The 71,114-nt window shown below is 48.1% G+C and overlaps 3 protein-coding genes across 3 annotated transcripts; 2 read left to right on the top strand and 1 right to left on the bottom strand.

Annotated features, from left to right (window-relative positions):
- The first annotated feature begins 9,295 nt into the window (after window positions 1-9,295).
- On the top strand, window positions 9,296-10,063 carry LOC136387086 (mas-related G-protein coupled receptor member X1-like). The gene is made up of 2 exons (XM_066358141.1): window positions 9,296-9,600; window positions 9,751-10,063. Exons 1-2 carry the CDS (start codon window positions 9,296-9,298, stop codon window positions 10,061-10,063), a joined length of 618 nt encoding a protein of 205 aa, XP_066214238.1.
- Window positions 10,064-18,218: 8,155 nt separating this feature from the next.
- On the bottom strand, window positions 18,219-49,339 carry LOC136387085 (patched domain-containing protein 3-like). The gene is made up of 5 exons (XM_066358140.1): window positions 48,678-49,339; window positions 47,530-47,878; window positions 46,472-46,593; window positions 18,422-18,530; window positions 18,219-18,365 (listed from the first exon to the last, which is right to left on the bottom strand). Exons 1-5 carry the CDS (start codon window positions 49,337-49,339, stop codon window positions 18,219-18,221), a joined length of 1,389 nt encoding a protein of 462 aa, XP_066214237.1.
- A 12,822-nt stretch (window positions 49,340-62,161) lies between these two features.
- Window positions 62,162-62,929, top strand: LOC136387084 (mas-related G-protein coupled receptor member X1-like). The gene has a single exon (XM_066358139.1). The coding sequence runs from the start codon at window positions 62,162-62,164 to the stop codon at window positions 62,927-62,929; it is 768 nt and encodes a 255-aa protein (XP_066214236.1).
- Window positions 62,930-71,114: the final 8,185 nt, after the last annotated feature.

The raw sequence follows: 71,114 nt of genomic DNA, 5'->3' as shown, positions 1-71,114 counted from the left end.
CCGGGGATTTGCAAAGTGGAACCACTGTGAGCTGTCACCACCCTTCCATGGGGACTTTAACACAGGACCTAGCAACATACACTCATGACCAGAATGGAGGTGACAGGACCCCACACCTGATAGGACTGTGAACTGGTCCCTATCCTCAGAAAACAGCTCAGTGGTATCTTTAAACCCTAAACATTCTGCTGTCAACCTAAAACAGCTTCCATGTGAAGCGTTTTTTACGAGTGCATTTGAGCCACACTGTTGACAATTGCCAGGAAATGGGATCTCAACAGAATGAGAAAGCAGCCCGGAAAATGGCCGTTTGAACAGTGACTGTGTACATCAGCCTCAAGGGGGAGACTAAGGAGGGTCCAGGACACGGCTTGCTGGTAGTTCAGGGAGGCGGAGAGGGCGAAGCTGGAGATCTCCGGGATTCGGTAAGAAGTGAAGTGTGTACGCTGACACGTCTTTACAGAGGCGGGAACAGGACAGGTGACAGTCAGTGGGTCACAGAACAGTGACAAGGGGGGGGTGTTGGCTCCTGCTCCGGTGGGATGTCTGGCCTGACGGGAAATGAAAAGATGGCCTCACACTGCAGAGGCACGGTAGCAGGTACCTTATCACAGATGCAAAGACAGCAGCCAGGCTTGAGTAAAAGCGAGCATTGACCTTTGCTGAGAGAGACCCTCCCTAGGACAGGACCGCCCTCCCTAAACTGCTGTTAGCTGGAAAGGTTTAAGTCAGGCCACCCTGAGAGTTTACTTTAGGTCTCTGAGTCTGCAGGTCCACCTTGGGGGCACATCTGAGCGTGCCAGGTTTACCCGTCAAGGTCCCATCCTTTATTTATTTATTTATTTATTTATTTATGTATTGTGTCCACCTGCTAACACTGGACTCAGCAATGACTTCTGGGCATTTATCTCAGAGGAATGGAGACTTTAGTTCACACAAACTCTACAAGGGATCTTATAGCAGGTTCATTCATAACAGCCAAACACTAGACACAACCCCATGTGCTCAGTGGGGGGATGTCACAGCATCTGAGCTGTATCCACCACTCAGCCACCAAGAGGAGAGAACTATTGACACAGAGGACAACATGGACGCCTCAGCAAGAAAGACACTGAGTCAAGGTGTCTGAATGTCACGTACAGTCTGTGTGGGGAACAGCAGACCCTCCCCCCATGGAGTCTTTATCCCCACCCCCGTGACCACGTAAGAACAGTCCAGGGGCCGAGAGCACATTGTCCCCAAACACAAGGGACCCCAGCGCTCTGCTTACTTGTCCCCTGGGTGTGAATGTCTCCCCCGGTTTCAGACTCAATGTGTTTTCTTTAGTTAGGGTGTCACATGGTCACCCCTAGTCCTGTACCTGCATCTCAGGGGCGGGCCCTCTGCTGGGAAACAGACACAACAGATGCACTAGTGAGATGTGTGAGGGCCGGTGGGGACCCCTCCCGGGGAAGTAAAGCAGCACCCGGAGGAGGGTCCTGAGAAGTCCCCACTCTCCCTGAAAGGTGACCTGTGGTCACAGCAGGACGGCATGAGAAAGCCCACTGAGTGACAGCACGGGAAAGCATTCAATCCGAAGGGACAGCAAGTGCAAAAGCCCTGAGGCCAGGGACACCCTGGAACTTTAGTGCCCATTGAGGCCCCCGCGGGAGAAACAGGAGAGCAGTGATCATGTTCTTAGACTCTGCTGGCCCTGAGGTCACTGGCTCTTACTACAATAATCAGGATTACGTCCCGCTGGTAACAAAAATAATGGAGACGTCCAGATACTCCAGCAAGTGTATTATCTTCTTAATAATATACTGAAGTGGTTGTTTAGAAATTAATGAGGATGTATCTTACTGGCCGTGAGCTCTGCGCTGTGAACCTGGCAATTACGGTGCGAGGGATACGGCTCTCTGCTCAGATTGCTTCTCAGAAAGCTGGGTGAGGACACCCTGGGAGCCTCGCCCGAGTGGGACCTTCTCTTTAAAAAGAGTCCGCAGGACCCACTGCAGACCTGATCCTGGGCTGTAGTCACATCTGTCCAAACGTCAGGAGAGCCCCAGAGAACAGGGACAAACCTCAGGCTCTGCTCGCCCCCAGGTCCCCCAGCGGCCCCCAACGTCAGGGCGCCCAGCCCCCGCGGGAAGACACAGGTGAGGAGGAATGCCTGCTTCCCCTTCTCTGACCTGGACCTGCTCTCTCCTTCTGGAACTCTCTGAGCATCCCTGCTCCTCACTCTGCCAGGCTCTGTCTGAGTCGGGGGACGTCCCTCCTGCTCGCCCGCTGCTCTGGTCTCCTCGGTGCCCAGGGTCAGGCTGGCTGGTTTGCTGGTCGCCCTGGAGAGTGGGAGGGGGAGCAGGAGACAGAGGCAGGGACCCTGAGACCCTCTGAGGGACCATGGTCTGATCCGAGTGCCCAGCCTCCTAGCTCTTTCATTTCATTTGCTTCTTTTTTTTTTTTTTTTGTATTTTTCTGAAGCTGGAAACGGGGAGAGACAGTCAGACAGACTCCCGCATGCACCCGACCGGGATCCACCCAGCACGCCCACCAGGGGCGACGCTCTGCCCACCAGGGGGCGATGCTCTGCCCCTCTGGGGTGTCGCTCTGCCGTGACCAGAGCCACTCTAGCGCCTGGAGCAGAGGCCAAGGAGCCATCCCCAGTGCCCGGGCCATCTTCGCTCCAATGGAGCCTTGGCTGCGGGAGGGGAAGAGAGAGACAGAGAGGAAGGAGGGGGAGGTGGAAAAGGAAATGGGCGCTTCTTCTATGTGCCCTGGCTGGGAATCGAACCCGGGTCCCCCGCATGCCAAGCCAATGCTCTACCGCTGAGCCAACCGGCCAGGGCCTCATTTGTTTCTTTAACCTCCTGAGAGACACAAGCTGACATTCCAGTGAGCTCAGGGGGCTGAGTGAGCGTGCGGGTTCCGGGGGCAGCTCCCCCCAAAGAAGAACAAGAGCAGGACTCTGGGGACTGAGCAGAGTGACCCCATCTCTGAAGTCACCTCTCACACAGCAGCACATTCAGATCATGATGGAGGAAAGAGTGAGCTAGGACAATGGCCGGTCCCTCTCTGCTGTGACTGGGCTCAGAGGACATAATATAACTGCTGCTGATCAGACTCTGACATCCGAGGGGAGGGTCCTTAGGGCATGTCCTAACTTGGGACTTTGTCAAGAGACACTACCTCTCAGAAGGTGAGGAGGTCGGGCCAGGGGCCCATCAGCCCGTGTGGACTCGTGTTCCTGGGGTGTGGTGCAGCCTCAGCTCATAGTGAATCCTCTCGTCTGCCCGCGTCCCTCAGCCCTGAGACTAAAGAGCATTTTCTTTCTTCTCAGCTCAATGCAGGTGCACTTGACCATTTACAGTGTGTGTGTTTAAGGCGTGTAACATGATCTGTGCACACAAGTAACCTTCATAATCTAGTTACTTAACACACTTATTACCTTAGATATATATCATTTCTTCTGTGTATACTGTGTGTGTGTGTGTGTGTGTGTGTGTGTGTGTGTGTGTGTGTGTTGGGAACAGTTAAGATCTCTCTTAGCCAACTCAGGCACACAGTACAGTATTGTCAGCTGTAGTCACCGTGCTGCACACAGACCCCAGCTCTTATTCTTCTTACACCTGGGAGTCTGTGCCCTGTGACCAGCGTGTCCCCATGTTCCCACCCTCTGCCCCTGGTGACCAGCACTCTGCCCTCTGGTTCTGTGATTCAACTGTGTCAGGTTCACACGTACGTGGGGTCCTGCAGTGTTTGTCTCTCTGTGTCTGACTCAGCTCACTGAGCACAGTGTCCCCTGGGTCTCCCCATGTTGTCACAAAGGGCAGGATATTTCTGGGAGTAGTAAGATTTTCTTCTTTTTTGTTCAAATAAAGGTATAATAGTTCATTATATACATATATAAATGTATATCAATTTTTTAAATTTATTTACCTGTTGAGGGACATCTACATTGTTTCTATGTTTAGGTCCTGTGGACAATGGGGTGCAGTTACTTCTTTACCACAGTGATTTTATTTCCTGTGGACATAGTGCTGGGAGTGGGATCCTCGGACCCTGCAGTAATTCCATGTATAATTTCTGAGGAAACTGCGTGCTGTTCTGCACAGTGTCTGCACCACCTTGTAGTCCCTCCCACAGCACACGGGGCCCTTTTCCCCGAATGTATTTTTCTAGAAGATTCACATTTAAATCAGGACTTTGGTAAAGGAGGTCACCCCTTGTGACCAGACCACTGAGTGGGTGGGTGTCACCCAGACAGGAAGAGACCATGAGGAGACTAGGTGAGACTGACCCCCCACCTAGAAGGAATTCATTGTGTCCCCTTCTCTTTGTTTGCTTTACTTTAGTCTGGTGAACTAGAGAGTCACTTGTTCAGAGGAAAATTATATATTGTACAGTATAAAGAATATATAATAAATCAACGTAATAATGTAATACTATTGAAATCAGTACTATATCTTTTTCCTCTGCTTTTTCCTTGACCTCCCAAAATGACCGTATTTACACCATTCTCCTGTTCCTAACTTGGACCTCACTCACCAGTCCCCCTGTGGTCAGTCGTCTCCATGGGACAGACTTCCAGTCACAAACGGGTGGGATTAGAAGAATCCTGACCAGTGCTGGGATTCAAATAACATAACAACCCATTCTCTGCCCTAATGACCATGTTCAGTATAAGAAAACGATATATACCAAAAGTAGTTTAGCATTTAATGCATTTTTTTTTCCTTTTTTTTCCCTTTGCATTTCCCTGAAGCTGGAAACAGGAAGAGACAGCCAGACAGACACCTGCATGCACCCGACTAAGATCCACCCGGCACGCCCACCAAGGGCGACGCTCTGCCCACCAGGGGGCAATGCTCCGCCCCTCCGGGGCGTCACTCTGCCGCGACCAGAGCCACTCTAGCGCCTGGGGCAGAGGCCAAGGAGCCATCCCCAGCACCCGGGCCATCCTTGCTCCAATGGAGCCTCGGCTGCGGGAGGGGAAGAGAGAGACAGAGAGGAAGGGGGGGGGGTGGAGAAGTAAATGGGCGCTTCTCCTGTGTGCCCTGGCCGGGAATCGAACCCGGGTCCCCCGCACGCCAGGCCTACGCTTTACCGCTGAGCCAGTCGGCCAGGGCCAGCATTTCATGCATTTAATACTTAAATAAGAACAATTAAGGAGGTATACACAACTAGATGATATTATGAGTTTTAAAATATTAATGAAAAATATTAAGTATAACACCCAACCAAAAAACACCCGAAACAATAAAACTGTCATTTCAGCTATTTCTAGTGACAGCTTGTAGAGTCACTGCATCCAAATGCGTCCGGCCTCGTGCCCCTGAGAGCGGAGGGCGGCTCTCCTGACCCTGAGGGACCTGGCGGGCACGGTCACTCACGGAACAACTCGGAGGCTGAGCGTGGCATTGAGGCCAGAAGCTGAGCGGCCAGCACGCAGGGCTGCCCCAGGCTCAGGACGTCCTGCTGTGCTTGCAGGACAGAGCGTCTAGGGTTTCAGATTGAGGTCACGGCCCCCCCCCCCCCCCTGCACAAACCCTTCTGTTTAAACATACAGAGTAAACGGGTTTTCCAGGCTCAGTGTCACTGTGTCTCCATCGGAGCACACTGTCCCCCCGGCCCAAACTTGATCTATGTCTCTGAGTTTCCCTTCATCCTCCGTCACCCCCACTCAGGGCTTCACTTCCCCACGCTGGTCGTGGCAACAGCTTGTCACGTCCGGGGTGTTCGGCACTTTTTCTCTTGAGGTTATATGTTTGTTTACTGAGGTAACAAACGCGAGGGAATGAAAATGTAGGATTTCACTGAAGATAGAATGAGTTTTATGAAATGAATGAATTAATATTACAGGCATAATTCTGCCAAATTTTATCCCCTGTGGACAGAGTGAGTGTTACTGTGGGTGCTGGGATACACTGTTGCACAGAGACTATTAAACAAGAGGAGGGAAAGTAAATTGGTTGTGTCCACGCTGGGCAGCTGCCCAGGCTCCACCTTTGAGAGACCCTGTTGACGAGAGCAATTTTAACAACTAGTTCACCAAACTCAACACAAAATTAGGTATCGGTTCTGCCGAATTGGTGGGATCCAGCTGAATCCCACCACTGATCGTGACCCACCTGTACAACAAACGTGCAAGGACATGTCACATGCATGTGCTCACACGTGTTTTGTCCCATTTCTGGTAGACGCGTGTGTCTGAGATAAGCTGGGAGACTTGTGGGGAAGACGGTGGAACCAGAACACGGATAAAGCCCACATCCTGCAGCTCATTATAGAGGAGGGGAACTCACACTCGCTGCCCGCTAGCTGGGAGCCGGACTTGGGAGCGTAGGTGAGTTTTACATGAACTCCCATCTCCCTGAACCTCCTGCATTCTCTGTAGCTGTGGGGCGGGTCCTGTTACAACCTAAACACATGCTCCTCAGCATTCACTGAGAGCTCAGGGGCCCGCGGTAAAGAAACCCACGTGGGGGCATCCCTGCGGAGGGTCACGCTGTGCAGTCGCTAAGTATTTGCTGAGACTGTTGTCCCTGTTGTCACAGGAAGGGAATGGGTAGGAGTGGGTCTGCCTCAGGCACAGCAGTAGGACATGGGGACTTGACTTTGAGCAGGAAAGACTTCACAACACGAGAGTGGGCAATGCTGAGGGTACATTTACCACAGCTGGGGACAGCGCCATGGAGGAGGGCTGAGGACAGAGGAGCCACAGGGGACAGCCTGGGCGGGTGCTCTGGGTCTAGAAGTGTGACAGGGAAGGACTGAGCCGTGGGGCTGTGTGAAGTCACTGAGAAGTGAAGTCACAGGGACAGAAGTGAGCCAGGGTTGGGCTGCTGTCAGCCCCCTGGGAAGTCAGAGAGAAAGGGGGCCTTGGAGTCAGGTTGAGGGGTCAGCCCGGGATGAGCTACCCCTGCCCGCTGCTCTCCTGTCTGCGTCTCACGGGGACCCTTAGAGAGAAGGGTGTGTGGCTGCTCCAGGGAGACTTTCCTCTGGGTCCCTTGTCTTGAGGCTTTTATTTCCCTATCGCTGGTGGAAGTCAGTGCAGGGTCTTAACAGGATATTCATTACCCGTCCAGGTGTGTCCTTCAATATCTTCATTTATCAAAAATGTATGTAAAAAGGTCAGAATTATTTATGGTTAGTTTTATTTTGAAAGAGCGACATTGAGGAGAGACCAGGGCTGAGGCATGTCTGCTTCCCAGGAGGGTCTGGGGCGTATAAACCGTTTGTCCTAAGTGTCCTCGGTCGGCCAGTGGGACCGTTGGGGAGGTCTCAGGAGAGGGTCTGGACAGAGTATTCATTAACTCTCTGTCTGTGTCATTATTATGTTGATTGATCAAAATTTGTAAGCACAGGGATCAGGGTTATTTTGGGGTTTGTTTTAATTTTAAAGAAGGTCCATGAGGAGGGACCAGGGCCGAGCTCGTTCAGCTCCCCAGGACAATGGGGGGGGGGGGTAAGTCATGCTCCTAATGTCCTTGGTTCAGAGGAGAAAACCTTGTGGTCTGTCAGCTGGCTGTAATTGTTCAAACTGATGGATCTTCAATCTTCAATTGATGGATCAAATAATTATGTTACCTCAGTTTCCCTTATTCCACTTGTGAAGGAATTCCCCAGCATCTTCCTCTCCTGCCCCCTATGATTGTGAAGGCAGATGCAATGCTGGCTGAGCCCAGCCTGTCGGGGACACAGGTGGGACGTGGAGGGAGCCGGGACACTGCCCGTGGAGCACTTGCTCTGTCCTGTTCACGTAGCACAGGGAAGGGACGAGCTCATGAGAACAGCTGCCTCGTTGGCAAACAGACACGGAGCTGGACAGCGGGTCCAAAGAGCACCGGACACGGGAGTGTTTCTAGACCCCACAGAGTAAGCCAGATCGTGGGTGGTCTGTGGACCAGAGCCTGGTGAGACTTTGACCACAGGACAGTCAGACTGTGGCTTCACAGTCCAACCTGTGTGAGATGCTTCACGTGTCTCCCCGTAGAGTGAGGGGGAGAGAGGAGGAAGGAGAGACAGGACAGGAAATGAGAGAAGCAGAAGCAGATAAGAACAAAAGGATAAGGAGCTTTGAGAATCATGTTTGGAAATTAGGAAAGTGTGTGCTTCCTGGTGTGGGAATCGGCTCCAGGCAGATAGAAAGAAGTCAGTTGAGTTTAACAGGACACACAGTCAATGTGACCCATCACCCTCAGACCCCAGGTTCCAGTGGAATGAAGTGACTATGATGCAAAATGACAACATGCAAAGGCAGCACATGGCTGACATTCCCTGGTCAGATGCCATGGTAAACACGGACCAGAGAGAGCCTGTGAGGTCCCAGAGAGTGACTCAGTGGATAGAGGATCAGCTCTGAATACGGATGTCTGTGGTTTGAATCCTGGTCAGGGCACACAGGAGAAGCGACAATCTGTGTCCCCTCCGTCCCCTTCTCTCCCTCTTACTTTTTCACAACCAATGGTTAGATTGGTTAGAAATTGGCCCCGGTTCTCGGGATGGCTCTCTTAGAGCGCATCAGCCTCAGGCACTAAACATAGGTCAGTAGTTGAGCATCATCCCTGATGAGGAAGTGAGGTGGATTCTGGTCCAGAAGCATGCAGGAGTCTGCTTCACTTTATTCCCTCCTCTCACTAGAGAAAGAAAGAAAGAAAAAGAGAGAGAGAGAGAGAAAGGAAGGAAGAAAGAGAACGAGAGAGAAGAAGGTAGTAAGGAAGGAAAGAAGGAAGAATGGGGAGGGAGAGACGGAGGATGGGAGGGAAGAAGGGAGGAAAAAAAAGGAAAAGGAAGAAAAAGAAAAAGAAAAAAAAGGACCTTTGAAACCTTGGAGCCGGGAGCTCAGGGGGCAGTGGGGACAGTTCATCTAGGTGAGGTCACCTGCACACAGGGTGTCGTGTTCTTGGGCTCCCCAGGGAAAGGCTCCTGCAGGTAAAACCCACTGAGTGTGTGAACCCCGTCCAGTGCCATCCAGCGATCGTGTCCCTGTGGTCACATGTCTCAGGAGCGTCTGAAGCTCAAGTGAGAAGAATGACCAGATCCCCCTGACCTCAGAGGTACTGGCCCAGTGTCCACCTGCATCTTCACAGGGTGACCCTGCAGCAGGGCCCGGCAGATGGCTCAGGAACCCAGCGATGACAGCATGACCTTCTCTCCCCGGCCGCAGCCCGGGCTGTTAGACCCAAGTAACGAGTCTGTGTTACCAGAAGAGAGAAATGCAACATGGCACAACACATCGACTGAATACAATAACTTTATGTTCTCTTTAAAATATATTATATCACCATTGGCTCTGTTGATTGGCCTCTGTGGGATGGTGGGGAACGGGACGGTCATCTGGCTGCTCAGGGTCCGCGGGAAGAGGAACCCCTTCTCGGTCTACATCCTCAACTTGGCCATTGCGGACTTCGCCTTCCTCTTATGTCTAAATACCTGGGTCACAAGTGAAATTTTTCGGTATTACATTTACAAACTGATAGGGTTCAGCGTAATTCTCTGCATCATGACTAACACGGCAGGGCTGAGTCTGCTGATGGCCATCAGCACGGAGCGCTGTCTGTCCGTCACCTTCCCCATCTGGTACAAGTGCCACCGCCTCGCCCATCTCTCCACCATCGTGTGCGCTCTGATTTGGGGACTGTCACTGTGTCTGGGAATTCTGTGGTTTTTGTGTCTTAGTTATTCTTCTACATATTATATACGGGACACACTATTGCCGGTGTATTGTGTGCTATACTTCCTCACACTTCTCGTGCTGTGTGTGTCCAGCCTGACCCTGCTCATCCGTGTGCAGTGCTGCTCCCGGCGGAGACAGGTCACCAAGCTCTACAGGGTCATCCTTCTCACCGTGCTGGCCTTCCTGCTGCTCGGGCTGCCTCTTGGTCTGCACTTACTGGGTCAAATACACTCAGAATATTCAGACTCTTTTAACAACTTGTTACACATCTCCTGCCTCCTGGCTGCCCTGAACAGTGCGGTCAACCCCGTCATCTACTTCTTCGTGGGGAGGCAGGGACAGCGGCCGGGCCGAAGGACCCTCAGGGAGCTGCTCCAGAGTGCGCTGACCGAGGACACGTCCTGAGCAGACGAGAGCCCCGTCCTCAGACAAACACGACGTCCCCCTGAGCCCGGGGAGCGGGCAGCTCTGCTGGGAGCTCAGGCTCTGACCCTGCACTAAGGGTCACCCGTCCGGGATCTGAAGATGCAAAGTCGTCATAACCTCCCCACCGATTGCATGAATTTCTGTGAGAAGTAAACGTGTCTGTGTTGTCCCGACTGAGCACTGAGGTGACACACGGCTGCCCTGAGGTCACGTCCTGTCCCCTCTACCTTCCTACAGGGAGCCCTCCTCCCCTCTGTGTGTCCCCCAGGCTTCTCGGCCCTCTGCTCTCAGGGAGAGGTTGGCACAGGCAGGACCCCGATGGACCTGACACCCTCAGTCCCCCGTCTGTCTGTCTCTCTGCTCCAATTTCCAACGACCTTCGCCCACAGCTGTTTCCTTACACAGAGCATCACGTCCCATCCTGTGTCTGTGTTTATAATTCTGCCTGTCATTCTGCTGTCCTCCTCCTCTGACTTATTTATAAGGTGACACCCTGTTTATTATCCAATAATGGGTTTCATTGTTTATGTTACTACAGGAGTGAGTATTTAATTACCTTCACAAAGAAGAAAGTCATTATTTCTCCATGGAATGTGTGTGCTCATGTGCATAGGTATACATGTGTGCATGCATGTAGGTGTGTACAGATGTGTGTACATGTGTTTATGTATAACATGAAGCTGAGCGTGGGCACCGTAGCCTCCCTGTGTCCTCAGTGTGAAGGGGAAGCCTGGGCTGAGTCAGGAGCCTGTACTCGGTTCAGATCCCAGCACAGCTCTGCTCAGGTGGGGGATTCTGTGCTACTCACGTCACCAACAACCCTTAAAATTCCACGTCCATACAGTACTTAACAAGAGGCCCCTGTAGAGCTGTTCTAAGTACGCAGGGCATCAGAACCCTCAACCACATGGGCACTGTAAGGACATCGAACACTGCTGCCTGAGGGGACAGCAAGTCTGTCCTCTTCATCACAGCTGACACGTCCGTGTGTGACCACTGCAGATGCGTGGCTGGTGTCTCTGATTCAGGGTCCAACAGCAGACTTGTGTCACACTCACAAGCACAAACACACAAGGTCCTATTTTGAGCCCTGTGACTGGATTCCTGGACTGACTGATCATCTGTAGCCCGCGTGCCTTCCACGGACGACCCCGGTGTCAGCGTGGGTGAAGAGAATTCTGACTGTTGTGGACGGAGAGGAGGCGGAATGGACTCTTCCCAGTCGCTCCCTCACCTCAGACCTCGGAGGGGATGAGACTCACAGCCGGGACCCTCCCTGACACGGGCACCTGCCCCGAAGTCAACATGGGATTCCGCGGCCAATCACCCATCAGAGAGAAGCTGTCGGTGTTTGTCTTTCTCTGACTGATGATCTCACTTAGCAGGGGAAACTGTGGGTCCATCCACGTTGTTGCAAATGGTGAGATTTCACTCTGTTTTATGCCGAGTGACACTCCACTGTGTGCACACCCCTCTCCTTCTGTGTCCCATCGTCCATGCAGGGACACCGAGGCTGCTTCTGTATCTCTGCTGTTGTAAATAACACTGCAGTGACCACAGGGCCACGTATGTCTCTTTGAATTGTGTTTTGCATTTCCTCAGTAAAATACCCAGAATTGGGGTTCCTGGGTGACAGGATAGTTCTCTCTAGCATTTTGAGGAACCTCAATGCTGGTTTCCACAGTGGAGACCCGTCTGCATTTCAAGAACAGTGAACCAGGGTCCCTTCTCCCCACACCCTCACAGCCCCTGTTGTCTGCTCATTACTGATGATGGCCACTCTGACAGGTGTGGGTGATATCTCATTGTGGTTTCAATATGCATGTCACTGATGAATAGTGATGTCGAGCCTGTTTTCATATGTGGACTGGTCAGCTGCACGTCTTCTTTGGAAAAATGACTATTCAGGTCCTCTGCTCATTATAAACTGGATTGCATGTTTTCACTTATACACAGAATCTAAGAAAATAGTAAGTAAATGAACAAACATAACACATTCAAATTCGGAGACACAGAGAACAAGCTGATGTTGGACCAGGTAGGAGGGGGTTGGAGAATGGGTACAAAGGGGCGGGACTAAGAGGTGCAGATTGACAGTCATAGAAGCAGTCCCGGGATGTGAAGCACAGCACAGAGGATATAGTAACAATACTGCAATTACTATGCATGCAGCCCGGGGGGTACTGCGTGTATTGTGGGGATCGCTCTGTAATGTACATAATTGTTCAATCACTGTGTTATACTTCTGAAACTAATATAATATTGCAATTTACTGTATTTGAAAATAAGGAAATAAAAATTAAATATACAAATAATAATTTAAAAAGAAAGAAGTTGTCGATCCTGCAGGTGAGTATCCTTGCTACTAGGTCAGCGTCTGTGTCCCCATTACTGTCCTGAATGCAGAATGAAGCGTGGGCGTGTGACTGAGTGACATGTGTCTCTGCAAAGGGAAAGGTCTTGGTCATCACTGTGCAGCCTCCGGCTTCTCCCCACGCTGTCCTTCTGCCTGAAGCCCTCACCACCCCATCTCTCTGTCCCTTTATTACCTGTCCCCTGCTGACCCTGCTGTCCTCAGCTGGAAGTCATTGCTCTAAGAAGATTCAATGGCCACAGGGGAGAGGAACAGAACCAACGTGGGGAGACAGGAGATTGGGGGTTGTGGTCACTGGGAGGAGGTGGCAGAGCGCTGCCCTGACCCTCAGAGGGAACATGGACAGGGTGGTAGGAGGTGCCCCAATGTGCCTTGCAGGGGCTGGTCATTCTGCACGGGGCTGGCCTCCAGTTCTGGGGGACAGGATGAGAGTCAGGGACAGCTGGGTTAGGTCTGTGTCAGACCAGAGCCGATGAGCTGGGGTGTGAGGAGGGGCCTGTAGGGAGCACGGGGCAGGAAGCAGGATGCTCTGAGGTGTGGTGTGTGGTTGTAGCTGCTGTGCTGTCAGTGGGTCTCTGGTTCTTCCTTAGTCTCTGTGATGTTCCCCTCAGCAACAGATCCTGTTGTCTGTCGGTATTTTAATCATCACAGTTTCTAACTCAGAAAATGGTCAAACACAAGGAAGCAGGTGGAAGAGGAAGACTGAGAATCAGCCAGCAGGGACGGTGTGGGGTGGGGTGGGTCCCCTGGGAGCTGGCTGCTGAGCTAAGGGTGACAGAGCCAGGCAAGGCTCTGAGCACCTCTGCTCTGTTCTCCTGTGACTTCCCGCTCTGGCCTCTAGGGGCAGTAGACCAACTTCTGACCCAGGACAGACACAGCCCAGATGCTGCAGGTGCCCTGAGGCTCCCACAGGGAAGGAGTGAGTGACGCAGAGTTCGTGGCTCATGGGCCCCAACCTGGAAGAGGGTGTCCCTTCCCCACCTTCCCACGTCTTGGCATCTAGGACAGAGGAGCACACCTGCCATCTTGAAACCTTGTTCTGTTGGGACTTCCATGATGCCATCCGGTATTCCTGCCCCAGTGGAGGCTGCGCTTGAGGCTGTGCCCTCACAGTTCCCTAATCACACACCCCCATTGTCACTGGGCAGTGAAACACTATTTTTTTGATGTGGTTACAATTTTATCCCCCACTTTTACTGCAGATGGTCCAGTATCTTTAAAGTCATACTTTGGGGGTGCTGTTTTGGACTGTGCTATAAGTACTGGTGCTCTGAACCCCAAAATGGGTAGCTGTGTCTCATGGAATGAGTGGGATGCCCTTCACTGTCATTTCTGCACAACGGCCGTGGGCGGATGGTTTCACAGCTTCTAAAACCCTGTGTCCTTCCTTCTCTGGTTAATTAATAGTAGAACCAAGGGAGGGCTAATGAACTCATTTAAAAAGCAGGGATAGGCCCTCCCCTCCTTCCGTTTCCACAATAGACAGGAAGTCAGTTGCCCCGATTCTAGGGCTTGTGATAATCTCATGGGAGGAGGAGGCGGTTGACCGTGAGCCCAGGGCAGTGACATGACACAGGGTAGATAGAGCCCCACTGAGCAGAGAACACGAGGCTGGAGGAACCACTTACATCTGGTGACACACAGCGTCTCTGAGGGTCATGTGTCACTGAGGGTGGAGCCAGGGAACGCTGCCCTTGTGGCCTTGGTTCTCAGGACCTGTGTTGCCCCAGGAGATACCAGCAGTGTCTGGAGATGGTTTGATTAACTCATGCTGGCCAGGGGGAGGGTTAGTGCTGCTAGAACCCTGGGACTGAGGCCGGGGACTCTGGGAATGTCCTGCAGTGCCCAGGATGCTGTACCCCATAACAAGGGGATATAAGGGTCAGCCTGGTCCCCACCAGGATGCGCTCAGCAGTGGTTCCCCCCAGATCTTGAGTGGGGTGTGCACTTATGCGACCAGAAGCCCACAGCCTGCAGCAGAATGACCAGCCCCTGCAAGGCAGGTCAGGGCCACCCTGTCTTCCTGTCTGGGCACCCTCCGAGTGGCTCACCATCAGGGCAGCGCTCTGCCACCCTCGTCGGTCCTGGTGCTCATCCCTGTGGCCTCGAGGACGTGCTGAGCATGTGCTGTGAGCAGCAGGGTGTCCTCTTCCCGGAGGGGAAAGGCCAGCACGTGTGATGCCCGGGCCTGGCTGAGGACAGTGATGGGCAGTTGGTCTGAGAGCCTCTGCCAATGTCATTTGTGAGGACGGATGCCCCATCATCACTTCGGAGGCTGCCAGGTGCCCAGCACTGTGCTGGCTACCAGGTCACACCCTGTGAAACTGCTTCTTCTGTGGGCAAACACTGCTGGACCCCAGCTACTTCCTATGGTTCAACCAGAGCCTGATTCGGACATGAGGCCACAGACGGGTCCTGTTTCCAGCCACGAAGATGCCCCATGCTGTCCCCCCCCCATCTGCACCGCCTCCTTCCTCCTGGTTCCACAGGACACAGACCCAGCTGGGTTCATTTCTCCTGCCAGTCGGCACGTGAGCTGAAGGTTCAGCATTATTGACTCCCCCGGTTAAGCTGCTGGGTCCTCAGAGGTCCCAGGAGGCAGACACCAGAAAGGACATGTCAGCAGGTGCTGGCAGGTCACCGCTGCCTGCTGGTCTGTGACCCTGGAGTGGTGACATTGCAGGACAGCCCTGGGTGACCTACAGGACTAGGGTGGTCAGGCTCTATCACAGGCCAGACCTGGCCAAACGGGCAGAGATGGATTCAGGGTCCCACGCTCCTGGCTTCCTGCATGGCTCCCCTGTCCTGTGGGACCTTAAACAGTTTTTTTCTTTTCTTGAACTTGAACGTTCTCACCTGAGTGAAACATAACTGTCCTATGGTAATTGGACAAGAAACAAGGAACCCGTGTGACATCGAGCTAGTGTTTAGTGAGGACCTAGAGCCGTGCGAGGCCCTCGGGAGATATGACAGCAAACACAATAGTCACACGTCTGAGGACGTGCACTTGACCAGGGAGAGAGGGTGACAGAGCTGTAAGCTGGGTGGACCTTTCTGCACCCAGAACACATGCACACAGGTCGGCACAGCCCCGTGGAGAGTAGAGAAGGCTTCTTATAGAGGTTCCTTCCGAGCTGAAGATTGTGGGGTCGAGAGGGGACATCTAAGAAAGGGGCAGGGAAAGGGGACAGTGAGGACTTCAGGCAGAAGGACAGTGTGGGGAGAAGCCGGAGGCTGCACAGTGATGACCAAGACCTTTATCTTTGCAAAGACACATGTCACTCTGTCACACGCCCACGCTTCATCCTGCATTCAGCACAGTAATGGGGACACAGTTGCTGACTGAGTGGCAGGGCTGCTCACCTGCAGAACAACATGTTCATCCTTTTTTAAACTATTTTTCAAATATTTCATTATTTATTTATGTATTTTCAAGTACATTTACACTGATACATTAGTTTCAGGACTACAACACAGAGAGGGAACAATTGCAGACATTACAGAGCGATCCCCACAATACATGCAGTACCCACCGGGCCGCATGCATAGTAATTGCAGTATTGTTACTACATCCCCTGTGCTGTGCTTCACATCCCAGGACTGCTTCTGTGACTGTCAATCTGCACATCTTAGTCCCGCCCCTTTGTATCCATTCCCCAACCCCCTCCCACCTGGGCCACTGTCAGTTCATTCTTTGTGTATCTGACTTTATTGCTGTTCTGTTTGTTCATTTACTTATTAAATTACTAGATCCCACATATAAGTGAAATTACACAATCCCATAAAAAAACGAGCAGAGGACCTGAATAGACCTTCTCCAGCGAGGACATGCAGACGACCAGTAGACATATAGAATCAGGCTCCACATCTCTAATCATCAGGGAATGCAGATAAAAACCACGATGAGATACAACCTCACCGATGTCAGAATGGCTGACATCAATAATCAACACACCAGTATTGTGAGGAGGTGGAAAGAAGGGACCCCTGGTTTAATGCTCTTGAAATGCAGATGGGTCTCCTATATGGAAACCAGGACAGACGTATTTCATATATTAAAGACAGAGCTACCATATGACCCCAGAATCCAACTTCTGGGTATTTCTCTGAAGAAATCCAAAGACAATTCACAAAGGTATATGCCCCATTGCTCACCGCAGAGTTATTTACAACAGCAGAGATACAGAAGCAGCCTCGGTGTCCCTGCATGGACGACGGGACACAGAAGGAGAGGGGTGTGCACACAGTGGAGTGTCACTCGGCATAAAACAGAGTGAAATCTCCCCATTTGCAACAACGTGGATGGACCCACAGGGACCCCTGCTAAGTGAGAGCATCAGTCAGAGAAAGACAAACACCGACAGCTTCTCTCTGATGGGTGATTGGCCGCGGAATCCCATGTTGACTTCGGGGCAGGTGCCCGTGTCAGGGAGGGTCCCGGCTGTGAGTCTCATCCCCTCCGAGGTCTGAGGTGAGGGAGCGACTGGGAAGAGTCCATTCCGCCTCCTCTCCGTCCACAACAGTCAGAATTCTCTTCACCCACGCTGACACCGGGGTTGGCCGTGGAAGGCACTCGGGCTACAGATGATCAGTCAGTCCAGGAATCAGTCACAGGGCTCAAAATAGGACCCATGTGTGTGTGCTTGTGAGTGTGACACATGTCTGCTCTTGGACCCTGAATCTGAGACACCACAAAGCACCTGCAGTGGTCACAGATGGACATGTCATCTATGATGAAGAGGAGAGAATTGCCATCCCTGCTGACAACAGTGTTCGATGTCCTTACAGTGCCCATGTGGTTGAGGGTTCTGATGTTCTGGGTACTTAGAGCAGCTCTTATTAAGGTCACTTTCTGGAAGTCATTTTTTAAGGGTTAGTGAGGTTATATGACTTGCTCAGAATCACCCACTGAGCAGAGCTGAGCTGGGATCTGAACCCATATAGGCTCCTGTCAACCCAGGTCCCTTCACACTGAGTGCCCAGGGCAGGCTGCGATGCCCACCCTTCAGCCGCATGTGTGCACACAGATGTCCATGTATATGCACAAGCACATGTTTATGTGTGTATACATGTGCATAGGCACATGAAATACCTTCGCACACACTTTTACACACATGTTTACAGACACATATTTGTGTGTTCACACACACTCCGTGGAGAGAAAACTGATTTTCTAATTGAAGCAAGCATAAAAACTTCACTCCTTAGTGAAATCAACAATAAAAGTCATTGGAGAATAAGCAGGGTGTCACCTTATAAATAAGTCAGAGGAGGAGGACAGCAGAGTGACAGGCAGAATTATAAACACAGGCACAGGCTGGGACGGGATGTTCTGTGTAAGGAAACAGCTGTGGGCGGAGGTCGTTGGGAAACCAGAGCAGAGAGACAGACAGACAGGGGACTGAGGGTGTCAGTTCCATCGGGGTCCTCCCTGTGCCGACCTCTCCCTGGGAGCAGAGGGCAGAGAAGCCTGGGGGACACACCGAGGGGAGAAGGGCTTCCCGTCAGAAGGTAGAGGGGACAGGACGTGACCTCACGGCACCCACATGTCACCTCAGTGCACAGTCGGGACAACAGGGACAGGTTTACTTCTCACAAGGAATTCATGCAATTGGTGGGGAGGTCATGACGACTTTGCATCTACAGATCCCGGATGGGGGGCCCTTAGTGCAGGGTCAGAGCCTGAGCTCCCAGCAGAGCTGCCCGCTCCCCGGGCTCAGGGGGACGTCGTGTTTGTCTGAGGACGGGGCTCTCGTCTGCTCAGGACGTGTCCTCGGTCAGCGCACTCTGGAGTAGCTCTCTGAGGGCCCTTCGGCCCGGCCGCTGTCCCTGTTTCCCCACGAAGAAGTAGATGACGGGGTTGACCGCACTGTTCAGGGCAGCCAGGAGGTGAAGGAAGAGGCTGAACTGGTCATAATAGTCTGCATGTCTGAAACAATTCGGAGCAGTAAGTATAGACTGACAGGCAGCCCGAGCAGCAGGAAGGCCAGCACGGTGAGAAGGATGACCCTGTAGAGCTTGGTGACCTGTCTCCGCCGGGAGCAGCAGTGCACGTGGATGAACAGGGTCAGGCTGGACACACAGCACGAGAAGCGTGAGGAAGAATAGCACACAGTACACCCGTAATAGTGTGTCCCATATGTTATATAAATACATAGAATAATGACTAAGACACAAAAACCACAGAAACCCCAGTTACAGTGACAGTCCCCAAATCAGAGCGCACACGGTGGTGGAGAGATGGGCGAGGCGGTGGCACTTGTACCAGATGGGGAAGGTGACGGACAGACAGCACTCCGTGCTGATGGCCATCTGCAGACTCCGCCCCTCACGGTGGACGTGAAGGTGAGGAGTAGCATGAACATATGCAGCTGTTCAGTGTAATATCTCAATAGCCCTATGACTCTGATGCTCTCACATAAGAGGAAGGTGAAGTCCATGATGGCCAAGTGGAGGACGTAGACCGAGAAGGGGTTCCTCTTCACACGGAACCCGAGCAGCCAGATGACCGTCCGTTCCCCACAAACCCAAAGAGGATGATCAACAGATTCACAGGAAAAATAATATTACTAAAATAAAGGAAAAACTCATCACTGGGTACAGTCCCTGTGGAGTTACTTGTTGCATTGACCCCTTTTGGTAACATCAACCCATTAGTGTGGTCTGACTGCCAGGGCTGTGGTCCCAGAGAGAAGGCCATGCTGTCATTGCTGGGCTCCTGAGCCATCAGCCAGGCCCTGCTGCAGGGTCACCCTGTGAAGATGGAGGTGGACACTGGGGCAGTGCCTCTGAGGTCAGGGACAATTCGGTCACTCTGCAGACTCCAGCTTCAGACCCTCCTGAGACACGTGAGCACAGGGACACAATCACCAGATGACGCTGAACGGGGTTCACACACTCAGCTGGTTTTACCTGCAGGAGCCTTTCCCTGGAGAGCCCAGAACACGACACCCTGTGTGCAGGTGACCTCACCTTCATGAACTGTCCCCACTGCCACTGAGCTCCCGGATCCAGGCTTTCAAAGGTCCTTTCTGGTCCGTGTCTATCATGGCCTTTAGATAAGGAATGTCACCTATGTGCTGCCTCTGCAGGTTGTGTAAGATTCATAGTCACTTCATTCTGGTGGAACCTGGGTTCTGAGGGTGCTGGGTCACATTGACTATGTGTCCCCTTACATTCAACAGAGTTCTGTCTGTTTTTCTGCAGCTGTTCCCACACCAGGAACCACACATTTTGTAATTTTGAAACATGATTCTGAAATTTCCTTATCCTTCTGTTCTGTTTATGCCTCTTTCCTCTCCTGTCTCTCCTTCCTCGTCTCCCCCTCACTCTACGGGGAGACACGTGAAGCATCTCACACAGGTTGGACTGTGAAACCACAGTCTGACTGTCCTGTGAGCAAAGTCTCACCAGGCTCTGGTCCACAGAACCACCCGCGATCTGGCTTACTCTGTGGGGTCTAGAAACACTCCCGTGTCCGGTGCTCTTTGGACCCGCTGTCCAGCTCCGTGTCTGTTTGCCAACGAGACAGCTGTTCTCATGAGCTCGTCCCTTCCCTGTGCTACGTGAACAGGACAGAGCAGGTGCTCCACGAGCAGTGTCCCGGCTCCCTCCACATCCCACCCGTGTCCCCGACAGGCTGGGCTCAGCCCACAAGGAGTCTGCCAATGTGGTCACTGGAGCCCGAGAATAAGACACTGTAGAATCCCTTGACAAGTGGAGTAAGGGAAACTGAGGCACAATAATATAGAAGGGCCAACATTTTGAGCAATTTACAGCCAGGATATGAATCGCAAGGTTTTGTCTTCCAACCAAGGACACTGGATGAAATGGGTTCCACTCCCCAGGTCCCCCTGAGGAGCAGATGGGCCTCCGTCCTGGTCTGTCCTCAGAGTCAGGCTTTAAAATAAAAAGTGACAGGGAATCACCCTGACCCCGCCTTTACCTACACGTTCACAAATCAACATTCTGAATGACAGACCTAGGCAGTAAGGAGTATTCTGTTAGCCCCTCCCCTGGGACCACCTCTGGGGTCCCCAGCACCTAGAGAAACAGAAAAAGTCTCAAGACAACGGACTGACCCAGGGACAAGTTCCCACGAGCGCACGCCCACACCTTCCCGTTGTACTCCGAGCATCTTCGCGAGACTGGCAACCAGGGAGCAGCGGGCAGTGACAGCTCCTCCCAGGCTGACCACCGGAACCCTTGCCCAAGGCCCCCTTATCTCTAACATCCAGGGAGCTGGCAGCTGCCCCACCCTGGCTCACTTCTGTCCCTGTGACTTTTATTCTCAGTGAGCCCATGAAACACAGCGTGGCTCACGCCTCTCCTAGAATGTTCCCGGGGAGCCAGAGCACTCGCCCAGGATGTCCCCTGTGGCTCCTCTGTCCTCAGTCCTCCGCCATGGCACTGTCCCCAGCTGTGGTAAATGTACCCTCAGCATCGCCTGGTCTCATGTTGTGAAGTCTTTCCTGCTCGAAGTCAAGTCCCCATGTCCTACTGCTGTGCCTGAGGGAGACCCACTCCTACCCAGTCCCCGTCCTGTGACAACAGGGACAACAGTCTCAGCAAATACTTAGCAACTGCACAGCGTGACCCTCCGCAGGGATGACCCCACGTGGGTTTCTTTACCGCGGGCCCCCTGAGCTCTCAGTGAATGCTGAGGAGCATGTGTTTAGGTTGTAACAGGACCCGCCCCACAGCTACAGAGAATGAGGGGGTTCAGGGTCATGGGACATTATTTATCACTCACCTATGCTCCCAAGTCCGGCTCCCAGCTAGCGGGTGGCGAGTGTGAGTTCCCCTCGTCTACGCTGAGCAGCAGGGATGCGGGCTCTGTCCGTGTTCTGGTTCCACCGTCTTGCACACGAGTCTCTCCGGCTTATGTCAGACACAATCATTCACTAGAAATTGGATTGGAGCACATGTGAGCACATGTATGTGACACGGCTCTGCAGGCATGTTGTAGAGGTGGCTCAGAGTTCTCCTAATCCCATTGGATTGGCCAGAGGTCCGTCCCATGGAGAGGACTGAGCTCAGGGAGTCTGGTGAGTGAGGTCCTAGTGGGAACAAGAGAATGGCATGAATACAGTCACCTCTGATAGAGTCAGGAAAAGGGGAGGAAAAGCATATATTACTTATTTCAGCAGTATTATATTTTTACATTCTTTTATTATATATTCTTTATATTATACAATGTACAATCTTCTTATAAAAAAGTGACTACCTACTTCACTAGATCAAAAGAAAAAAAGCAAATAAAGAGAAAAGGACACAAACATTTCTTCTATCATGAAGCGGGGGGTCAGTCTCTGTCCATCCAGGTCTCCTTCTCACAGGGTAATGGCCACCCCCTCAGTGGTCAGGTCACAGAGGGTGACCTCCTTTACCTAAGTCCCAACTTCAATGTAAATCTTCTCTAAAAACACGTCAGGGAAAGGGCCCCGTGTGCTGTGGGCAGGACTCTCAGTGGGGCAGACACCGGGGGAACAGCACGCAGGTTCCTCAGAATTAAACATGAAACGACTGTGTGGTCCTGGGATCCCACTCCTGGGGCCACAGCCAAAGGTGATAAAAGCACCATCGTGAAGAGATGTCAACACCCCATTGTCCACAGCAGCTAAGACATGGAAACAACATCATGTCCATCAACATGTAATAGATAAAGAAAATATCATATATATGTATGTATGTGTATAGATACATACATATATATATATATATACATACATACATAATGGAATATTATTTGGACAAAAAGGAAATCTTGCCATTTGTGACAACATAGATGAACCCAGGGGACACTGTGCTCAGTGAGCTGAGTCAGACACAGAGAGACAAACACTGCAGGACCCACGTACGTGTGAACCTGACACAGTTGAATCACAGAACCAGAGAGCAGAGTGCTGGTCACCAGGGGCTGAGGGTGGGACATGGGGACATGCTGGTCACAGGGCACAGACTCTCAGGTGTAAGAAGAGTAAGAGCTGGGGTCTGTGTGCAGCACAGTGACTGCAGCTGACAATACTGTGCTCTGTGCCTGACATTGGCTAAGAGTTAGATTGTCACTGGTCTCATCACAAAAGAAGATAAAGGATACGAAGGAGGAGAAAGAGAAGAAGAAAAAAAGAAAAGAGACAGAAGTAAGTGGTACCTTTGGGAGGTGACGGGTGTGTTAAGTAGCTTGATTATGGTGAATACTTCTCAGTGTCTGTGAACAGATAACTGCCTTTCATCAGACCATGTTCCCGAGGGGACTGACCCTGAGAAAGACAGTGTCTGCATACACCCACACATCATGTTACACGCCTTAAACACACACTGTAAACGGTCAAGTGCACCCGCATTGAGCTGAGGAGAAAGGAAATGTTAGGACCCCCCACAGAGACATCTCATCCCTCAGTAGCTACGTGAGCGCGAGCAGACCCCACCTGTGACCACGGGAGATGTCTCAGTATTTCTCAGTGTGTGTCCTGCTCTTTAGTCTCAGGGCTGAGGGACGCGGGCAGACGAGAGGATTCACTATGAGCTGAGGCTGCACCACACCCCAGGAACACGAGTCCACACGGGCTGATGGGCCCCTGTCCTGACCCCGTTGTCTTCTGAGAAGCAGAGTCCTGTGAGAATGTCCAAAGCTAATACGCCCCACAGACTAACTGGGTCCCTTTCTTAGAATGGCTTCCCCTTGGGTGACAGGGTCTGATCTGGAGCAGTTATATTATGTCCTCTGAGCCCAGTCACAGCCAGGCCAGCAGAGAGGGACCGGCCATTGTCCTAGCTCGGTATTCCTCCATCATGATCTGAATATGCTGAGTGAGGGGTGACTTCAGAGACGGGTCACTCTGCTCAATCCCCAGAGTCCTGCTCTTGTTCTTCTTTGGGGGGAGCTGCCCCCGGAACCCGCACGCTCACTCAGCCCCCTGAGCTCACTGGAATGTCAGCTTGTGTCTCTCAGGAGGTTGAAGAAGCAAATGAGAAGGAAAGAGCTAGGAGGCTGGGCACTCGGATCAGACCGTGGTCCCTCAGAGGGTCTCGGGGTCCCTGCCTCTGTCTCCTGCTCCCCCTCCCACTCTCCAGGGCACCCAGAAAACCAGCCAGCCTGACCCTGGGCACCAAGGAGACCAGAGCAGTGGGCGAGCAAGAGGGACATCCATCCCCTGACTCAGACAGAGCCTGGCAGAGTGAGGAGCAGGGATGCTCAGAGTGTTTCAGAAGGAGAGAGCGGGTCCAGGTCAGAGAAGGGGAAGCAGGCATTCCTCCTCACCTGTGTCTTCCCGCGGGGGCTGGGCGCCCTGACGTTGGGGGCCGCTGGGGGACCTGGAGGCGAGCGGAGCCTGAGGTTTGTCCCTGTTCTCTGGGGCTCTCCCAACATTTGGACAGATGCAATCACAGCCCAGGGTCAGGTCTGCAGTGGGTCCTGCTGACTCCTTTTACAGAGAAGGTCCCACTGGGGGAGCTTCACAGGGTGTCCTCACCCGGCTTTTTGAGAAGCAATCTGAGCAGAGAGAAGTGTCCCTCGCACTGTAATTGCCAGATTCACAGCACAGAGCTCACGGCCAGGAAGATATGTCCACATTAATTTCTAAACAACCACTTCAGTGTATTACTAAGAAAATAATAGACGGGTGAAGTATCCGGACGTCTCCATTATTTTCCTTACCAGAGGGACTAAATCCTGATTATTGTAGTAAGAGCCAGTGACCTCAGGGCAACCAGAGTCTGTGGACCTGCCTGTGGCTTCCCTGTTCCCTCTGCGGGAGCCACAGTGTCCCCCAAAGCTCTAGGGTCTCCCCTGACTGAGGGCCTTTGCATTTGGTGTTTTCTCACCACATGCTTTCCCGTGCTGTCACTCAGCGGCTTTCTCACCCCGTCCTGCTGTGACCACAGGTCACCTTTCAGAGAGAGTGGGGACTTCTCAGGACCCTCCTCCGGGTGCTGCTTTACTTCCCCGGGAGGGGTCCCCACCGGCCCTCACACATCTCACTAGTGCATCTGTTGTGTCTGTTCCCCAGCAGAGGGCCCGCCCCTGAGATGCAGGTACAGGACTAGGGGTGACCATGTGACACCCTAACTAAAGAGAACACACTGAGTCTGAAACCGGGAGGGACAATAACACCGAGGGGACAAGTCCACTGCTGAGGTGAGGCCCTTTGTCCCCTGGTGACATAGGGCTCCAGGCCCATCGCTGGTTCTTACACGATTAAGGGGGGGGCTAAAGCCTCCATGAGGGGGTACTGCCTTTCCCCACAGAGTGTACGGGACCTTCAGAAACACTGACTCTGTCATTTCTTGGGAAAGTGTCCATGTTGTTCTCTGTGTGAATAGTTCACTTCTCTTGGTGGCTGAGTGGTGATCTGTGCATGGATACAGCTCGGATGGAGTGACATCCCCCACCGAGGACGTGGAGTTGTTTCCAGTGTGGACAGTTGTGAATGAAGCTGCTATAACATTCCTGTGCAGGTTTGTGTGAAATAAAGACCCCATTTCTCTGAGATCAATGCCCAGGGACCATTGCTGTGTCACGGGGTAGCTGCGTGTTTGGTGTATAAAGAAACCACCACACTGTTTTCCACAGATGGGGACCATTTTCCATTCCGTCAGCTACAAACCAGCCAGACTGACCACATGAGGGCTGGGAAAATGTCAGCATCCAGAATCAGCCGACAGCCATTTCGGGCTCTGAACTTGGGGTCATGGGACCACTTCCTTCCTCCTCCTGGACCCTCCGCCCCACTGCTCCAAACACCCCAAACGCCACAGTTGTCCAGGAGTGGTGGTGAAGGGGAATGTGACAGGGCTGGACCAGATCCCTGTGCCTGCTGGTGACAGACCACGGCGGGCTGGCCTGGTGGCCTGTGCTGCGTGCACCTCCCCAGTGGTGGGCGGGATCCTGGCACAGAGTGCCCTGTTGGGGCAGTGTAGCAGTATTAGAGCCACATGAGGAAGACAGTGTCCACAGTGGGTCAGGTGGCAGTTTACATTGGTCAGTGACACTGAGGCTGAGTGAGTTTATCCACCAGAGACCAGGGTCTAGAAGACATGAAGCCTCTCAACCCTCTAAGGAGGCGGTAGAGGAGGTGTGAGACCCAGGGCGGCCACGCCCGCTGGAAGTGGTGGGTGGAACCTTGGCCAGAAAGAGCCAGAGAGGGAGGCACTCATCTCCCTTGGTTACGTTGGTCACAGGGGAGTGACGGCCAAGCACTTGGGCGCAGAGAGCACCCACATCAGCGCTAATGGTCAAGCCCAGCTTCTCACCGGCCCATTACTGACCCGTCAGGACACCTGCCCTGGCTCCCTCTGGCCGGGGATGGGCAGGAAATGGGCTCCTTCCAGGGAGGAGTGCAGCCCTTTCAGGCTGGGAGACATTTACTGGGAATGTTGTCCACACAGAGCTTCTTGGACCTCCCAGGGCTGAGAGTTCTCTAGTCTCTCTATGTGCGTAGGGTGTGGTCTCTGTGGCAATGACAATTTGGGGTTTGTTGTTAGATTCAGATTATTTAGATAAGTTTAAAAAGTTACTTGAATTATATGACCTATTTTTGCCTTTTAACTCTTTAAGGTAGAAGTAGACACTTTGGGGACTCTTGTGTTCACATCTCACAGGTCTCAGGATATGACACATTCTTTCCCACTGTAATTCACTAAGTCTCATGTTTTAAATTATTGAAATGTACTGAGACTTGTCCCCTGGGTGCTCAGTACCTGTGAGCAGGACCTTGTCAGGAACCAGGGTCCCTGCAGATGATCGAGTGGAAATGAGGTCACTGGGGTGGGCTCTAGTCTACTGTGACTGGTGTCCTTATAGAAGAGAACAGGACACAGACACACACAGGGACGACCCTATGAGGACGTCTACAGGCCAAGGAGAGAGGCCTCCGGAGGGGCAGCCCTGCCGACACCGTGAGGTCAGACGCGCAGCCCCCAGAGCTGGAGGAGGGAGTGTGTGTTCAAGCCCCAGGCTGTGGTGTCACTGCCCCCCCAGCAGACTCACACAGGGAGTCACCCCTGAGCTCACAGGAAGCCAACGTCCTCCTGAGATTGGCACGTGTGATGCGTGTGAGACGTTGGGGTCTCGTGTGATAACGCCCCTCAGGGATCCTTGATGTGAGCTCCCTTCCACAGACCAGAGCCTCCACTGCTCCCGGCCTCCCCTCATCCCTCCTCCATGGTCATGATCAGGGGGTTCTGGACAAAGCAAACACCTCACAGAGGGCCGGTGTCTGGGTCTAAGGATGACTCTTACTAGAACTTCATTCGTAAGTGGGTTCCCAGGGGCCAGAGATCAGGTGACTCTTTCCAAGTTGAAGATGCCTTCAATCCAAACTTTTACAAATTTCAATAGTGTAAAAATCTCTTCCACTATTCCTGACCAGCAACCTTAAGACACAGCTGAACTGTCTGAATAGGTGGTGGCACAGTGGGTAGAGCATCGACCTGGAACACACACACTGTACCACAGGGAAACTCAAGGATCCTTTAGATACTAATGCCTACTATGTGACTAGTTCTTTTACACAAAGACATTTCATGATCGTTTTGGAATAAAGCAGACTTTGAAATCTTCTGATGACTGGGAAAGAAGGACTACGAAGAAAAAGGGATTAGGAAGAATGGCAGAGTCTGTTGTAGATAGATTTTATCTCTTCAAGAGTTTTCTGCTGGAGCTGACTCAGCTTCCAGGCATGCCCCTGTTTCCATGTGCACTGATGTAATCAATACTGGGAACTGAAATGTTCACCTTAATTTAAATTTGGGGGCTCATCTCTATGGATTGCATGGGAGGATACCGGGAATTTCAACTTTGCTTCTAATCCAGAAGTTCTATAGTTATAAACAAAGTAGAGAGTCTAAACTGACATTAATTTATGTACTCGGTCATCTACTCCCACTGCTACCAGTTTTGAGGATTTCAGTTACACTCACCTGGACCAAAGGGAAGAATCAAAAGTACTTAAAACCAAGAATGAACTCACTGATAATTACTATTATATATTTAAAAACTGGATTTATTATTTATAGAACATTGATAAGAATTTACCTGCATACAGGTCTTGAGTTGCTGCAATCACACACACTCACACACATACACTCATACTCCTATGCACAGACTATATAAAAATGGTTTATATTAAATCAGTCAGGTATACACACTGTAACTATAGTTAATTACAGCTGTCGGGTGCCCTGGTGACTAACTGCGGGTGCATATGAGGCAGATGTGCCCTGAGGAGCTAGAATACACAACATCCGGTCTACCACTACTCTGCTAACCTCCCAGGAAGCCGATATTATTTCTTCCAAGTTCCCTACTTTACAACATATAAACTCCTTTGTTTCTCATGCTATTGTAAAATAAATTCTGAAATTACAGGAAAATAGAAAGAAAAACTTAAACAACTGTAATTCCTCCCTTCAGCGGTAATTTCTGATAACATTTTGATGTTTATCCATCCAGAATTTGCTCTATACAAATATACAGATGGAACTGTACCACTCTTATTTCAAGCATCTTACTTCATAACCAGTATTTTTATTTAATATCCTATATCTACTTCTTTTTAGATTGAAAATGATTCCAAAGTTTTAATATGCTATATTGAATTAACCAATCCCATGTTGATATGGGACGAGGTTGTTTTCAATACGTTTCTATTCTAAACCACATTGAAATGAACATACTTGTTCTACATTAGAGCACTTGTCCAATGAATAGGACACATTTCTAGCAGTGGAATGGATAGCTCAGAGATATTTTTCAGCTTTTTGATTTGTTGCATAGTTGTGGTAAATAAATAAAAGTGTGCACCATTTCAAAGTTTTCTTCCAATGAAGTATGAGTGTTCATTTGCACACTTTCCCCCAAGCCTTCAATCTTGCTAATATTCATTAATCTAGTAAGAAAACAAGCTGTCTCACTGTTGGTTTTATTAGAATCCCTGATTAATTGAGAGGTTGAATGGTTCTTTTTATATTTTCAGTGACTTATATTTTTGAGTTTTGATGTGTGCTTGTGTGTGTGTGTGTGTGTACCACCTGTTCATGTTCCTAATATTTCCATCTAAAGTATTAGATTTTTCCAGCTCTAAAGATGTGTAATGCATTTTGATTTTTCTTTTTCTGGCACCTCATTTTGGATCTGTAGAACCACCTAACTTAGTTATTTGGCCTTATCTGCCTTCAGCAGCTTATCTATCCCACACCCCACATACATAATGTGTAGCCTTACATTGGGTTTCACTCACCTAGAACCAGAAATGGTGAATATGCAACTATGGTCACAAATGGCACCCCACAGAACAGCATCAGGCCAAAGCCACTCGCCACTGCCAAGGCAATAGAAGTCACTCCGAAGACTCCAACACACATTTTGTCATCATTTCTTATGACTGAGTAGTATTCCATAGTGTATATGTGCCACATCTTCTTTATCCAGTCTTCTATTGAAGGGCTTTTTGGTTGTTTCCATGCCTTGGCCAATGTGAACAATGCTGCAATGAACATGAGGCTGCATGTGTCTTTATGTATCCATGTTTCTGAGGTTTTGGGGTATATACCCAGTAGAGGGATTGCTGGGTCATAAGGTAGTTCTATTTTCAGTTTTTTGAGGAACGATCATACTTTCTTCAATAATGGTTGTAGTACTTTACAGTCCCACCAACAGTGAATGAGGGTCCCTTTTTCTCCACAGCCTCTCCAACATTTGCTATTACCTGTCTTGTTAATAATAGCTAATCTAACAGGTGTGAGGTGGTATCTCATTGCAGTTTTGATTTGCATTTCTCTAATAACTAATGAAGATGAGCATCTTTTCATATATCTGTTGGCCATTTGTATTTCTTCCTGGGAGAAGTGTCTGTTCATGTCCTCTTCCCATTTTTTTATTAGATTGTTTGTTTGTTTGTTGTTGAGTTTTATGAGTTCTTTGTATATTTCAGATATTAGGCCTTTATCTGAGCTGTTGTTTGAAAATATCATTTCCCATTTAGTTGGCTTTCTGTGTATTTTGTTGTCAGTTTCTCTTGCTGAGCAAAAACTTCTTAGTCTGATGTAGTCCCATTCATTTATTTTTGCCTTCACTTCCCTTACCTTTGGAGTCAAATTCATAAAATGCTCTTTAAAACCAAGGTCCATGAGTTTAGAACCTATGTCTTCTTCTATGCACTTTATTGTTTCAGGTCTTATATTTAGGTCTTTGATCCATTTTGAATTAATTTTCGTACAAGGGGACAAACTGTAGTCAAGTTTCATTCTTTTGCATGTGGCTTTCCAGTTTTCCCACACCATCTATTGAAGAGGCTTTCTCCTCTCCATTGTGTGTTGTTGACCCCTTTAACAAAAATTATTTGACCATATATATGTGGTTTTATTTCTGGACTTTCTATTCTGTTCCATTGGTCTGAGTGTCTATTTTTGTGCCAATACCATGCTGTTTTGATTGTCATGGCTCTATAATATAGTTTGAAGTCAGGTATTGTGATGCCCCCAGCTTCATTCTTTTTCTTTAGGATTGCTTTGGCTATTCGAGGTTTTTTATAGTTCCATAGAAATCTGACGATTTTTTGCTCCATTTCTTTAAAAAATGTCGTTGGAATTTTGATGGGAATTGCATTAAATTTGTATATTACTTTGGGTAATATGGCCATTTTGATTATATTTATTCTTCCTGTTCAAGAACAAGAAATATTCTTCCATCTCCTTGTATCTTTTTTGATTTCCCTTAACAATGCTTTGTAGTTTTCATCATATAGTCCTTTATATTCTTTGTTATGTTTATTCCTAGGTATTTTATTTTTTTTGTAGCAATCGTGAAGGGGATTATTTTTTTGAGTTTGTTCTCAAATGTTTTATTGTTGGCATATAGAAAGACTGTGGACTTTTTATGTTAATTTTGTATCCTGCGACCTTACTGTACTGGCTTATTGTTTCTAGTAGTCTTTTTGTAGATTATTTGGGGTTTTTTTTTTATATAGGATCATATCATCTGCAAAAAGTGATACCTTTACTTCTTCTTTTCCAATAGATGCCTTTTATTTCTTTGTCTTGTCTGATTGCTCTGGCTAGAACCTCTAGCACCACATTAAATTAGAGTGGAGAGAGTGGACAACCCTGTCTTGTTCCTGATTTAAGGGGGAAAGCCTTCAGTTTTGTGCCATTTAATATGATGTTAGCTGATGGTTTATCATATATGGCCTTTATCATGTTGAGATATTTTCTTTCTATACCCATTTTGTTGAGAGTCTTAAACATAAAATTGTGTTCTATTTTATCGAATGCCTCTTCTGCATTTATTGATAAGATCATGTGGTGTTTGTTCTTTGTTTTGTTGATATGGTGTATTATGTTAATCGTTTTATGTATGTTGAACCATCCTTGAGATTCTGGGATGAATCCCACTTGATCGTGATGTATTATTTTTTTAATATGTTGTTGTATTTGATTTGCTATTATTTTGTTTAGTATTTTAGCATCTGTATTCATTAGAGATATTGGTCTGTAGTTTTCTTTTTTTGTGCTGTCCTTGCCAGGTTTCGGTATGAGGGTTATGTTGGCCTCATAAAATGTGTTTGGATGTATTGCTTCTTCTTCAATTTTTTGGAAGACTTTGAGTAGAACAGGAACCAAGTCTTATTTGAATGTTTGATAGAATTCACTAATATAACCGTCTGGACCTGGACTTTTATTTTGGGGAAGGTTTTTAATAGTTTTTCTATTTCTTCCCTACTAATAGGTCTGTTTAGGCTTTCTGCTTCTTCTTGACTCAGTCTAGGAAGGTTGTATTGTTCTAGGAATTTATCCATTTCTTCTAGATTGTTGAATTTAGTGGCATAAAGTTTTTCATAGTATTCTAAATAATTCTTTGTATACCTATGATATCCGTGGTAATTTCTCCTCTTTCATTTTGGATTTTGTTTATATGAGTCCTTTCCCTTTTTTCCTTGGTAAGTCTTGCCAAGGGTTTGTCAATTTTGTTGATCTTTTCAAAGAACCAGCTCCTTGTTCTATTAATTTTTTTTATAGTTTTTCTGTTCTCTATTTCATTTATTTCTGCTCTGGTTTTTATTATCTCCTTTCTTTGGCTGGTTTTAGATTGTCTTTGTTCTTCTTTTTCCAGTTCCTTAAGTTGTGAAGTTAAGTGGTTCACTTGGGCTCTCTCTTGTTTGCTCATATATGAACTTCCCTCTTATCACTGCTTTTGCTGCATCCAATAGATTCTGATATGTCATATTGTCATTTTCATTTGTCTGTATATATCTTTTGATCTCTGCACTTACTTCTTCTTTGACCCATTCATTTTTTAAAAGTATGTTGTTTAGTTTCCACTATTTTGTGGGGTTTTTTCCCTCTTTTTTGCAGTTGAATTCTAGTTTCAAGGCTTTATGATAGGAAAATATGCTTGGTACAACTTCGATTTTTCTGAATTTGCTGATGTTGTTTTTGTGGCCCAACATATGGTCAGTTCTTGAGAATGATCCATGTACACTGGAGAAAAATGTATACTCTGTCACTTTGGGATGAAATGTCCTATAGATGTATATCATATCCAGGTGCTCTAGTGTTTTGTTTAAGGCCAATATATCTTTATTGATTCTCTGTTTGGATGATCAATATAGAGCCGTCAGCGGTGTATTGAGGTCTCCAAGTATGGTTGTATTTTTGTTAGTTTTTGTTTTAAGGTCAATAAGTAGATGCCTTATATATTTTGGTGCTCCTTGGTTTGGTGCATATATATTAAGAATTGTTATGTCTTCTTCATTCAGTGTCCCCTTAATCATTATGAAATAATCGTTTTTGTCTCTGAGTACTTTTTCTGTCTTGTAGTCAGCATTTCAGATATGAGTATTGCTACACCTGATTTTTTTGGATGTTATTTGCTTGAAGTATTGTTTTCCAGCCTTTCACTTTGAATTTGTTTTTATACTTGTTGTTTAGATGAGTTTCTTGTAGGAAGCATCAGTTGGATTTTCTTTTTTAATCCATTCTGCTACTCTGTGCCTTTTTATTGGTGAGTTTAATCCGTTAACATTTAGTGTAATTATTGACACTTGTGAGTTCCTTATTGCCATTTTATACATTGCTTTCTCTTAGTTTTGTGTCTTCTTTGATTCTTCTCTTTTGTTGTTCTCTCCTTTGTTTTTGTCTGGTTGTATTCCATACTTCTTTCCTCTGTTGCTATCTTTATAAATATGTGCTTCTGTGGTGGTTTTTTCAAGGTTGGTTACCATTAAGTAATGAAAAGGGTTCCTACCCTGTTCATTGTAGTGCACTATCTTGTGAGTACTTCTGCACTCCATTATTCTTTGCTACTGTTAATCTCTGTCCTCTCCCCCCATTTTTTTTGTTTTTGTTGTCACAGTTTAAATTTGTTTTTTTGTGTGTTCTTGGTGGAGCTTTGACTTGTGGTTTTGTTTTGTTTTGTTCTTTGTATCTGGATGGAAAATCCCTTTTAGTAATTTCTGGAGTGGGGTTTTCCTGATGATAAATTCCCTCATCTTTTCTGTATCTGTGAATGTTTTTATTTTTCCTTCATATTTGAAGGATAGCTTTGATGGGTATAGTATTCTTGGCTGAAAGTTTCTCTCCTTTAGGACTTTAAATATTGGGGTCCATTCTCTTCTAGCTTGTGGAATTTCGGTTGAGAAATCTGATGATAATCTAATGGGCCTTCCTTTATATGTTGTATAAAAAAAGACTTTTCCCTGGCTACCTTGAGAATTTTTTCTTTGTCATTGGTTTGTGCCAATTTCATTATGATGTGCCTTGGAGTAGGTTTGTTGAGGTTAAGAAAACTCGGAGTTCTCTTTGCTTCTTGAATTTGAGGCTTTAGTTCTTTCCACAGGCTTGAGAAGTTATCATCTATTATTTGTTTGAATATGTTCTCCATTCCATTTTCTCTCTCTTCTCCCTCTGATATACCTATTATTCTTATGTTATTATTTTTGATGGAGTCAGACAATTCCTTTAGGGCTTTCTCATTTTTTTTTAATTTTTGAGTCTCTTTCTTCTTCTCTCTGTTGTGCCTCAGGTTGCTTATCTTCTATTTCACTAATCCTACCTTCTATCTGGCCTGTTCTATTAGCTAAGCTTGTTACCTCATTTTTTCAGCTCATGAATTGAGTTTTTCATCTCTGTTTGATTTGTTTCTATAGTTTCAATTTTCTTGGTAAAATATTCTTTGTGTTCATTGAGTTGTTTTCTGAGCTCCCTAAATTGCTTTTCTGTGTTTTCTTGTATATCTCTGAGTACTTTTAGAATTTCTATTTTAAATTCTCTGTCATTTAGCTCCAAGGTTTCCAATATATTAAATTTTTTCTCCATAGATTTTTCCTCATCTATCTATGCTACCTCTCTGTCTTTTGTATCCATGATATTCGATTTCCTTTTCCTTAATGGCATCTAGGGGAGGTTATGTTGACAGTACTAATGAGAATTAATAAAGTTTAAAAAGTTAAAAAATTAAAAAAATAAATAAATAAAAAATAAAATTATTATTTCCCTTTTTTTCCCCTCTCCTCTCCTCTCCCTTCCTTCCTGAGAAAATCTTGTGGTGAACTGTGAATTATATTGTGCTAAATAGAACAAAAACTATCTATAATGGGGGGCCTGATTTGGAGAAAAGTGATAAAGGGGCCAAAAAAGGTGGTATGGACCCACAAAATGCAAAAAAGTAAAAAATTTGGTTCAAGAATAAAATGATTTCCTTTTAGGTGATGGTTGACTAAGAGATATAATGAGGGGAATAAGAGGAAAACAGGAAAAAGGGAAAAAAATTAAAAATTACTATTGTATTTAGTGGAGCAAGAACTAGATAAAATGGAGAGCCAGGGTTGGGAGCACTGCTAGTGACTTAAAAAAAAAAGCGAAGTAAAAAAACCACAAAGCGCCACAAAGAAAAATTTGAGTCCCAAATAAAATAATTTATTTGTGATTGAGGATTGAATGAGAGGAAAAGTAAAGGAGAAAAGAAGAAACTAATATAGAGGAAGAAAAAAAGAAAGAAGAAAACACAAAAAGAAGAAAAAAGAACAAAAGGAGAGAGAGAGAGAGAGTTAAGGGTTTTGGAGTGCAGCCCTCATAGAGAGAAAGGAAGAAGAAAGGAAAGATAATGGGAAATGTAACACTCATGGGTAGTTTAGCTCAAGGAGAGGAGAGAGTGAGACCGGCAGAGAATTAAATGACCAAATCGAATGAGAAAGAAAATAATCAATACAAGAAGATAAAAGAAACAAACAAACAAATATAATAAAATGGGATAGGTTATAAAGTCTGTGGATTATTCTTGATTTTTAGAAGTTATCTTCTTGCTTTTTCTTTTCTCTCCCTCTTCCTGGTTGGTGACTCTGTACCCCAAGTTCTGCCCCTGTGGCACACTTAGGTAGAGGTTTGCAGTTGATAAGTCTCTATGGCGATGTCATATATTGGGCTTCAGTCTCGTTGGCAGTCGAGGCTCATTAGCATTTGCAAGCTCCGCCAATGAGAGAGTCCGTTTTTCCTCTCTCCTAGTCTTTCCTTCCTGAATTAGTAGCCTGATGATCCAGCTATGGGGTTGCTGCTGCCTCTGCCTTTGCGTTTAGTGTGGAACTTCTGGAGGCTCCAAGGATAGATTTTTCTGTCTCTGGTTGAAGATCTTGTTGAATTTTGGGGAGGTTTATCGGTATCGCTCCTTACAGCGCCATTTCTCTGACGTCTTTGCTCTTGTTATTAGGTGAGTAATACTACATTATCTTCCACATCTCTGATTCAGTCATCTGCTTCATCTACTTCACTGCTGATTTCATGTAATGTAGTCTCATTTCTGACCCATCCTCTTTATGATTCTTATCTCTCTGTTGAAATTTTCACTAAGTCCGTCTATTTTCCCTTTAGTTCATTGAGCACCTTATAACCAGTGTTTTGAACCCTCCATCCATAGATTGCTCGTCTCCATTTTAGTTCTTTTTCTAGAATTTTTTATTGTCCTTTCATATGGGACTATCCTGCTGTTGTTGAGCCTTGATTGCTATTGGGACAGCAATGGGAGCAACTGACCCCCAGGCCAGTCTGCTGTGCAGGAACTGACCCCCTGAGCAGGACTCACTCTAGCAGGTCTCTGGTGTGTTTCTTTTGGAGGTGGTTGGGAGCTGCACCAGCATGGTCTGAAGCTGGCCATCAGGGGCCTGGTTATGGGGCCTCCCAAGAAGCTCCGGCCAATGGCAGCTACCTGTGCTCTGACTGAGGAGAATTCACAGCATGAGCAAAGACTGGTTGTTTTATGGAAAAACCACTCAAAATGGCTCGGGTGTGCCTATATGTTGGGGGCAGTGGGGTCTTAGTAAGTCACCAGAAGAGAGGACATTGTGAGCCAGGTCAATGGAGACTCATATGGCGCCACCTGCTGGCTCTGTGGAGAGGACTCAGCAATGGAACAATAGCCTCTGTCCACATTTCTGTCTGACATAAAGCTTCCTCTGCAGCCTGCGCTGCATGACTCAGCTTCTCCCTCAGATTTCTGGAGCCTCTTCAGCTGCTGGCCCAGCACTGGGGCTCAGAGCGAGTGGGTCTGAGCAGGTCCATGCACAGGCCTTTTGAGAAGAGCTGCCTGCAGCTCCAGCAGTTCCTGGTGTCACTCAGCCTCAGTCCTGGTGGTTTTCAGTCAGAAATCATGAGGACTCTCTTCCCAGCACTGGACCCTGGGCTGGGGGTCTGGTGTGGAGCTGGGAACCCTGCTCCTCAGGGTGAACTTCTGCAGCCAAGGAACACCTCCCAATTTTAACCACCCCGTGTGGGTCCAGGACCAGCCCATCCCCTCATCTCTGTCCCTCCTACTGCTCTCAGGTGACTTTTTCTTTATAATCCTCTGTTACAGGACTTCTGTTCAATGTGATTTCAGATTCTGAATGAATCTGTAGTTCAAAAGTAATTTTGACGTGGTTGTTGGAGACTGTGAATATCACATTTACCTACTCTGCTGTCTTTGACAGAAAAACGTATTTTAATATTTTTCAAACTATTGGTTCTATGAGTTATATTCAGGGCCTAAAATCAACACTAATTGAACAAATTAAAAAAATAAAAGTAAATTTTTTGTTAAAAATAAATTCTCATTAAAATGAAACTTTTTGAAATAACATTGTTGGTTTCTAAAAGTTCAAGATAAGAAAGAAACAAAAGCCTGACCAGACAGTGGCACAGTGAATAAAGCATCAACCTGAGATGCTGAGGACTCAGGTTTGAAACACCAAGGTGTCCTGCTTGAGCGCCGGCTTGAGCATGGGCTCATCAGCTTGAGTGTGGGGTCGCAGGCTTGAGCCCAAAGTTCGCTGACTTGAAGCCCAAGGTCACTAGCTTGAAGTGCAAGGTCACTAGCTTGAGCCCAAGGTTGCTGGCTAGTGCTCAAGATTGGTGGCTTGAGTAAGGGTCCCTGATTCAGCTGGAGTCCCCCAGTCAAAGCAAATATGAGAAAGCAATCAATGAACAACTAAGGTGCTGCAACAAGTAGATGCTTCTCATCTGTCTTCCTGTCTGTCTGTCACTGTCTTTTCCATTCTCTCTCTCCTCTCTCTCTTGCTGAAAATTTTTTAAAGAATGTAACAAAGATGGACATTGAAATCAGAAAGATTAATGTGGATAAATGTTACTTATGTTTTTTCCATTTTTTATTTCTACTTTTAGGATGATTTGATGAACGTTTTTCAGATTATTGAGGGAGAGATATATGTATATTATTGGCTATACTGACGTTGCCTGGTTGTGTTGACTTTCTACATGACCTTTATTTGAATGTTCGGTAGACAAGGAAGGGTCTGAACAGAGAACACTGTAGGAGTGGGTGCATATGCTTGCTGATATTCCAGTCCCCAAGAAGGACCTGTGTGAGCCGTTTACAAATGACCTCGGAGACTCTTAGAACTTCACATTGCCTCCCGAGCTCTGTAGAGTCTGACTCAATGTGGTTGCCGTGAAGCTGCAGAATCAATGTGTCTAAAACTTCCCCGTTATGATTCCAATGCTCAGGTGATTGGGGCATCAGTGGCAGCAAAATGGTCAATTTTCTGCAATTTTTATTCACTTAGCAGGAAAGGACTAAATTATAGGTTATAACATTTAGATAACAATCTATATGCCTGATGAAGGATTCACATCTTTCCTGACAGGGGCCATAGGTAAGGAATAGTTTACAGAGATTTAAGAAGGGACTGCTTTTCCAGGCTTTAGCATAAATTGATCTAATATTTGGCATTTGTTTTGTCATCTCTAAAATGTCAGAAAATTTTGAAATAGTCAATGTTCATACCACAACTTGATATAGAATAACGTTCAATTTTGAGCATAAACTTTTTTAAAAAGTCTTAGTCTTGTTCAAATAATTTCACTTCAAGGGAATATATATGGAACCCCAAATGTATCTGCATAAAGATCTGCCTGAGGTAAATGCATGTAGGCAAGAAAAAAACCATGTATTTAATACAAGTGTGTGTGATGCTCTGGCCAGGTAGCTTGGTTAGAGCATAGTCCCAGTATACCAAGGTTGCAGGTTCTATCCCCAGTCAGGACACAGACAGGAATCAACCAAGGAATGCATAAATAAGTGGAACAACAAATCAATGATTTTACCCTCTCTCACTCAATTAATTAAAAAAATTTAAGTGTGTGATACAAGCGGGATGCAACCCCTGAGGGACTGTCTAGAAGACCCCATCCAGAAAAGGGATGAGAGTCTCAGTGATAAAGAAGAAGTAGAACCGAGAGATGTCCAAGGAGAGTACAAAACCACTCACGAGAATTAGACTGATATTTAAGCTCAGAGCAGGCAGGTACCAGAGACCGTCATGGTAGCATCTGTGACTTAGAACTGTGGTACAATAAAACTAAACAAGTCTTTAAACTCTCCCCTGGGACATGCTGCAGCCCAGGGACTGGCTGAGGGAAAGAGGAAAGGAGAAGGAATAGAGGAGTGGCGACCCCTTTTCCCCACTCAGGGTGACCCTGCGCAGCCTGCTCCAATAAGAGAATGGGGGGAAACAGGAAGTTGCTTTGTGTTTGTACCTCATGAAGCCTGTGTATTCAAAATGTTAGTCACATAAGCATAAAATAGTTTTCAAAGACAAAATAAATCACTTTGGAGTTGCCTTCAATACAAGGTTTTCTGCATTACTGTCTCAATTATTTGAAAGATGCAGAAAAAGTTATACAAATTTGTATCTTCAGAAACAACTGCCTAGTAGAAAAGTTTTCTCAACCCAGTCATTGGTGGACCTCATACTCATTTAAAATTCTGTATATTACTAACACTGAGTTTTGTTTTCTTTCTTTTCCCTTTCTTCCTTTCCTCCTTCCCTCCCTCCCTCCCTCCCTCCCTTCCTTTCTTCTTTCCTTCTGTCCTTCTTTCCCTCCATCACCCTTCTTGCTTTCCTCCTTTTCCCATCATTATTTTATTTTTTTGTTTATTATCTGTTTGTTTGTTTCCCAGGGGATGTGGTTTTCCTTTTCAGAATAACAAAGTTAAGATGTAATTAGTTTATTGGTTCAAAAGAGTTACCCACTGTGTTTAAGTGTCTTTCCCTACTGGGGCCTCATATTTCTCTGCCTTAAATCCAGAGAATTAAATTATATAAATTGTTTCCAAATGTATTTACTCATGAGAATTAACTAGAGAAAATCTGAAATGTATAATCTCAGATTTAAGACCCAGATCTTTAATAGGAGTAGTTGTTACAGTTTGTCATTTTTGGGCTCTCTCTGTGACTCTGACTTGAGAATCATTGAAATAATATAACCTTTATGGCTCCTTCTACATGTAAATTCTATTGTTTGCTGACATTTTAGCTCTCTGAGTATAAGAGCTCAAATACCCTTATGTAATTCCTAGATAACAATTTTTAAGTGCTTAACAAGGTAAACCCCACATTAGTACATCCGGGACACCCAAGTCAATTTAAGTTTTTATATAACTATAAGCACTTGTTCAAATTTATAGTAAAAATAAGAACTTGTTTCTTAATTCAGTAAACATATCTTCTTCCTAATGGAACAGTTAATCATAATTACTACAATATGTCAGGTAAAAAACATGCCAAATCAAACAAGACTGGAAAAATGTTCTTTTCACTATTCCATTTGAGTGCATACTATCCCTAATGGTTAAATTTTTTTAAATATCAAGTTTAAAAGTAAGAGTTTAGCAGCAAAGGATGAAGAGAGTTTTCAAATTCTCATCTCTCACATAAACATACACAAGAAACATAAATCTTGAGAACCTATTCTATAAACTAGGATGAACAGTGAGAAATAAAAGAGGTACGTTTCAAAACAGGAAGATTTACATGCGCTATCTCACCCCCTCTCCGGTATGGTACAAGATACTTATAGTGGCAGGTGTATTAAAATGGCCAGAGTCTTAAAGGAGCCATAGTCTTGAAGAACTGCAACAGCCATGTTACTAGGATGGTTCTATTTTCATTTATAGAAGGAGCAAAGACTTTATATGTAAAATATTTAAATCTCTTTTCTAACCTGTTTAGCGGCTACCAGGGGGACTGATGCAAGGCACTTCTCTGTTTTCTCTAACTCAAAACTCAGGCTGAGAAACCTACAAACACCATGAGTTAAATTAACCCTCATATATGTAAAAGATTACAGCCCAAATATACAAAAGACTGCCTAAAGCAAAGGCTGGCGAGTATTTCTCTAGGACTGTAGGGTGTTCAAAAGCACCAGTGTACACTGAAGATTTTAGAAAGTCACTCAGAGCAAGTATACTCCCAGAAAAAAACCCTGAGAAACACTAAGCTTCCCCTGGGGGCTGATCCCAGCACAGTGTAAGCCTGGCTAAGTGTTCCAGGAGGTTCCAGGCACACCACCATTTTCCAAAGACTGGGACAGCTCAAGGCACCCAACAAATCTCCATCGAAACATTAGAAAAACAAAGGAACTGAGATGTCAGTAACCATATAAACAGAGAATACAGTGTTTGAAGTAATAATTTGGGACGGTCACTAGGAAGATGGATTACTGTAGCCTTAAACAAGCAAACAACAGAAAACCCTGGAAAAATGGGAATCTGATTTCTAGTTACCACATTTCAATAGTGAAATGTCCAGTTTTCAACAACAAAAAAAGAAATCTCAAGGTATATAGAAAAGATACAGGAAAGTATGACTCAGACAAAGGAACAAAAGAAATGAACAAATATCATCCTGAGGAAAGAGAGATGAACTGACAGAGAAAGACTACACAGACTAGAGAACACTGTCTCAGACACTCAGGAGGCCAACAAATACAGCACTCACAGGAAAGTAAGGGAAACAGTCTACAAACCAAATGGAAATAGAAATAAAAAGACAATTAAAAAATGGATCCAAACAAATTCTTTAGTTAAAAAATACAGTGACTTAAAATTCAAAACAGAAGAGGTGTTCAACAGCAGTGTTGGCAGACAGGAGAATCAGTGAACTTGAAGACAGGATAATGGAAATGATTGAGTTTAGGCAGGAAAGGAAAGAATGAAGAAGAGTGACAAGACCTCAGAGTGCTGTGCGATATCAGCAGCACAACATATACAATGTGGGAGCCCCAGAAGAAGAAAAAGAGGCAGGAAAAATATTTGAAGAAATAATGGCTGAAAACTTCCCAAATTTGATGGAAGAATTAGCCGGGCTGACACTGTGCCTGGGGATCAGCCCCGGGGAACCTGATGGTTTTCTCAGCTGTTTTCAGAGGAGCTTTGTAAACTTCAAATAGAGTGAACTCAAAAGGATCCACTGACATATATAATATGAAACTGTTAAAAGATCAAGAGAATCTAGAAAGCAACGAGAATGAAACAACTCAGCACATACAAGGGACCCTTAATAAACAAACAAGCTGATTACTCATCAGAAACCATAGAGGCCAAGGCACAGTTGATTTTTATTTAGAGTGTTAAAAGAAGAAAACCCACCAGCTGAAAATCTTGTATTCCACAAAACTGTCCTTCAAGTCAAGTAGAAACTGACCAGGCAGTGGCGCAGTGGATAGACCATCAACTTGTGACGCTGAGGACCCAGGTTTGAAACCCCAAGGTGGCCTGCTTGTGCACCGGCTTGAACGACGGCTCATCCGGCTTGAGTACGGGCTCTCCAGCTTGAGTGCGGGGTCACTGGCTTTAGAGTGGGGTCATAGATATGACCCCATGGTCACTGGCTTGAGGCCAAAGGTTGCTGACTTGAAGCCCAAGGTCGCTAGCTTTAACCCCAAGGTCACTAATTTGAGCCCGAGGTTGCTGGTTTGAGCTCCAGGTTGCTGGCTTGAGCAAGGGTCACTGGCTCAGCTGGAGCCCCCCAGTCAAGGCACATATGAGAAAGCACTCAGTGAACAATCAAGGTGCAATAACTGTGAGTTGATGCTTCTCATCTTTCTCCTTTACTGTCTGTCTGTCCCTGTCTGTCCTTCTCTCTATATCTCTCCCATGCAAAAAAAAAGAAGAAAGAAAGAAATTAAGATCTTCCAGGATAAAGAAGAGCCCAGTTTCTTACTACTGGACCTGCCTTGTAATATAAGAAATGCTAAAGGGAATCCCTCAGGGGAAATAAGAGAACAATAAAAATGAACTCTAAGTCATATGAAGAAATACAGTTCTCCAGTAAAGGTGAATACATGGACAAATATAAAACCAAGTGTTGCTTTATTTGGGGTTTGTGACTACATTTTATTTCCTAGAGAATTTAAAAGAGAAACACATGCATGTCATTGTAAATGGATGTTAAAGGGCGTACGAGTATCAGATGTAATCTGTGACGACCACAGCATTGTGGGGGTACAGAGATGTACGGAAGCAACATTTCTATGGTGTTTTTAGTTACGTTGGTATCAGGTGCCAATTTAATGCATATTCTTTTAAATTTAGTAAGTCATATGCCACAAAGAAAATCTCTGAAAGTCATTACAATAAGAAGTAAGAAGTGAATTAAAACAGCTCACTAGAAAAATATAAGTTAAACATAAAAAAGTGTGTAACGAATGAAATGAAAAACAAAAAGCGGCAAGATAAATGGGGAAGAAATAGCAAACTTAAGTTATTGTCCGCAATTATGTAAATATAAATGGTTACACTCTCCAGTCAAGAGGCATGAGATGGTTGGAATGAATCACATAGCACAATGCAACCATATGCTCTTTACAAGAGACTCACTTTAGATGCAAAGACATAAATAGGTTGAAAAAAGATATTTCTTATAAATAGTAATAAAAAAAAGAGCATGGGTGTCTATATTGATATCAGACAAAATAGACTTTATTTCAAAACTGTTAAAGAGACAAAGAAGGACATTATTGATAAAAGGGCCAATTCATCAGAGAAATAGTTCTACAGTATTAGTTGAAGAATTCAATGCACGCATTTCAATGATGGATAAGACATCAAGGCAGACAATGAATAGAGAAATAGAGGGAATGAATAATACAATAAATCAATTAGACTCCACAGAAATGTATAGAACATCAATCCAACAACAGCTGAAAGGACATTATTCTCAAGTGCACACGAAACATTCTGTGGGACAGACCGCATATTAGGTTGCAAAACAAGTCTGAAAATTTTAAAATGTTGAAATTATACAAAGTGTCTTTTCAACTAATAATGGAAGCTACAAATCAATATGAGAGGGAAAACTGAAAAATTCAGAAAATAGGAAATTAAACAGCACACTATTCAACACTCAATTGGTGAAAGAAGAAATATCAAAGGAAATGAGAAAATATTATGGCAAGTGAAATGATAATATAAATTATAAAATATAGCCACACCAGTGTTCATAGATAAATTTATAACTACATCAAACAATAAAAAGATCTCAAATCACCTTGTGGAACTATAAAGCGAAGAGAGAAACAAAACCAAAGTAAACAGAATGAAAGAAATGATAAAGATTAGAACAGAGATAAATAAAATAGAGAAAAGAAAAAGAAAATAGAAAGAACCAACAAAACATAACGTGTTACTTAAAACAGTCAACAAAAATGACAAACCTTAATAGAGAGTGATAGAGAGAAAAAGAAAAGATACAAATAACTAAATCAGATATGAAAATGAGTACATTATTACTGGCCTTATAGAAATAGAAAAGAATGTAAGAGAATAGTATAAATAACTTATGGCAACAAATTGGATAATGTAGATAAAATGCACAAATTCCTAGAAATATAGTGATATAAACTGACTCAAGAGGAAATAGAAAATCTCAACAAACATGTAACAAGTAAAAAGAGTAAATCAGTTAAAAAAAAAAAAAAAACTCCCAGCAAAGAAAAATCCAGAACAGGATGGCTTCACTTATGAATTTTACCAAATATGTAACAAGAATTAACACCAGTTCTTCTCAAATCCTTCCAAAATATTGAAACAAAGAATTCTTAATTCATTCTATGAGGCCCGCATTATACTGCTATCAATGACAAATAAAGACACAAGTGAATATCTTTTATGAATATACATACAAAAGTCTTTAACAAAAGTCCAGCAAACCCAATTCAATAGCATATTAAAAGATTATATATACACCATGACCAAGTGAAATTTACCCCAAAATGCAAGAGTAGTTCAATGTAAGAAAATCAGTGTAATAATACACCACACTAATATAACAAAAGATAAAAAACACAGGATCATCTCAATAGATGCAAAAAAGGCATCTGACAATATCCAACACATAATCATGATTAAAAGGAAAATACTCAATAATAAGGAATGAAGGAGAACTTCCTCAAAATGATAAGAGCATTTATGAAAACTGCACAGCTAACGTCATAGTCAGCGGTGAAAAACTGAAAGCTTCCCTCTAAGATCAGCAACAGGATAAGGATGCCCGTTGTCACCAGCGGTATTCAACACTGTGTTGATAGCAGTTAGACAGACGGAGGAAGGAAGGAAGGAAGGAAGGAAGGAAGGAAGGAAGGAAGGAAGGAAGGAAGGAAGGGAGGGAGGGAGGGAGGGAGGGAGGGAGGGAGGGAGGAAGGAAGGAAGGGAGGAACAGAAGAAAGAAAGGATAGAAGGAAGATAGAAACAAAGGAAGAAAAGACGAAAGGAGAAAAGAAAAATTGAAAAGGAAAGAGAGTAACTACCTTTGCCCCAGATTACCAGATCCTGTATATGATAATTCCAAAAAAATCCACCAAAAATGTAGAGTTATTAAACAAATTCAGAAAAGCTAGTGGATACAAGATCAACACACAGTAATCAGTTGTGTTTATCCATGTGCAATGAACAATCACAAAAGAAAATTACGTAAGTGATTCCATTTAAACAGTGTCTAGAAGAATACTTAGGAATACATTTAACCCAGGAGGAAAGAGGCTTATACATTGCAAACTGCAAAACATCGATGAAAGAAACAAAATAAGAGGCAAATCAATGGAAACATTTCCTTACCTGGGTGGGAAGACTTAATATTATTAAAATGTCATTCTCATCCAAAGCAGTTACAGATTCAACACAATCTTCAACAAAATTCCAATGGCCTTTTTCATATTCATAAATGGAAAAGGTTGCCTTCAAGTTTGTATAAAATAGTAAGGGGCCCAAAATTTCCAAAATAATTTTGAGAAAGGGAAGAAACTTGGAGGACTGCAATTTCCAGATTTAAAAACCTTTTGACAAAGCTACGGTAATGAGAATGGTGTGGGACCAGCAAACAGAGAGAAATATAGACCAATGGGATAAAACTGAGAGTACAAAAATAAACCCATACGCAATACCAGCCAACTGATTTTCTTCCTCATTGGACGGTATTTGGACAACCAGATTTCCACATGTGCAAGAATGAAGTTGAACCCCTACTTTACGCGATATATGAAATAATTAAAAATTGATCAACAACCTAAATAGAAGAGCGGAAACCATAAACTTTCAGAAGAGAAGAGAGTAAATGTGCATTACCTTGCACTTGTCAATGGATTCTTAATATAGCTCCAAAAGCTCAGGTAGCAAAAGAAAAAATAGATAAATGAAAAGTTATCAAAATTAAAAACTTCTGTGCATTAGAGGACATTGTCAAGAAAGCGAAGGGATGACCCACTGAGTAGTAGAATGTTTGCAATTCATTTCTATCTGTCAAAGAGTTGATACCGAAATATATCAAGTACCCAGTAACAATAATACTCAACAGAAACACCCAACTAAAAAATGGGCAAAAATAATAATAATAAACAAAGAAATGGGCAAGGAACTGAAATAGACATTTCTCTAAAGAAGATACTCAAATAGCCAATAAACACATCAAAAGATACTCATCGTTAGTAATTAAGACATGTGAATCAGAACCACAATGAGACTCCACTTTGCACCTAGTAGAACGGCTTTAACCAATCAAACAGACAAGAGGAAGTGCTGGTGAGAAAGGGGAGAGCTGCTGGCAGAGTATAAACGGTGCAGCCTCTGGGGAAACGCTTGGCAGGTCTTCAGCGCCCTAACAGAATTATCATGCAGCCCACCCGCGCCATGTCTAGGTATGTACTGAAAAGAATGAAAAACGGGCTCAAACAGATATTTGTACACTCATGTTCATTCCACCATTATTCATAATAGCCGACAGGTATAAACATTCCAAGTGCACATGATAAGTAAAATGGGATATAGGCATGCAGTGGAATATTATTTCACCGGAAAAGGAAATGAAGTTTTCGTACGTTGTATAACATGGATGAATCTTAAAAACCTTCCGCTAAGTGATGTAAGTCCATCACAAAAGGACAAACATTACATGATTTCACTTATGGAACCTCTAGAATAGTCTAATTCATGGAGACAGAAAGTAGATGAAACACTTACCAGGGCAGAGAGGAGGCCACGTGTGCTAGTGCTTAATGGTTACAGTATTTCCGTTTGGGGTGATGGAAAATATTTGGAAACGGATAGTTGCGACAATTGCACAGTGTCAAAGTCCTTAACACTACTGAATCATACACTCAAAACTGTTAAATTTACATTTTATGTTTTATATATATTTTACCACAGAAGATATTTTTTTAAATATGTAAAAAAAAAACGAATAAAAGTGTCTTACCTGTAGCATGATATAATCGCAAATAATACGATTAGAATGAATGCCACATAAAACAAAGGAATCACTGTCTTAGAACTCGTTTCAAATTCCACTCCTCTAGAAAGGGATGTAAAGTAGGTCACCTGCCACAAAATAATTACTCAGATAAATAACCTTTAACTATAATACTTGCAAGTGAGTTACAAACACTATTGAAACTAGGTTATTGATAAAAAATAAACATGTTCAAATTCATTAAAAGGTCAAAATATGAATTGTGATTTTAGAATAACAAATATAGATTTCTCCTTCCCACATATCTCTTTGGAAAATTTCTTCCAAAAATCCAATGTTTAAAACTTCTGAATATACAGTATTTAAATTTGATATAAAACTATGAAATCACTAAAAACTAAATAAATTATTATCTGTTATCCTTTACTATTTTAATAGCATAAATATTATTTCAGGAAGGCCTGGTGTTCAAAGCCTTTTTGCAATGGGTGTCTCACTTTCCCCAGGCTGTTCAAAAGTGGTAGTAGGTTTGCTGGCCCAACAATTGCTGACCAGTTAACATAACCTGGCACTATGCTATAATTTACTTGAATAAGGAACTGAGTTAATTATCTTTTTAAATACCACGATGGAACCTTTGCTCAAAGACTTTGTTGTTGCTGTTGTTCCAGTGAACTCCAATCAAATGTCAGTGGGCTCCAGGCAACAGCAACGGCTTTTGAACTCAAAGACTTTCCAAGTAATTTGGCTGGAAAACCAATCCCCCAAACTAACCCTGAAGATCAACGCCGCCCTGAACAGACCTACCTGGAGGACGTAGGATTGTTTCCACCAGGCTGTTACCAAGGCTGTAAGGTTTGTGGCACCTTCATGGGTTAGTTTAAGAATGTTGGAGGAAGTACTGAACACAGTAGAGCACTCCCAGCTTCAATTCAAGGCCTCCATCAACTACTCTGGGAGTGGCTCTGCTCTCTGTGGTCCTCGGAACAGGCTTATCTCTGCCACGTGCTCCTGGCCTCCCTGTCAGCCACATACCTGGACCATCTTCAAGGGCAGACTCATACCTGGACCATCTTCAAGGGCAGACTCTCTTCAATATCGCCAACTTGGCTCAGGAAGTGGAGCAGCCAGGTCTTGCTACGCTTGTCATCCTCTCCCCCTGTCTTCAGGTAATACTGCAGCCGCATGGCTTTGGCCTGCAGCACTAACTGTCTTGTTCCTAAGACGATTCCCCCAAGGGTGCCAGCCAAGGAGACAGGCCGGCCACTGACTGTGTAGATGGGGAAGGTGATGCCTGTAAAGTCGAGGTTCTTGTTGACCTGCCAGGTGGACAGAAGGGGGTTGGAGGGCACACAGAAGCCCTGGTTCCGAGCACACACCTGGTGGTACAGGGTCTGGGTTCCGTTCACCTCCCTGGCGTATGTTACATCCCACGAGATAGGCCACAGCAGACCCAAAGTGAATTTTATAAGTTTTATTGCAAACCTGCACAGAGACTGCAGGCAACCCACGGAGGGGAACACTGCAGCCCCCCAAACCTGCACAGAGACTGCAGGTAACTCGTGCAGGGGAACACTGCAGCCCCCCAAACCTGCGCAGAGACTGCAGGGAACCCATGCAGGGGAACACTGCAGCCCCCCAAACCTGCATGGGGACTGCGGGCAACCCACACAGGGGAGCACTGCAGCCCCCCAAACCTGCGCGGGGACTGCAGGTAATCCACGCAGGGGAACACTGCAGCCCCCCAAACCTGTGCGGGTACTGCAGGCAACCCACACAGGGGGAACACTGCAGCCCCCCAAACCTGCACAGGGACTGCGGGTAACCCACACAGGGGAACACTGCAGCCCCCCAAACCTGCGCAGGGACTGCAGGCAACCCACACAGGGGAACACTGCAGCCCCGAGCTTCTAAAATGGCTCCTTTTTATAGGGTGGCTATCTAGGCTGAGCAAGCATTATAGAGAAGCTGATGTGGCTGTTAGCTATTGGCTAGGGAGGTCCTGCGCAGTTACGGGGGGGGGGGGGTATTGCTCAGTGGAAAATTTCAAACATAAACTTCTGACAAGGGTCTCTGACTCATAAAATGCAGGATGTTGCTGAACTCTTAGTTCTCGGCGTCACAGGGGCCCTATCAGCACTCCCTGTTCCTTCAATAGTTACACTCTTGGCAGCCCCGAGCATCTCAGCACTCCCTGTATCTAACAGCGTACAGAGCCTGCACCGCCTGGTCCAGTGTGCTGACTTCTGAGAAGACTTCTTGCTCCAGCAGGGAGGCTGTGTTGGCGACCACTAGGAGAGACGCGAAGTGGATCTCGGTGCTCTTCCTGGACACGGAGAAGTGATCCCTGTCATCCAAGGTGAAATGTTCCTGCACAAAGCGGCGTTCCAACTTTGCTCGGCTCCTAATCGGGGTGTACTCCTCCTCGACGTTCACCTCTTTATCCTCGGGCAGGTACATGAAGCCAGTGCTGAGCAGGACGGTCAGCAGGACGGACATCAGCAGGAAGACCCAGGGGTGCGACCCCACCCCCCAGCCCAGCCGTTGGAAGGCCCGGGAGAGCGGAGCCTCCACACAGTTGGTGAGGCAGCGGTTCCCATGGGACACTCCCACTAAGGGCTGTGACGCAGGCGGGGAGGGGTCCCCCTGCCCCGACCCTGGGCCAGAATGGGACCCCTGCTCCGGGCTTCCTGGGGGCTCTGGGTGTGGCCCCGAAGCTGGGCTCTGCTCCGGCTCCTGCTCCTGACCGGACCCCACATCCGAGTCTGGTCCGGGCCCCGCCGGCTTCGGACACTCGGGCGTGGACTCTGCTTCTCGCCCCGCGGAGGGCTCCGTCTGCGCCTCGGGGACAGCCTGGGAGGGACTGAGACTCATCTCCGGAATACAGGACACGTCCTCCAGCAGCGGAGCAGGACGGACAGATGCTGCCGGACGAGCGCCGTCCCCACCTCGGCCAACGGCGTCCGGACACTCTGAGCGTCTGAGCAACGGTCGCTGGCGCGGGACACGCGGCTTCCGTGGGGAGCACGTGGTGGGCGGAGCCCGACGCCTGAGCCGTGTCTGGGCGGGGCTGTCCCCTCGGGAGTGCAGGGACCGGAGGACACACTGCGGTCACTCTGGCAGCGCTGCTCCCAGGGGTCGGGTCCGGCTCCTCCGGAAGAGAGGGCTGACTTCTGGGGCCTCCGTCTCCCTGCGCGGGGACTGCGCTGCGGCATCACCGTCGCGTGGGTTTGTCTCTGGACCAAATGGGCCGGGCCAGAACCAATAACCCCGCAGTGTCCTGTCCTTGGGACGTCGCCTGGCTAGGGTGACACCAGGACGAGCTCGCCGCGCACCTGCCGACATCAGCCAGCGCCGGGCCGCACGTCCTGCTCCACCTGCTGCCTGGAGACCCGCCGGGGGAGGTTTCCTGCCGGCCCCCGATGGCCGCGGCGGTGGGCCGTCACTCAGGACGAGCTGCAGCCGGAGCAGCGGCGGGGACCGGACCCTGCGTGCCCTCCAACAGCGCACATGCTCCCTCTTCCCCCCGAAGGTATTTTTAGACCAGATTGTCATTTCAATCATGACTTAGGCAAAGGAGGTCACCCTCTGTAACCCGACGACCGAGTGGGTGGGCGTCACCCAGTCAGGGTGAGACCTTGAGGGACAGTGACTGACCTCCTTCCCACCCGCAGCGAGGAGGGATTCTTTGTGTTCTTTTCTTTTCATTTTCTTTATTTTAATCTGGTGAGGTAAATAGTCAATTGTTCAGAAGACAATTGTATGTGGTATAAAATTTAGAATATATAATAAAACAATGTAATGATTCAATGATATTAAAATAGGTACTATGGTGCTGGCTGATTAGCTTATTCTAGAGCGATGGCCCACCATGTGGAGTCCTGGGTTCAATACTCGGTCAGAGAACAGAGGAGAAGCAACCATCTGCTTCTCCACCTTTCCCCCTTACTTTTCTCTGTTGCCCAGAAATGGAGCAACCGGCCCCGGACGGGAAGAGCATCACCCGGTAGAGGCTTGCAGTAGAGGCTTCCATCCTAGTCGGGCACATGCCCGAGTCTGTCTCCCTGCCTCCCCTCCTCTCACTTAGTAAAAAATAAAAGTAAATAAACTAGCTACATATACTTTTCCTCTTCTCTTTTCTGAACCTCCCAAAGTGACTGTGTTTAAACCACTCTTTGTTCCTAACTAGGACCTCACTCACCAGTCCCCCTGTGGTCAGATGTCTCCAAGGGCTGAAGCTCCGGCCAATCGAGTGGAATTAGGAGAACTGTGAGCCACGTCTACACCATACCTGCAAAGAGGTCTCACATGTATATGCTCACATGTGCTCTTGTTCAATTCCTGGTAGACGTGTGTGTGCGAGATAAGCTGATGAGACTCGTGTGCAGGACGGTGGAGCCAGAAACAGGAACAGATCTCGTGTCCAGGACAATCTGCGAAGAGGAGGGGAACTCACACTCACTGCCCGCTAGCTGGGAGCTGGGCTTGGGAGCGTAGGTGAGTTTTACATGAACTCCCATCTCCCTGAACCTCCTGCATTCTCTGTAGCTGTGGGGCGGGTCCTGTTACAACCTAAACACATGCTCCTCAGCATTCACTGAGAGCTCAAGGGGCCCGCGGTAAAGAAACCCACGTGGGGTCATCCCTGCGGAGGGTCACATTGTGCGGTGGCTTAGTATTTGCTGAGACTGTTGTCCCTGTTGTCACAGGACAGGGACTGGGTAGAAGTGGGTCTGCCTCAGGCACAGCAGTAGGACATGGGGACTTGACTTCGACCAGGGAATACTTCACAACACGAGAGCGGGTGATGCTGAGGGTCCGTTTACCACAGCTGGGGACAGTGCCATGGAGGAGGGCTGAGGACAGAGGAAGCCACAGGGACAGCTTCAGTGGGAGAGCTTTGTCTCTCTGGAAAGTCAGAGAAAACAACGGCTTGGAAGACAGTTTAGGAGAGAAGTCCAGGACGGGAAGCCCATTGCTGTTTTGGTTGTAAGTCTTGGGTGGAAACTTAGAGTGAGAGAGAAAGGTGTGGGCATGTTCTCGAGGGAAGGAGGTCCTGGGTGGGTCCTTTGTCCTGAAGTGTTTCTCTTCCTTGATCTAGCAGGAATTCTAGGTCTCAGGAGAGGGTGTTAACAGAATATCATTAGCTGTCTAGCTGTGTCATTAAACATTGTGATTCATCTAGATGTGTGTGAAGAGATGTCGGGGTTATTTTCTGCTTAGGTTTATTTTGAAAGAGTCATTGAGGAGGAACCAGGACCAAGGCTGGTCGGCTCCCCGGGAGGGTCAGGGGTGTGTAAGCCGTTTGCTCCTAAGTGTCCTTGGTTCAGGGAGAGATAACCTTGTGGTTCGTTAGCTCATTATAAATTGTTGGCCTGTAAATATGCTTCTGCCTCAGTTTCCTTTATTACACTTGTTAAGAAATTCCCAGCATCTTACTCTCCAGTCCCTGTGAGTTCAAAGGCAGATGTCATGTTGGGTGAGTCCCACCTGCATTCCTCCTCACCTGTGTCTTCCCGCGGAGGCTGGGAGCCCTGACGCTGGGGCCGCTGGGGGAACGGAGGGTGAGCGGAGCCTCTTCTCCAGCGCTCTCTTGGACAGATGCAACTGCAGTCTAGCCTGAGGTCTGCGGTGGGTCCTGGGGAATCCCTTTATATTGTATATTAGGTCCCATTAGGGCCAAGTTCTCCTGGGTGTCCTCATCTCTATGAGAACCAGTCTCAGCAGAGAACCGCATCCCTCGCACTGTAATTGCCCTGAACCGCAGGGCAGAGCTCATGGCCAGAGAGGATGAGTCCTCATTAATTTCTGAACAACCCCTTCAATAAATGATCAGGAAAAAAATACTAATTGGTCTGAGACTCACAGAACTAACTGGCCGTGTCCAGTTGTGCTTTTCTCCTGCGTAGGTTAATTCTGATTCTCTTACTAAAAGCCAGTGACAGTGACCTCAGGAAACCACAGACCTATGGACCTTCCACTGCTGTCCTGATCCCTCTGTGGGGTTACAGTGGCCCATGGGGCAGCAGGGTCACCCCTGCCTCTCAGCACCCCCTGTGGCCAACCTCCTTCTCTCCCAGCAGGAACCCCCTTTACCCACCGTCCACCTGTGTTCCCATGTCTGGGGCTCACGGGCGGGGGAGCCTCTCACATCTGGGGGTCTTGCTCTCTGCTCCCTCCGTCCTGGGCTGTTGTCTTCTTTACACGATGAGGCTGCATCTCACCCAACCCGTGACAGGTCCACAGGCCCAGGGTCCACGGGGTGGAAGGACGTGGGAGGTAGACACGGTGGCCTGGGTCTGCCCTGGTGAAATCTTCCCTGTGACCTTGCACATGAGCCCCAGCCCCGCTCTGAGGCTCAGCGGTAAATAAACCAGTTTACAGGAGTCCCGGTCCCCCTTCCTTAGGAGTAAAATACGGGGTGACTGGGAGGGAGGAAGGGCTGAGCTCTGGGGTCAGAGTGCATTTCCTGTCGCACCTCATGTCCTGCTGCTCTGAGGTCACGACGTGTGCACCTGTCGTCCTGTGACATGAACAGGACTTCACAGTGGGGAGTGACTCTGGGATTCTAGGCTTTGACTGATGTTCATGATCAACACAAACCTGGATTTCACTGAAATTTCAGGTAAAATTGTATTTTTTTGGTAATTTTATCATTTTTTTGCTTTGTGAGAGAGATAGTCAAAGAGAGACAGAGACAATCAGAGAGAGACAGAGACAGACAGGAAGGGGGAGAGATGAGAAGCATCAACTCGTAGTTGCAGCACTTTAATTGTTCATTGATTGTTCTCTCCTGTGAGCCCTGATTGGGGTCACCAGCCAAACCAGTGACTCCTTGCTCAACCAGCTTCCTTGGGCTCAAGCCACCCACCCTTATGCTCAAGCAGCAACCATGGGGTCATGTCTATGATCCCAAGCTCAAGCCAGCGAGCCCACAACTCAGTCTGGTGAATCCCCACTCAAGCTGGGTGAACTGGTGCTCAAGCCAGTGAGTTCGGGGTTTCAAACCTGGGTCCTCCATATTCCAGACAGATGCTCTACCCATTGTGCCACCACCTGGTCAGACAATACGGCTGTGTTTTTAAGTAGCTGATCAGGAATAGGGAGTGGAAGAGATTTTTACACTATTGAAATTTGTAAAAGTTTGGATTTAAGGCATCTTCAACTTGGTAAGAGTCACCTGACATCTCTGGCCCCTGGGAACCCACTTACGAATGAAGTTCTAGTAAGAGTCATCCTTAGACCCAGACTCCGGCCCTCTGTGAGGTGTTTGCTTTGTCCAGAACCCCCTGATCATGACCATGGAGGAGGGATGAGGGGAGGCCGGGAGCAGTGGAGGCTCTGGTCTGTGGAAGGGAGCTCACATCAAGGATCCCTGAGGGGCCGTTATCACACAGACCCCAACGTCTCACACGCATCACACGTGCCAATCTCAGGAGGACGTTGGCTTCCTGTGAGCTCACAGGGTGACTCCCTGTGTGAGTCTGCTGGGGGGGCAGTGACACCACAGCCTGGGGCTTGAACACACACTCCCTCCTCCAGCTCTGGGGGCTGCGCGTCTGACCTCACGGTGTCGGCAGGGCTGCCCCTCCGGAGGCCTCTCTCCTTGGCGTGTAGACATCCTCATAGGGTCGTCCCTGTGTGTGTCTGTGTCCTGTTCTCTTCTATAAGGACACCAGTCACAGTGGACTAGAGCCTACCCCAGTGACCTCATTTCCACTCGATCATCTGCAGGGACCCTGGTTCCTGACAAGGTCCTGCTCACAGGTACTGAGCACCCAGGGGACAAGTCTCAGTACATTTCAATAATTTAAAACATGAGACTTAGTGAATTACAGTGGGAATGAATGTGTCATATCCTGAGACCTGTCAAATGTGAACACAAGAGTCCCAAAAGTGCCTACTTTTGATTTAAAGAGTTAAAAGGCAAAAGTAGTTGATATAATTGAAATAACACTTTAAGGTTATCTAAAGTAACTGAATACCTAACAACCAACCCCAAACTGTCGTTGCCATCTCTGTCCCCTGATTCACAGAGACCACGCCCTACATGCGGAAAGAGACTAGAGAACTTTCAGCCTTGGGAGGTCCAAGAAGCACTGTGTGGACAACATTCCCAGTAAACGTCTCCCAACCTGAAAGGGCTGCACTCCTCCCTGGAAGGAGTCCATTTCCTGCCCATCCCCGGCCAGAGGGGTCCTGACGGGTCAGTAATGGGCCGGTGAGAAGCTGGGCTTGACCATTAGCGCTGATGTGGGTGCTCTCTGCGCTCAAGTGCGAGGCCGTCATTCCCCTGTGACTGACGTCACCGAGGGAGATGAGTGCCTCCCCCTCTTGCTCTGCATGGACAAGGCCCCACCCACCACTTACAGCGGGTGTGGCCGCCCTGGGTCTCACACCTGCTCTACTGCCTCTTTAGAGGGTTGAGAGGCTTTATGTCTTCTAGACCCTGGTCTCTGTTGGACAAAATCCCTTGCCTCAGTGTCACTGACCAAAGTAAATGGTCACCTGACCCACTGTGGACAGTCTCTGCCCCATGTGGCTCTCATGCTGCTACACTGCCCCAACAGGGCACCCCTGCGCCAGGATCCTGCCCACCACTGGGGAGGTGCACACAGCACAGGCCACCAGGCCAGCCATAGTGGTCTGTCACCAGCAGGCACGAGGCATCTGGTCCAGCCCTGTCACATTCCCCTTCACCACCACTCCGGGACAACTGTGGCGTTTGGGGTGTTTGGAGCCGTGGGGAGGAGGGTCCAGGAGGAGGAATGAAGTGGTCCCATGACCCCAAGTTCAGAGCCCGAAATGGCTGTCGGTTGAGTTCTGCACGCTGACATTTTCCCAGCCCTCATGTGGTCACGTGGCTGGTTTGCTGCTCATGGAATGGAAAATGTTCCCCATCCTTGAAAACAGTGCGGTGGTTTCTTTACACACTAAAAATGCAGCTACCCCGTGACACAGCAATGGTCCCTGGGTACTGATCTCAGAGAAACGGGGACTTCAGTTCACACAAACCTGCACAGGAATGTTATAGCAGCTTCATTCACAACTGTCCACACTGGAAACAACTCCACGTCCTCGGTGGGGGATGTCACTCCATCCGAGCTGTGTCCATGCACAGATCACCACTCAGCCACCAAGAGGAGCGAACTATTCACACAGAGAACAACATGGACACTTTCCCAAAAAATGACACTGAGTCAGTGTTTCTGAAGGTCACGTACAGTCTGTGTGGGGAAAGGCAGTGCCCCCTCAGGAGGCCTTAGCCCCCCTTGGTCATGTAAGAAACGGCCGTGGGCCTGGAGCCCTATGTCACCAGGGGACAAAGGGCCTCACCTCAGCAGTGGACTTGTCCCCTCGGTGCTATTGTCCCTCCCGGTTTCAGACTCAATGTGTTTTCTTTAGTTAGGTCGTCACATTGTCACCCCTAGTCCTGTGTCTGCATCTCAAGGGTGGGCCCTCTGCTGGGGAACAGACACAACAGATGCACTAGTGAGATGTGTGAGGGCCGGTGGGGACCCCTCCCGGGGAAGTAAAGCAGCACCCGGAGGAGGGTCCTGAGAAGTCCCAACTCTCCCTGAAAGGTGACCTGTGGTCACAGCAGGACGGCGTGAGAAAGCCTGCAGAGTGACAGCACGGAAAAGCATTCAATCTGAAGGGACAGCAAATGCAAAACCCCTCTGCCAGGGGAGACCCTAGAGCTTTGGGGGACACTGTGACCCCTGCAGAGGGAACAGAGAAGCCACAGGCAGGTCCATAGACTCTGGTTGCCCTGAGGTCACTGGCTCTTACTACAATAGTCAGGATTTAGTCCCTCTGGTAAGGAAAATAATGGAGACGTCCGGATACTTCACCCAGTCTATTATTTTCTTAGTAATATACTGAAGTGGTTGTTTAGAAATTAATGTGGACGTATCTTCCTGGCCGTGAGCTCTGTGCTGTGAACCTGGCAATTATGGTGCGAGGGACACGGCTCTCTGCTCAGATTGCTTCTCAAAAGCCGGATGAGGACACCCTGGGAGCCTCGCCCGAGTGGGACCTTCTCTATAAAAGGGAGTCAGCGGGACCCACTGCAGACCTGACCCTGGGCTGCAGTCGCATCCGTTGGAACGTCGGGAAAGCCCCAGAGAACAGGGACAAACCTCAGGTTCCGCTCGCCCCCAGGTCCCCCAGCGGCCCCCAACATCAGGGCGCCCAGCCCCCGTGGGAAGACACAGGTGAGGAGGAATGCCTGCTTCCCCTTCTCTGACCTGGACCCGCTCTCTCCTTCTGGAACTCTCTGAGCATCCCTGCTCCTCACTCTGCCAGGCTCTGTCTGAGTCGGGGGACGTCCCTCCTGCTCGCCCGCTGCTCTGGTCTCCTCAGTGCCCAGGGTCAGGCTGGCTGGTTTGCTGGGTGCCCTGGAGAGTGGGAGGGGGAGCAGGAGACAGAGGCAGGGACCCCGAGACCCTCTGAGGGACCACGGTCTGATCCGAGTGCCCGGCCTCCTAGCTCTTTCCTTCTCATTTGCTTCTTCAACCTCCTGAGAGACACAAGCTGACATTCCAGTGAGCTCAGGGGGCTGAGTGAGCGTGCGGGTTCCGGGGGGCAGCTCCCCCCAAAGAAGAACAAGAGCAGGACTCTGGGACTGTGCAGAGTGACCTCGTCTCTGAACTCACCCCTCACACAGCACATTCAATTTATGATGGAGGAAAGAGTGAGCTAGAACAATGGCTGGTCCTTCTCTGCTGGCCTGGCCATGACTGGGTTCAGAGGACAAACTGCCCCTGATCAGACCCTGTCACCTGAGAGGAAGTCACCCTGAGAAAGGGACACAGAGGGTCAGTGGGCATGTCATAGCTTGAAAGTCTCTAAGGAGACGCTGCCTCCCAGAAGGCGAGGAGGTCGGGCCAGGGGCCCATCAGCCCGTGTGGACTCGTGTTCCTGGGCTGTGGTGCAGCCTCAGCTCATAGTGAATCCTCTCGTCTGCCCGCGTCCCTCAGCCCTGAGACTAAAGAGCAGGACACACACTGAGAAATACTGAGACACCTCCCGTGGTCACAGGTGGGGTCTGCTCGCGCTCACGTAGCTACTGAGGGATGAGATGTCTCTGTGGGGGGTCCTAACATTTCCTTTCTCCTCAGCTCAATGTGGGTGCACTTGACCGTTTACAGTGTGTGTGTTTAAGGCGTGTAACATGATGTGTGGGTGTATGCAGAGACATTGTGAACAAAGCACCTGAATCAAGGTAATGAACACACCTGTCACCTTATATAGATAGCACTTCCTTTGGTCTTTCTTTCTTTTTCTTCTTATTTTATTTTTTATGGTGACTAGTTAAGATCTCTCATAGCCGATCAGGCACACAGTACAGTATTGTCAGCTATAGTCACTGTGCTGCACACAGACCCCAGCTCTTACTCGTCTTATACCTGGGAGCCTGTTCCCTGTGACCAGCATGTCCCCATGCCCCACCCTGAGCCCCTGGTGACCAGCACTCTGCTCTCTGGTTCTGTGATTCAACTGTGTCAGGTTCACACATACGTGGGGTCCTGCAGTGTTTGTCTCTCTGTGTCTGACTCAGCTCACTGAGCAGTGTCCCCTGAGTTCATCCATAGTCTCAGAAATGACAGGATTTTCTTTTTTTTGTCTAGATAATATTCTATTTTATATATTAATATAATAATAGCCCTGGCCGGTTGGCTCAGTGGTAGAGCGTCGGCCTGGCGTGCGGAAGTCCCAGGTTTGATTCCTGGCCAGGGCACAGAGGAGAAGCACCCATCTGCTTCTCTACCCCTCCCTCTCTCCTTCCTCTCTGTCTCTCTCTTCCCCTCCCGCAGCAAGGCTCCATTGGAGCAAAGATGGCCCGGGCGCTGGGGATGGCTCCTTGGCCTCTGCCCCAGGCGCTAGAGTGGCTCTGGTCGCAACAGAGCGACACCCCGGAGGGGCAGAGCATCACCCCCTGGTGGGCAGAGCATCGCCCCCTGGTGGGCGTGCCGGGTGGATCCAGGTCGGGAGCATGCGGGAGTCTGTCTGACTGTCTCTCCCTGTTTCCAGCTTCAGAAAAATACAAAATAATAATGATGGATGTGCAGGTTGTTTCCATGTCTTAGCTGCTGTGGACAATAGGATTGTAGGCAAGTCTTCACAATAGGGATTTTATGTCCTCTGGATGTGGTCCCAGGAGTGGTATCGCAGCACCATACAGTCATTTCATATGTAATTCTTTCATATTTAATTCTTCTGCATGCTGTTCTCAGAGTGTCTGCACCATTTGTAGTCCCTCCAACAGCCCACACAGTTCCCTTTCACTGAAGGTGTTTTTCAAACAAATTCTCATATAAATCAGGACTTTGGTTAAGGAGGTCACCCTCTGTGACCAGACCACTGTGTGTGGTCCTCACCCGCTCAGGGAGAACCTTGAGGGACAGAGACTGACCCTACCCCCTGAGCTGGAAGGAATTCATTGTGTCCCTTTCTCTTCATTTGCTTTACTTTGATCTGGTGAAGTAGATAGTCATTTGTTTAGAAAAAAATTGTACTTTGTATACTATATTTAATATATAATAGAAGAATGTAATACTATAATACTATGAAAAAGTTACTATATACTTTTCCCCTCTTTTTTCCTGAACTTGCCAAGGTGACATTTTTTATACCATTCTCTTGTTCCTAACATGTTCCTCACTCATCGGACCCCCTGTGGTCAGTGGTCTGCAATGGATGGAATTTCCACCTATTGAAAGAAGTAGAACTGTGACCTACCATTCAGCCGGACCTTCAGAAAGGTGTCACATGCATGTGCTCACATGTGCTCTTGTCAGGTTCTTGGTAGACGAGTGTGTTTGAGATAAGACTCATGTGCAAGACTGTGGAACCAGAACACGGACAGAGCGAGTCCCTGCAGCTCAGCGTAGAGGAGGGGACAGACACTCGCCACCTGCTCGCTGGGAGCTGGAGCTGGGAGCATAAATAAGTGACAAATAAAGTCCCATCATCTTGAACCTCCTACAGTCTCTCTAGCTGTGGGGTGGGTCCAGTAATAACTAAAAATCATAATTCTCAGAACTCACTGACAGCTCAGTGGTCCATAATAAGTTCATATGAGATGTGTGAGTATTGAGGTTTAATCTGTGCAGTGGCTAATCATTTGTTGAGACTGTTGTCCCTGTTGTCACAGGATGGGGACTGGGTAGGAGTGGGTCTGCCTCAGGCACAGCAATAGGACATGGGGACTTGACTTCAAGCAGGAAAGACTTGACAACACTAGACCGGGCAATGCTGAGGGTACATTTACCACAGCTGGGGACAGAGCCATGGAGGAGGGCTGAGGACAGAGGAGCCACAGGGGACAGCCTGGGCGGGTGCTCTGGGTCTAGAAGTGTGACAGGGAAGGACTGAGCCACGGGGCTGTGTGAAGTCACTGAGAAGTGAAGTCACAGGGACAGAAGTGAGCCAGGGCGGGGCTGCTGTCAGCCCCCTGGGAAGTCAGAGAGAAAGAGGGTCTTGGAGTCAGGTCGAGGGGTCAGCCCGGGATGAGCTACCCCTGCCCGCTGCTCTCCTGTCTGCGTCTCACGGGGACCCTTAGAGAGAAGGGTGTGCGGCTGCTCCAGGGAGACTTTCCTCTGGGTCCCTTGTCTTGAGGCTTTTATTTCCCTATAGCTGGTGGAAGTCAGTGCAGGGTCTTAACAGGATATTCATTACCTGTCCAGGTGGGTCCTTCACTATGTCCATTTTCAAATATGTGTGTAGAGAGAGGTCAGGGTTATTTTATGGTTAATTCTATTTTCCCTGCACATTATCAAATAGGGACCAGGACCAAGGCTGGTTCTTCCCTGACCCTGGAGGGTCTGGGGTGCGTAATTCCTTTGTTCCTAAGTATCCATGATTCAGGAAGAGATAACCTTGAGGTTCACTACCTCGCTGTAATTGTTCAAACTTTGAGTCTTGTCTAATTACTGTGCCTCAGTTTCCCTTACTCCACTTGTCAAGGGGTTTCTCAGCGTCTTACTCTCCAGTCTTTGACCATGAAGGCAGATGCCGTGGTGGCTGAGCCCCAGCCTGTCGGGGACACGGGTGGGACATGGAGGGAGCCGGGACACTGCCCGTGGAGCACCTGCTCTGTCCTGTTCACGTAGCACAGGGAAGGGACGAGCTCATGAGAACAGCTGTCTCGTTGGCAAACAGACACAGAGCTGGACAGCGGGTCCAAAGAGCACCGGACACGGGAGTGTTTCTAGACCCCACAGAGTAAGCCAGATCACGGGTGGCTCTGGTGAGACTTTGCTCACAGGAAGTCAGGCTGTGGCTTCACAGTCCAACCTGTGTGAGATGCTTCATGTGTCTCCCCTTAGAGTGAGGGGGAGAGGAGGAAGGAGAGACAGGAGAGGAGAGGAAAGAGGCATAAACAGATAAGAACAAAAAAATAAGGAACTTTGAGAATCATTTTGAAATTAGCAAAGTGTGTACTTCCTGGTGTGGGAATTGGCTCCAGGCAGACAGAAAAAAGTCAGTTGAGTTTAACAGAACAGATAGTCAATGTGACCCATCACCCTCAGGCCCCAGGGTTGACCGGAATGAAGTGACTATGAATCATACACAATTTGCAAAGGCAGCACATGGCTGACATTCCTGGTCAAATGCCATGGTAAACAAGGGCCACAGAGAACCTGTGAGGTCCCAGACCTCAGTGGATAGAGGATCAGCCCTGAGTATGGATGTCTGTGGTTCGATTCCCGGTCAGAGCACACAGGAGAAGCAATAATCTGTTTCACCTCCATTCCCTTCTCTCCCTCTTACCTTTTCATAGTCAATAGCTGCGTTGGTTAGAATGTGACCCTGGGTTCTGCAGATATGTCCTTTGGAGTTCATCAACCTCAGGCACTAAAAATAGCTCAATACTTGAGCATCATCCCAGATGAGGAAGTGAGGTGGATTCTGGTCAGGGCGCATGCAGGAGTCTGCTTCACTTTGTCCTCTCCTCTCATCTGAAAAGAATGAGAGAAGAAAGAAAGGAAAGAAAGAAAGAAAGAAAGAAAGAAAGAAGGAAGGAAGAGAGGGAGGGGGGAGGGAGGGAGGGAGGGAAAAAGAGAGAGAAAGAGAGAGAAAGAAAGAAAGAAAGAAAGAAAGAAAGAAAGAAAGAAAGAAAGAAAGAGAGAGAGAGAGAAAGAGCCAAAAAGGAAGGAAGGAAGGAAGAAAAAAGAAAAGGAAGAAAATGGAAAAGAAAGGACCTTTGAAAGCCTGGAATCATGAGCTCAGGGAGCAGTGGGGACAGTTCACCTAGGTGAGGTCACCTGCACACAGGGTGTCGTGTTCTTGGGCTCCCCAGGGAAAGGCTCCTGCAGGTCAAACCCACTGAGTGTGTGAACCCCGTCCAGCGCCATCCGGTGATCGTGTCCCTGTGCTCATCTGTCCCAGGAGGGTCTGAAGCTGGAGTCCGCAGAGTGACCGGATCTCCCTGACCTCAGAGGTACTGTCCCAGTGTCCACCTGCATCTTCACAGGGTGACCCTGCAGCAGGGCCCGGCAGATGGCTCAGGAGCTCAGTGATGACAGCATGGCCTTCTCTCCCCAACCGCAGTCAGAGCTGTTAGACCCAAGTACCGGGTTTGAGTTACCAGAAGAGAGAAATACAGCAAGCCACACCACAGGGACTAATTTTATGTTCTTTTTAAAATATATTGTGTTACCATTGAGTCTCTTGATTGGCCTCTTTGGGATGGTGGGGAACGGGACGGTCATCTGGCTGCTCGGGTTCCGTGTGAAGAGGAACCCCTTCTTGGTCTACGTCCTCAACTTGGCCATCGCGGACTTCACCTTCCTCTTATCTCTAGACGCCTGGGTCACAAGTAGATTTTTTTTGGATTACAATGATGAAATGATAGAGTTCTTCATATCCCTCTTCGTCATGACTAACACGGCGGGGCTGTTTCTGCTGATGGCCATCAGCACGGAGCGCTGTCTGTCCGTCACCTTCCCCATCTGGTACAAGTGCCGCCGCCCGGCCCATCTCTCCACCACCGTGTGCGCTCTGATTTGGGGACTGTCACTCTGCCTGGGGGTTCTGTGGTTTTTGTGTGATAGTCTTTATTCTATGTATTATATTTATGACACACTATTGTGGGTGTACAGTGTGCTATATTTCCCCACGCTTCTCGTGCTGTGTGTGTCCAGCCTGACCCTGCTCATCCGTGTGCACTGCTGCTCCCGGCGGAGACAGGTCACCAAGCTCTACAGGGTCATCCTTCTCACCGTGCTGGCCTTCCTGCTGCTTGGACTGCCCCTCGGACTAAGCTTCCTGCTTTATACGCTCAAATACTGGTTCGTCAATTTTAAATATTTTTTCAAAATCTCCCGCCTCCTGGCTGCCCTGAACAGTGCGGTCAACCCTGTCATCTACTTCTTCGTGGGGAGGCAGGGGCAGCGGCCGGGACGAAAGGCCCTCAGAGAGCTGCTCCAGAGTGCACTGGTGGAGGACACGTCCTGAGCAGACGAGAGCCCCGTCCTCAGACAAACACGACGTCCCCCTGAGCCCGGGGAGCGGGCAGCTCTGCTGGGAGCTCAGGCTCTGACCCTGAACTAAGGGCCCCCCTTCCGGGATCTGTAGATGCAAAGTCGTCATAACCTCCCTGCCAATTGCATGAATTCCTTGTGAGAAGTAAACCTGTCCCTGTTGTCCCAACTGAGCACTGAGGTGACACGCAGCTGCCCTGAGGTCACGTCCTGTCCCCTCTACCTTCCTACAGGGAGCCCTCCTCCCCTCTGTGTGTCCCCCAGGCCTCTCTGCCCTCTGCTCCCAGGGAGAGGTCGGCACAGGCAGGTCCCTGATGGACCTGACACCCTCAGTCCCCCGTCTGTCTGTCTCTCTGCTCTGGTTTCCCAACGACCTCCGCCCACAGCTGTTTCCTTACACAGAGCATCACGTCCCAGCCTGTGCCTCTGTTTATAAATCTGCCTGTCACTCTGCTGTCCTCCTCCTCTGACTTATGTATAAGGTGACACCCTGCTTATTCTCCAGTAATGGTTTTCATTGTTTATGTTACTACAGGAGAGAAGTATTTAATTACCTGCACAAAGAAGAAAGTTATTATTCTCTCCATGGAATGTGTGTGTGCATGTGCATAGGTATACATGTGTGCATGCATGTAGGTGTGTACAGATGTGTGTACATGTGTTTATGTTTAACATGAAGCTGAGAATGGATACCATATCCTCCCCCATGTCTTCAGTGTGAAGGGGAAGCCTGGGCTGACAGGAGCCTGTACTCGGTTCAGATCCCAGCACAGCTCTGCTCAGGTAGGGGATTCTGTGCTACTCACGTCACCCACCAGCCCTTAAAATTCCACGTCCATACAGTACTTAACAAGAGGCCCCTGTAGAGCTGCTCTAAGTACCCAGGACATCAGAACCCTCAACCACATGGACACTGTAAGGACATCGAACACTGCTGCCTGAGGGGACAGCAAGTCTGTCCTCTTCATCAATAGTGATACATCCGTGTGTGACAATTGTAGGTGCGTGGCTGGTGTCTCTGATTCAGGGTCCAACAGCAGACTTGTGTCACACTCATAAGGATAGACACACCTGGGGTCTTATTTTAAGCCCTGTGACTGGATTCCTGGACTGACTGATCATCTCTAGCCCGCGTGCCTTCCGCGGCCGACCCCGGTGTCAGCGTGGGTGAAGAGAGTTCTGACTGTTGTGGACGGAGAGGAGGCGGAATGGACTCTTCCCAGTCGCTCCCTCACCTCAGACCTCGGAGGGGATGAGACTCACAGCCGGGACCCTCCCTGACACGGGCACCTGCCCCGAAGTCAACATGGGGTTCCGCGGCCAATCAACCATCAGGGTGAAGTTGTCGGTGTTTGTCTTTCTCTGACTGATGATCTCACTTAGCAGGGGAAACTGTGGGTCCATCCACGTTGTTGCAAATGGTGAGATTTCACTCTGTTTTATGCCTAGTGACACTCCACTGTGTGCACACCCCTCTCCTTCTGTGTCCCATCGTCCATGCAGGGACACCGAGGCTGCTTCTGTATCTCTGCTGTTGTAAATGACACTGCAGTGACCACAGGGCTGCATATGTCTCTTTGAATTGTGTTTTGCATTTCTTCAGTAAAATACCCAGAACTTGGGTTCCTGGGTGACAGGATAGTTCTCTCTAGTATTTTCAGGAGCCTGACCTGTGTGGCGCAGTGGATAAAGTGTTGACCTGGAACACTGAGGTCACCCATTCAAAACCCTGGGCTTGCCTGGTCAAGGCACATATGGGAGTTGATGCTTCCTGCTCCTCCCCCCTTTCTCTCTCTCTCTCTCTCTCTCATTCTCTCTCTCTCTTCTCTAAAATGAATAAATAAATAAAAATTTAAATAATAATAATATTTTGAGGAACCTCAGTGCTGGTTTCCACAGTGGAGACCCGTCTGCATTTCAAGAACAGTGAACCAGGGTCCCTTCTCCCCACACCCTCACAGCCCCTGTTGTCTGTTCATTGCTGATGACGGCCACTCTGACAGGTGTGGGTGATATCTCATTGTGGTTTCAACAGCATTTCACTGATGATTAGTGATGTTGAGCCTGTTTTCATATGTGGACAGGTCATCTGCATGTCCTCTTTGGAAAAATGTCTATTCAGGTCCTCTGGTCATTTTTAAACTGTATTGCATATTTTCACTTATACTCAGAACCTAAGAAAATAGTAAGTAAATGAACAATTATAACACATTCAAATTCAGAAACACAGAGAAGAAACTGAGGTGGCCCAGGTGGGAAGGGGTTGGAGAATGGGTCCAAAGGGGCGGGACTAAGAGGTGCAGATTGACAGTCACAGAAGCAGCCCCAGGATGTAAAGCACAGCACAGGGGATGTAGTAACAATACTGCAATTAGTATGCATGCGGCCCGGGGGTACTGCGTGTGTTGTGGGGATCGCTCTAAAACAGGGGTCTCCAAACCTTTTACACAGGCGGCCAGTTCACTGTCCCTCAGACATTGGAGGGCTGCCAAATACAGTGGTCCTCTCACTGACCACCAATTAAAGAGGTGCCCCTTCCAGAAGTGCAGTGGGGGCTGGATAAATGGCCTCAGGGGGCCGCATTGCGGTGCGCGGGCCGTAGTTTGGGGACGCCTGGTCTAAAATGTATGCAATTGTTCGATCACCGTGTCATACTTCTGAAACTAATATAATATTGCAATTTACTGTATTTGAAAATAAGGAAATAAAAATTAAATATACGAATAATAATTTAAAAAGAAAGGAGTTGTTGGTCCTGCAGGTGAGTGTCCTTGCTACTAGGTCAGCGTCTGTGTCCCCATTACTGTCCTGAATGCAGGATGAAGCCTGGGCGTGTGACTGAGTGACGTGTGGTCTCTGCAAAGGGAAAGGTCTTGGTCTTCACTGTGCAGCCTCCGGCTTCTCCCCACACAGTCCTTCTGCCTGAAGCCCTCACCATTCTGTCTCTCTGTCCCTTTAATACCTGTCCCCTGCTGATCCTGCTGTCCTCAGCTGGAAGTCGTCGTTCTAAGAAGATTCAAAGGCCACAGGGGAGAGGAACAGAACCAACGTGGGGAGACAGGAGATTGGGGGTTGTGGTCACTGGGAGGAGGTGACAGAGCACTGCCTTGACCCTCAGAGGGAACACGGACAGGGTGAGGGGGTGGCCCCGACGTGTCTTGCAGGGGCTGGTCATTCTGCACGGGGCTGGCCTCCAGTTCTGGGGGACAGGATGAGAGCCAGGGACAAGCTGGGTTAGGTCTGTGTCAGACCAGAGCCGACGAGCTGGGGTGTGAGGAGGGGCCTGTACGGGAGCACGGGGCAGGAAGCAGGATGCTCTGAGGTGTGGTGTGTGGTTGTGGCTGCTGTGCTGTCAGCGGGTCTCTGGTTCTTCACTAGTCTCTGCGATGTTCCCCTCAGCAGCGGACCCTGTGTTGCCGGTATTTTAATCATCACAGTTTCATACTCAGAAAATGGTCAAACACAAGGAAGCAGGCGGAAGAGGAAGACTGAGAATCAGCCAGCAGGGACGGTGTGGGGTGGGGTGGGTCCCCTGGGAGCTGGCTGCTGAGCTAAGGGTGACAGAGCCAGGCAAGGCTCTGAGCACCTCTGCCCTGTTCTCCTGTGACTTCCCGCTCTGGCCTCTAGGGGCAGTAGACCAACTTCTGACCCAGGACAGACACAGCCCAGATGCTGCAGGTGCCCTGAGGCTCCCACAGGGAAGGAGTGAGTGACGCAGAGTTCGTGGGCTCATGGGCCCCAACCTGGAAGAGGGTGTTCCTTCCCCACCTTCCCACGTCTTGGCATCTAGGACAGAGGAGCACACCTGCCATCTTGAAACCTTGTTCTGTTGGGACTTCCATGATGCCATCCTGTATTCCTGCCCCAGTGGAGGCTGCACTTGAGGCTGTGCCCTCACAGTTCCCTAATCACACACCCCCATTGTCACTGGGCAGTGAACACTATTTTTATTGATGCTGTGACAATTTTATCCCCCACTTTTCCTGCAGAGGGTCCAGTATCTTTAAAGTCATACTTTGGGGGTGCTGTTTTAGACTTTGCTGTAAGTACTGATGCTCTGAACCCCAAAATGGGTAGCTGTGTCTCACGGAATGAGTGGGGTGCTCTTCACTGTCATTTCTGGACAACGGCCATGGGCAGATGGTTTCACAGCTTCCAAAACCCTGTGTCCTTCCTTCTCTGGTTAATTAATAGTAGAACCAAGGGAGGGCTAATGAACCCATCCATTTATTTATTTATTTATTTATTTATTTATTTATTTATTTATTTATTGTATTTTTCTGAAGCTGGAAACGGGGAGGCAGTCAGACAGACTCCCTCATGTGCCCGACCGGGATCCACCCAGCACGCCCACCAGGGGGCGATGCTCTGTCCCATCTGGGGCATCACTCTGTTGCAACCAGAGCCATTCTAGCACCTGAGGCAGAGGCCACAGAGCCATCCTCAGCGCCCAGGCCAACTTTGCTCCAATGGAGCCTTGGCTGCGGGAGGGGAAGAGAGAGACAGAGAAGAAGGAGGTGGGAGGGGTGGAAAAGCAGATGGGACTTCTCCTGTGTGCCCTGGCCAGAAATCAAACCCGGGACTCTTGCACGGCAGGCCGACGCTCTACCACTGAGTCAACTGGCCAGGGCCCTTAATGAATCCTTTTAAAAACAGTTATAAGGGCCCTGGCCGGTTGGCTCAGTGGTAGAGCATCGGCCTGGCGTGCGGAGTACCCGGGTTTGATTACCGGCCAGGGCACATAGGAGAAGCGCCCATTTGCTTCCCCACCTCCCCCTCCTTCCTCTCTGTCTCTCCCTTCCCCTCCCGCAGCGAGGCTCCATTGGAGCAAGGATGGCCAGGGTGCTGGGGATAGCTCCTTGGCCCCTGCCCCAGGCGCTAGAGTGGCTCTGGTCGTGGCAGAGCGACGCCCCGGAGGGGCAGAGCATTGCCCCCGGTGGGCAGAGCGTCGCCCCTGGTGGGCAGAGCGTCGCCCCTGGTGGGCGTGCCAGGTGGATCCCGGTCGGGCGCATGCGGGAGTCTGTCTGACTGTCTCTTCTCGTTTCTAGCTTCAGAAAAATACAAAAAAAAAAAAATTTGTTTTAAAAAAAACAAACAAAAAAAACAGTTATAAGCCCTCCCCTCCTTCCCTTTCCACAACAGAGGAAGTCAGATGCCCCGCCCCCAGGGTCTGGATAATCTGATGGGAGGAGGAGGAGGCTGACAGTGAGCCCAGGGCAGTGACATGACACAGGGTAGATAGAGCCCCACTGAGCAGAGAACACGGGGCTGGAGGAACCACTTACATCTGGTGACACACAGTGTCCCTGATGGTCATGTGTCACTGAGGGTGGAGCCAGGGAACGCTGCTCTTGTGGCCACGGTTCTCAGGATGGTGTTGCCCCAGGAGGCATCAGTGATGTCTGGAGATGGTTTGATTAATTCATCCCAGTCAGGGGGAGGGTGTGCTGCTGGCACCTTGGAGACTGAGCCCAGGGACTCTGGGAATGTCCTGCAGTGCCCAGGATGCTGTACCCCAGATGTCGGGAATGTTTTTGGCTGAGAGAGCCATGAACGCCACATATTTTAAAATGTAATTCCGTGAGAGCCATACAATGACCCGTGTACGTTACACATTATCCAGTAAAAATTTGGTGTTGTCGGGAGGACAGCTGTGATTGGCTCCAGCCACTGCAACCATGAACATGAGTGGTAGGAGATTAATGGATTGTAATATATGAGAATGTTTTATATTCTTAATGTTATTATTTTTTTTATTAAAGATTTGTCTGCGAGCCAGATGCAGCCATCAAAAGAGCCACATCTGGCTCACGAGGTTATAGAACCCTGATCTAGCGGGTCCGGCCGGCTGGAGTATACTGCAGTACAGTAACCGGGAAGAAGGGCCCTCAGAGAGCTGCTCCAGAGTGCACTGACCGAGGACACGTCCTGAGCAGACAAGAGCCCCGTCCTCAGACAAACACGACGTCCCCCTGAGCCCGGGGAGCGGGCAGCTCTGCTGGGACCTCAGGCTCTGACCCTGCACTAAGGGCCCCCCATCCGGGATCTGTAGATGCAAAGTCGTCATAACCTCCCCACCGATTGCATGAATTCCTTGTGAGAAGTAGACCTGTCCCTGTTGTCCCAACTGTGCATCGAGGTGACAAGTGGCTGCCGTGAGGTCACGTCCTGTCTCCTCTATCTTCCAAAGGGGAGCCCTCATCCCCATGATGTGTCCTTCAGGCTTCTCTGCCCTTTATTCCCAGGGAGAGGTCAGCACAGGGAGGACCCTGATGGACCTGACTCCCTCAGTCCCCCGTCTGTCTGTCTCTCTGCTCTGGTTTCCCAACGACCTCCGCCCACAGCTGTTTCCTTACACAGAGCATCACATCCCAGCCTGTGTCTGTGTTTATAATTATGCCTGTCACTCTGCTGTCCTCCTCCTCTGACTTATTTATAAGGTGACACCCTGCTTATTCCCAATAACAGTTTTCACTGTTCATTTAACTAGAGGAGTGAAGTTTTCATTTACCTATTTCAAGAAGAAAGTCACATTTCTTTCTATAGAGTGTGCATAGTAATGCATGTTCATGCATGTGTGTGTGCACATGCATATAGGTGTGTGCGTGTGTGTGCACATGCAGCTGAGGGTGGGCACCACTGTTTTTTTTTTTTTGTGTCCTCAGTGTGAAGGGAAGTCTGGGCTGAGTCAGGAGCCTGTACTCGGTTCAGATCCCAGCACAGCTCTGCTCAGGTGGGGGACTCTGTGTTACTCACGTCACTCCACCAGCCCTTAAAATTCCACGTCCATACAGCGCTTAACAAGAGACCCCTGTAGAGCTGCTCTAAGTACCCAGGGCATCAGAACCCTCAGCCACATGGGCACTGTAAGGACATCGAACACTGTAGTCAGCGGGGACGACAATTCTGTCCTCTTCATCACAGCTGACACGTCCGTGTGTGACCACTGCAGGTGCTTTGTGGTGTTCCTGAATTGGGGTCCAGCAGCAGATTTGTGTCACACTCACAAGCACACACAAACGGGACTCTATGACTGGATTCCTGGATGGACTGATCATCTGTAGCCCGAGTGCCTTCCACAGCCGACCCCGGTGTCAGCGTGAGTGAAGAGAATTCTGACTATTGTGGACAGAGAGGAGGCGGAATGGACTCTTCTCAGTCGCTCCCTCACCTCATTCCTCGGAGGGGATCAGACTCACAGCCTGGACCCTGTAAGGTATTTTCCCCGCCAAGGAAGAAGGAAGGGCATAGCCACAAAGTGCGGAAAAATAAAATTTTATTTAGTACATCGCTTCCCTGACGATGATCTCTGCTCCGGGTGACAGGGGCCAGAGAAGTCGCGTGGATGAAACTGCGTGGGGGAAACTTAAAGGGATCATTTAGGGTGGTCAAGGTAATATGATGTGGTGAAATTTCACTGGCTAACAGACAATCACTCTTTTCCCAAGGACTCCTGGGAAGTTTCTTTTGGTGTGCATGGGTGTGGACGGTTCCAGCCAGAGTTCCCAGGTCTGGTTTCTCACATGACCTTCCCCCATTGCTCACCAACCTCACAGACCCTCCCTGACACGGGCACCTGCCTCGAAGTCAACATGGGATTCTGCGGCCAATCAACCATCGGAAAGAAGCTGTTGGTGTTTGTCTTTCTCTGACTGATGATCTCACTTAGCAGGGGACCCTGTGGGTCCATTCACGTTGTTGCAAATGGTGAGATTTTGTTGTAAGGTACCAAAGAACTGTAAAACTTAGTATTGGTAACACCATTTTAAAGAGGAAAAGTCAGGTTTTCTGTCCTGTCCTTTTCTTGGAAAAGGAAGAGAGAAGGATATGAAAGTCTCCTGACTTACGTGGATGACTGGGTCATTTGGTTTTAGCTCTCTGAAAGGATTAAGGTTATCTGAAGAACTTCCTTTCCCTTTCAATAAGAGACAAAATGTCATACCACCATACACTCCCTCCCTTCCTGGAATCCTGAGATTAATGTGTATGTCTAGGCAAAGGAGGAGAGATAGACACTAAAAGATTTATGAATGTGCCTGACCAGGCGGTGGTGCAGTGGACAGAGTGTCGGCCTGCGATGCCGAGGACCCAGGTTCAAGACCCCGAGGTCACCAGCTTGAGCACAGGCTCAACTGGTTTGAGCAAAAGCTCACCAGCTT

Source organism: Saccopteryx leptura, unplaced genomic scaffold, assembly GCF_036850995.1.
Source record: "Saccopteryx leptura isolate mSacLep1 unplaced genomic scaffold, mSacLep1_pri_phased_curated manual_scaffold_70, whole genome shotgun sequence".
Taxonomy (NCBI): domain Eukaryota; kingdom Metazoa; phylum Chordata; class Mammalia; order Chiroptera; family Emballonuridae; genus Saccopteryx; species Saccopteryx leptura.
The sequence above is the reverse complement of the archived record's forward strand: the minus strand, read 5'-3'. Positions and strand labels throughout refer to the sequence as shown.

Coding starts and splice junctions, on each gene's coding strand:
- LOC136387086 (XM_066358141.1), top strand. CDS start 9,296: ATGGTGGGGAACGGGACGGTCATCTGGCTGCTCAGGGTCCGCGGGAAG. Junction 9,601..9,750: donor GCCCATCTCTCCACCATCGT/GTGCGCTCTGAT, acceptor GTGTGTGTCCAG/CCTGACCCTGCTCATCCGTG.
- LOC136387085 (XM_066358140.1), bottom strand. CDS start 49,339: ATGAGTCTCAGTCCCTCCCAGGCTGTCCCCGAGGCGCAGACGGAGCCC. Junction 18,531..46,471: donor GCGATTATATCATGCTACAG/GTAAGACACTTT, acceptor CTGTGTGTCCAG/CCTGACCCTGTTCATCCACG. Junction 18,366..18,421: donor TCCTGCTGCTCGGGCTGCCT/GTCAGTCTATAC, acceptor TATTATGACCAG/TTCAGCCTCTTCCTTCACCT.
- LOC136387084 (XM_066358139.1), top strand. CDS start 62,162: ATGGTGGGGAACGGGACGGTCATCTGGCTGCTCGGGTTCCGTGTGAAG.